The sequence below is a fragment of the Peromyscus leucopus genome, chromosome 17, assembly GCF_004664715.2.
Source record: "Peromyscus leucopus breed LL Stock chromosome 17, UCI_PerLeu_2.1, whole genome shotgun sequence".
Classification (NCBI taxonomy): Eukaryota; Metazoa; Chordata; class Mammalia; order Rodentia; family Cricetidae; genus Peromyscus; species Peromyscus leucopus.
Window position 1 is genome coordinate 30,472,447 of NC_051077.1, and position 71,895 is coordinate 30,544,341.

At 41.4% G+C, this 71,895-nt stretch overlaps 3 protein-coding genes across 8 annotated transcripts in view; 2 read left to right on the forward strand and 1 right to left on the reverse strand.

Annotated features, from left to right (window-relative positions):
* The first annotated feature begins 236 nt into the window (after positions 1-236).
* Pdlim3 (PDZ and LIM domain 3) lies at positions 237-33,034 on the forward strand. Of its 2 annotated transcripts, XM_028881163.2 has the most exons (8): positions 237-406; positions 12,268-12,419; positions 13,586-13,670; positions 22,291-22,358; positions 27,079-27,342; positions 28,883-29,013; positions 31,020-31,131; positions 32,278-33,034. In XM_028881163.2, the coding sequence occupies exons 1-8, from the start codon at positions 314-316 to the stop codon at positions 32,465-32,467; spliced, it is 1,095 nt and encodes a 364-aa protein (XP_028736996.1). In that variant the 5' UTR covers positions 237-313; the 3' UTR covers positions 32,468-33,034. The 2 variants fall into 2 exon arrangements, with proteins under 2 accessions (XP_028736996.1, XP_028736997.1); XM_028881164.2 differs by lacking the exons at positions 22,291-22,358; positions 27,079-27,342 and adding an exon at positions 21,719-21,906.
* Positions 33,035-45,018: 11,984 nt separating this feature from the next.
* Ccdc110 (coiled-coil domain containing 110) lies at positions 45,019-56,239 on the forward strand. 3 transcript variants are annotated; one of them, XM_037211718.1, is made up of 7 exons: positions 45,019-45,168; positions 45,454-45,605; positions 50,891-50,946; positions 51,190-51,255; positions 52,590-52,700; positions 53,524-55,648; positions 56,177-56,239. In XM_037211718.1, the coding sequence occupies exons 1-7, from the start codon at positions 45,083-45,085 to the stop codon at positions 56,224-56,226; spliced, it is 2,646 nt and encodes an 881-aa protein (XP_037067613.1). In that variant the 5' UTR covers positions 45,019-45,082; the 3' UTR covers positions 56,227-56,239. The 3 variants fall into 3 exon arrangements, with proteins under 3 accessions (XP_037067613.1, XP_037067615.1, XP_037067614.1); XM_037211720.1 differs by having other exon boundaries at positions 53,665-55,648; XM_037211719.1 differs by having other exon boundaries at positions 45,079-45,168; positions 45,501-45,605.
* Positions 56,240-62,901: 6,662 nt separating this feature from the next.
* The window catches only part of C17H4orf47 (chromosome 17 C4orf47 homolog), a 20,794-nt gene continuing 11,800 nt past the window's right edge, over positions 62,902-71,895 (reverse strand). For all 3 annotated transcript variants that reach the window (XM_037211724.1, XM_028881167.2, XM_037211723.1), the window contains 3 exons: positions 69,721-69,900; positions 65,535-65,704; positions 62,902-63,113 (listed from right to left, as the gene is read on the reverse strand). In XM_037211724.1, the coding sequence (XP_037067619.1) occupies positions 63,047-63,113; positions 65,535-65,704; positions 69,721-69,900 (417 nt within the window). In that variant the 3' untranslated portion in view covers positions 62,902-63,046. The remainder of the gene's footprint in view (positions 63,114-65,534; positions 65,705-69,720; positions 69,901-71,895) is intronic.

Consider the following 71,895-nt stretch of genomic DNA (forward strand, 5'->3'; position numbering starts at 1 on the left):
AGCGCACTGCTGAGCAAGTAGACGAAAAGCAGGACAGGTGTTACTTAAGGGAATGGTGGAAGCTGAAACCTGAAGCCTCTTTGGGCGGGGAGAGGTCTGGGCGACTGCACCGGCGGCAAGGAGCTCCTCCAGCCAGGCGTTGTCTCTCACTTCCAAAGTTGGAGCTCTCCTTGGTGGGAGGGGGCGGGGAGGAGGGGAGGCCAGTGACGTCACTGGGCAGCAGGGATAAAACTCCCCGACAGCATTCCCAGCTAGATCGCAGCCTAGGGAGCTAAGTGCGTTGTCCGGTTGGACTCACTCGTGGGAAGACATCATGCCCCAGAACGTGGTCCTCCCGGGCCCTGCGCCCTGGGGCTTCAGACTCTCCGGGGGCATAGACTTCAACCAGCCTTTGGTCATCACCAGGGTAGGTGTTTTCCGTTCTGATTTTTGCTACCTGGCGTCACCTGGCGTCCCGAGGCACGGCAAGTGGCCTTGGAGCTAGAGAAGAATAGCCAAGAAACCCGGGGAGGGAGGCAAGGATAATGCACAGGGTTAATGAGGCGCGCTGAGCTTCTGGCTCCCAGTTGGACTTCAGCAACAAGCTGAAAAGATGCAAAGCAGTTTTGAGATTTAATCAAGTCAGCTCACACACCCTGCATCCCCTTTTCTTGGTCCCCCAGCCTCATTTCCAGGAGAGGTCAACTGACAGTGAGAGGTCCTGAACTCAGAGGAGGGTGCTGGAGCTGGGGGTGTCTTGGGCTCTCCCCACCCCACTTCCTTCCATAGTGAAGAGATGCAGGGAGAGAGAGAAAGAGGTGCTGAGAATTCACAGATATCTGGTCGAGCTAAACTTGCATCTGGGCCATTTTCCTGCCTGGATGAGAGCTTGAGCAGGGTGCTGTTTGCAGGGCATAGCGTGGACTGGTCAAGTTGGAACCACTCATATCAGCCCAGACAGGGAAAATATTACTAATGTGTATTCCTCCGTTTCCAGGCTTTTTGAATAAATATTTTCCAAAGCTGGGAACTTGGCTGAGGAAACATTACCTATAATTCAAACTACAAAGAAAACCTGTACAATAGTTTACCTGATAGAGAACAACTACTCAGGCTAGTAGCTTTGAAAATAAGACTTCAGTAGCAAAAGCAAACTGCCTTATTCCATGTTATCTAAAGCAGAAACCAACAAGAAGAGGGGTGTAAAAATGAAACCCAGGGTTCCTTTTCTGTCAACAAATTTCTAGAATAATTGTAACTTTTTATTTGGTATAGTTGAGAGTTTCTCAATTTTTTGAAAGCAATCATTTCAGTTACCACATGCAAGCCATTTTAAACATAAAGGCATAAACTTCCAAATATTATAATTTTATTTTCTAAATGTTATACTTTTCTTACTGCTCATACTATATTTTACAAATGTAGGCTTTATAATCTGATCATTCACAGATTTTGAATAAGGCAACACATGTATGTCAATATCATTTGGGAAGCCCTCTGCTTCTTTTAAAATCTCAAAGCATGTATCATAGGGATGCATACAATGGGGCATTTCAGGATTTGTTTTACATTTTTCAAAAACATATAAACACGTCTGACATGTGTTTTTATATGAGACATGAAAACATACCCCCCAGAAATGCCCTTAAGTAAATTAAGCAGCAAATGCTTCCGTGATCTGGGCCAAGTACTTCCTTTTATAGATTTACCAAAGAAAACAATGTCCACTGTTTCCACTAAGAAATATGCTTCGTTTATACAGTTTCACTTGCTCATATTAAATAACAGCTCTTGAATCATAACAAAGAATAAATCATATTTAAATTAAATCCTAAAGACTGAGTTATGTCATAAAGACCTTGAAGAAACTTACAAAAGAATTACCCTACTAATAATCTGTAACATATCTGTCTAATGAATCATGTGTTTGAAATTTGGGATTGTTGACACTAAAAGCAATATTATCTTAAAGTAATCTTAAGTCTGCATTTGGACTATGAAAGCTATTAGTGAATGCACTTGATGTAATGACAATTTTATTTGAAGAGCCTTTCTGTCTTGGATTTCTAACTCGTATCTAATCTGTGCCACAACTGTAGACACTTGATTCAATAATAGACCAGACATTATTTATTTAAAGCATGCCTTTTCAATTATTTTAACTTCTAGGGACCAGAAAACACTGAATTATCCAACCCCAATTGTCTCTAAACTCATGTACATCAGGAATTCCTGTTGAATAAATGCAAGCCCACTCACTTGGGCTTTTATGCCTTCATTGAAACTTACTAAGAATATGTCCACTGAAATTACAGAGACATGAGAAATCATTTGGATAAAACCCTAGGAGGAATTAGTCAAAAATAGTTGCTGTTACTATGTAGTGGATGTACTATGTACATTCTACTTTGTAAATTTTAATATTATTCTAGAAAGCATCTGCTAACATTGTGTATGCTGTTATATTTTTTGCTTAGCACACATTCTTCTAAGACTGTTACTTTGGTTAACTCACTCCAAGCTCAGAACATCCCTGTAAGAGCAGAAAGAAAAGGATCCCCTTTCACAGATTAGAGGAATGGAGCTTCAAGGCAGTCTTCAGCTCACCAGTGATCACAAGTGGAGGACCAGGTCCACCCGGCTCTAGTGCCTGCACTCTTAAGTCTACACATGAAAAAAAAACGTCCTTCACTGTCCCCATGACATCCAATATGCCAGTAACACCATCTCTTCTATTTCAAGATCCACTTTCTGTTCTTTGGGCTGCTGTCTTTGTTCAAGATACCATAACTTCCTGCCTAGAAGCCTGCCTGCCTTCTCCAATTCACCCTGCATATTCTTACCATCCATCTTTGAAAAGTACAAGGGGCCTTTCATCCTTCCCTCAAATCTTCAGTGACATCATTAGCTTGTAGAGAACAGAAGGCATGTTCTTCAGCCTTTTACTATCTGTTGGGACTTCCTTCCCTCTCCTTTTCCTCCTCTCACTCCATACATGGACAGCGAGAGGAGCGCTGGCTGCTTGTGACCTCCCTAGCATGGCTGAGCTTCTAGTACCCATCACTTTCTCCCAGAATTCTTTTCTCTACCCCCTCCTCATGGTCCTCTCTGCCTATGAAAACCTATTCAAAAGTTCTCCCCACGCTCTCCTCAAGACATGGTTGTTGCATTTATTGCATGATCATAGCTTTCCTCTTATCTTCTCTTAATATCATGTCTATACCACAGATACTTAAGCATACCCCACTCCATCACTTGCTCCTTGAGGGCAGGAACCTTTTACACTGGAAACTTCAATACATAGCACTGTCTGGTATATCCTATATGCTACAAAATACATATAGCCGTAATATGAATGACTTACTTGCTCACCCTTTACATAACTTTATTACCACAAATAGGTAGATTGTGCTCTCAAAATATTCACTTTACAATAAAGGTAACTGTTTGTCTGTTTGGTTACATTCTTAAGGGCACAAAAGACTGAAATGCCAAAAGCCATACTTACTGTCACAAGAAGTTCCTTCCATACACGAGAGGTATTTTCTCAAACCATTTACGTCAGTTTTTGTCCTCCTCCAAGCTAGGTTATATGTACCCTTCCTGCCCTGTGATGTATAATTGCAGACTATGGAGGGTCCCCAAATCATGACACCACCACTTTATAATGGTATGAAAGTGCCACACCTTCAGTTCAGACCATACTTAGAGTTTTGGCCTCTGCCTGGGCTAGCAACTGGCAGTGTGCTACTCTGTCTTGGTGCTGGATAGTGGCAAAAGGCCACAGCTAGAGTCAGCCACATGACCAGGAGAGCAACAGGGAGCCTCTATAATGTATTGCACTCTCTACATTAGGATGTTCAGTAGGACTGATACATCAAATTTTTGCTAATTTAAGGTGTTTTCAACTGCATAAAGAAATCGCAGTTGATTGAAATGTAACCTCAGCCTACATCAAGGAGCTTCCAGATAGAAGTGCTCCCTAGGAGACAATAGACCTCCAACCAGAGCTTGGGGGAGGGCTCCTGGTGGATACAGTCTGGGCCAGGACTGCCAGGTTCTTGGTCTCTGATCCAAAGAATTAAAAATAGGGTCTCACAAGGTCTTGCAAAAGTAGCAAGATAACTTTATTCTGAGTACAGATTAGAGATGGGGACACCCACACCCATCGTTGTGGGATTTAGAAGAAGGAATTGGTTACCAAGAGGCATATAGTTTGGGTGGTTCTCTATGTTGATTGATAGGTTAGGCATATATTCATCTTTCCTACTATGCATGTCCCTTCCCATAATGCAGCTGGTTTTAATTGTATGGTAGCCAATTCTACATAGATATAAGATGGTAAGTAGGGAATTCTCCTAAAAGTTTACTAGGAAACACAGTTTTGCCTTGTTGTGCATATACCCAAAGCCAAACCAAGGTGGATTAGCCCTTCTGTTCATACATATATGTGATGGGAATACACTTGAATAGAAACTGTCCAAAGTTGGTTGCTACTGGGGTGAGAAAACTCATTACATTCTTAGAGATGGGAGTGCCGGTAGCCTGGCATAGGGTGGGAAGGAGGTTCTAGAGTATTCTAGGGTCGATAAGTACACCAGAGTGGGAGAGAGGCATAGTATATGCAAGCAAAGGAATTAGGCTGCCAAGTACATTATTACTAGCGGGGGCGTACATAACCAAAATTGGGGTCCCAGGCTGCTAACTATCTTCCATGCTCTCCTGCTTCAAGGTAACAAGTTACTCCCCCCATCAACTGAAACTGCAGTTCACAAGGTTAAGACCAAGAGTTTCTGTCTCATAATTATTCACAGACCCACTAATCAGTGCAATAACTTTTAGTGTACTTTGAAGAAACACATGCATAGATCAAAAGGTGGGAAACTAAACCACCAGACCCAAGGTTTTCTAGACAACACATGCACTGAATTTTGTGTAAAATAAAATGTAGGTTTGGGACATTCAGTTTAAGAGAGTGTTATGGTTCAAAGCTGAAATGCCTCGCACTGTATTGCATTGTGAATACTCAGTCTTTAGCTCATGGTGGAATGTTACAGGAGCTTTTAGGAAGTGGGGCCTAGCTCATAGAGGCAGTCATGAGGGCCAAGCCTTCGAGGTTACAACTCCCTAACTCCCCACCAATCCACCCCTCACCTAGGCAGCCCTCTGCCCCTCTATAGGTTATTCTGCCGGATAACCTGTCACACAATGACATAGAGAATGATTATTTCACATGTCTATGTCAACTTCTTTGGTTTTTCTTGAAAGAAGATCCTAAAGGTTCTTCTGGAAGTTTCTTGACCAACCAGGAAGTGGATTTACTCTCACAGACAAGTCACAAATTGTTGATATTTTAAAAATTCCAATATGGAATGTAGCACAAACTCAAGTTGCTCACACATATGAAATGGGTGTGTATCTGAGGCCGGTGTGTCATTTCCTCCCTTTTTATCCCCTCTTCCTTCTCTTCAGAGGGCTCCAGGATCAGTGTGGCTGTGAATGCTGCATGGACCTGAGTACCAACACAGAGTGTGTCAACATACCATTAATACTTACAGTTTCTCTCTCTCTCTCTCTCTCTCTCTCTCTCTCTCTCTCTCTCTCTCTCTCTCTCTCTCTGTGTGTGTGTGTGTGTGTGTGTGTGTGTGTGTGTGTGTTGCTTCAATCTAAACTTTATTTGAAATTTGAAAATGGGATGGTTATAGTTGGACATAATCTTTTCCCAGGAAAAAAACAGGGTAATAGAAAGACTGATGTGAATAAAACCTGTGTAATTTTGTGCTAACAAAGACTTGTGTCTACTGAGAAGCACTCACTGGTTCATATGTTCATAATATTGATTGTAAAATATCCTATTACTTGAAAGGCACCAAGGGAGAACAATTATAATTTAGAAGGATCTATAATATTATATAGATGCATGTCTCCCCTGTGAGAGGCTTACGTATCAGCGGAAGAAGAGACACGTACATAAGCTACCATGACAAAGTGGTCCAAAATTCCCCAAGAAAAGTATGGCTTAAGAGGCACAGTAGTGGGGAGGTCATCCACAGGGAGGTTGCACATATTAGTAGAAGAGCCTGTGCTATCAAGAGAAACAGCCGCAGGAAGAATTTCAGATTTTTCACTGAATAAATAACCCCACATGAGTATCTTACAACTTCCGAGCATCAATTTTCTCATATTAAAATAACAGTAACTGTTTTACAATATTGTCTTAAGAATTAAGCAAGATGATATCCTATTAATGATAATAGTATTATTATTAATAATAATACTATTGTGACAGTAAAATAATGGTCTTCTGGCCGGGCGGTGGTGGCACACGCCTTTAATCCCAGCACTCGGGAGGCAGAGCCAGGTGGATCTCTGGAGTTCGAGGCCAGCCTGGACTACCAAGTGAGTCCCAGGAAAAGTGCAAAGCTACACAGAGAAACCCTGTCTCGAAAAAAAAAAACAAAAAAAAAAAAAGAAAGAAAGAAAGAAAGAAAGAAAGAAAGAAAGAAAGAAAGAAAGAAAGAAAGAAAGAAAAATAATGGTCTTCATCCCAGACTGCACATTCAAATCACGCAAATCACTTTCAAAATACCTATGCTCGGGGTCATGAGGAGATTCTGCTGTAAATGATGTGAGATGTCACTCTAGAAACTTCCATAGTACCCAGGTCCTGGTTGGATTTATGTGCCTGGCAAGGATTCCAAAGTTTATTTGGTAGGGAATGGAGGACAACAGAATAGGTTACCATGAAGAGCCAAAATCATCTAAGGTATTTGTAAATAACCCAGCTTGTGGGTCCTTTCCTAGAGATTCTGAGTTTTGACTCCAAACATCTAGTATAGAATAGAGTCTTTTTGACCAACAATGACCCCAGGTGATTCTTTTAATAGGGAAGTTTAAAATCGTGATGCTGAGTGATTAACCACAGGGCTATGGCCAATTATCTTTCTGGTAACTTTAATAGTTAAGACCTTAATAAGCCCAAATACAACAATAAATCATTTTAAATCCCTATGCTTCAGCCAAACAGTCATAGCACACACCTTTACGCCCAGCACTTGGGAGGCAGAGGCAGGTGAATCTCTCAAGTTCAAGGCCAGCCTGGTCTTCAGGGTAAGTTCCAGGACAGCTAAGTAGGGCTACACAGAGAAACCCTTTCTTGGAGGAAGAAAAAAACAGAAAACTAACAGAAAACTAAAATCCTATGCTTCATTTCACCTCTCTGTTCTCCCAGCTGGAGAAAGCATTGTAACAAAAAGCTGTGAGCACGCTATAAAGATACAATATAATAATAGGATGACAGAAATTAAAATAGAGCAATAATATAAATTCATCATGGACCTCGGATTTTGTTTGTTTGTTGGTTGGTTGGTTGGTTTTTTTTGGGGGGGTTGGTTTTTTGAGACAGGGTTTCTCTGTGTAGCTTTGCACCTTTCCTGGAACTCACTCTGTAGCCCAGGCTGGCCTTGAACTCACAGAGATCCACCTGGCTCTGCCTCCTGAGTGCTGGGATTAAAGGAGTGCACCACCACTGCCTGGCTGGATCTTGGATTCTTAATACCTCAGTAAATGGTTTTACTTACAAAGTCAAGCTAACAGTCATTGTAGTCATTAGCCATCCTATTCATCAGCCTTACTGAACCAGAAAACTACAAACAATAAAGGCATTGAATCCCTCTTTCTCCCTCTACAACCATTTTCTGCCCAATCCATCCATCTGTGGAGGACTAAAAACAGTAGTTGCCATGCTGAGAACAAACAAACAAAGTCAGACATGGGTTCTTGCCGTCACTAGATGACCCCCATTCTTCTTTCATTTCTCTTGCTGTAATAAAACAGTCTGACCAAAAGCAACATCACGTAAAAGGGATTTCAGCTTAATGATTCCTGATCACCATCTATCATTGCAGGAAGCGAGAGGGCCTTTCATCCTATTTCACACAGCACTATGAACTCATTTCGCAGCCAACACATACAGCGGGAACGGTGGAGGAAGCTGCTTGCTGGCTGGGCAGCTTGTGCATTGCCAGTTTTCCTGTTCGGTTCAGGACCACCTGCCCAGGGATGGTACTGCTGATAATAACCGGGCCTTCCTCCATCGATCAACAGTCAAGACATTCCCCTACAGACCTGCCCACGGGTCAATTTAGACTAAGCAATGTCTCAATTCGGGCTGTCCTTTCAGATGACTATTCTGTGTCGCGATGACAATTAAAGCTAACCAAGCCAGCTTCTGGAGTGCCTGGTGACATACATGGTCCTGTAGCTGCTCTTAGCTCAGCAGGAAGCCCTGGGTTACTTAGACAGATCTCTTTCTTGTAAAAACCAAACAGTCCTCTCTGCTCAGCCTATCGTAAAGCATTGTTGAAACAAGGAAAACAATTTTAGATTAGCATTTTGTACAAAGATAAGATGAAATTCTTAACTTTAGAATTTACTGTTAATAAATTTTAGTGCCTTCTACTATCTAAAATATTCAACTTTAATATCTGCTGTCTGTTCAATTTACAAAGTCAGTATTTGTTACTTGTTCGACATTTAAGTTCTGATGTCTGCTTAAATGTGTTTATTTAACCCACCCAACAGCACAGCTTACAAACGCAGATACATATAGACACACGCATAGACACATAGCTCTATTTTCTATTTATCATAACCAAAGCTAAAACAGAAAAAAAGAAAAAAGAAAAGTTAACCACTTCCAGTTTGGATTGAGTGACACTTGAGTCTGTTCAACTGTATTATTAAACCTAAGATGAGGTTTACAAACAAGCACATTAAACCTTATTTAATGATTTAACCCATATGAAGCATTCTAGCCTTAAAAGCTTAAAAATAGAAAGTAATGCCCTTGACACCCTATATTGAAAGAATATTAAACGATTAGGATTATTTTTATGTGTACGAGGTCCATTGAAGATAGAAACTTTGTCCTAGTAGTCCTGGGTCTGGGAGAACTTCTAAATGAAACATAACTATGAAACAGCCTCCAAGGGCTAGGATGTACTGAGCCAAGTTGTCTTCACCAAGCTGTATCAACTGTTCCCACTAGAAAATCTTCATGACCCAGTAATTAACCAAGAACAATAAACAATCTGGTGATAGTACTGGAGAACTAGGACACATGAGAACTTACTGTTTTTCCAATTTTATTTATTTAAATGAACTTGAATCTCTCTAGAGGTTCAGAATGGGCTAGAACAAGCAAATAGAAAAGAGCAAATTGACTATGAATCCTAGAGGAACATATTGGGGACAGTAGAGTTTATTCCTAGAGCAATTCGAAGTTTAAAATAAGACTCAGGGGTGGTTCTGATTTACAATGGCCAGTTTCCAATCATAACAATGGTAGGTTCACAATAATAAAATAACCTGGGCTGGGGCGACAGCTCAGTAGGGAGAGCTCCTGCTGCACAAGAGTGAGGATCTGAGTTCGGATCTCCAGCACCCAAGAAAAATTCAGGCATAGCTGGACCTGGAACCCAATCACTGTGGAGTGGTGGAGACGAGAGAGCCACGGGGCCTTCTATCCAGCCAGCCTAGCAGGTTCAGTAAGAGATCCTGTCTCAAAGCAACTAAAGAAGGAAAGGATAACGCATGGCACCCGATGCCCTCCTCTCTACTCAGAGCACACGAGTGTGTGCACAGAGAGCAAGACAGACAGACAGACCACATACATACAAAACACACACACACATATACAAAATTTTCTTTTTCTTCATAAGCCCTGATTTAAATGACCTTTTCACTCATTCTTCAGTTTTTCATGTATTAAATCTAAACACCTGGAAACAGACCATGAAACATTAGAAATACAGATACTCCCTGACCTATGATGCAGCTACATCCTGATAACACCATCAAGAGTTGAAAGTACTGTAAGTTGAAAATGCAGAATGCATCTTGATAGATTTAACACACCCAATGCCACAGCTTAGAAGCATGGTACACATAGAATATTTGTTGTTTACCAACCTAGCCTGAACTTCGTAATTGTTTCCCCCCTCCCTTCCTCCCTCCCTCCCTCCCCCCTCCCCCCCTCCTCTCTCTCTCTCTCTCTCTCTCTCTCTCTCTCTCTCTCTCTCTCTCTCTCTCTCTCTCTCTCTGCTGACTAGACCTGGGACTCTGCTCTTACCTCCCAACATCAGGAGCAAGTGTTATACTGCAAATCACTGGCTAAGGAAAAGATCATACTACAGAACCCAAAGTACGGTTCATCCTGAGTTATACACCTTTTGAATCATGGTGAAGTTGAAAAATCACCAGCTAAATCATCATGTCAGGGGCCCTCCATCAGATGAGCTTGCAGTCTAGTAAAGAAGACAGTAACACACAAGCAACTAAACAAATACAAAACTAAAGGAAATCTTCATGAAGGAAATAAACAAGATATAAAAATGAAAAATGAGGTTGGGAAACTAGAGAAAACATACTTCAGAACTTTGGGGAATTTTGTAAAAAGCATCATTTGCACTTAAACCTAAAGGATAAAAAGCAGCCAACAGGTGAGGAGTATTTTGGACAACAATAACTATGTATGTAAAACCTTGAGGAGGCACAGGACTGCTCTGCTTGCGAACTGAAAGGAAATCAAAATGGCCATTGAATCTTGGATAAAGGAGAGCAGGAATGGTATCAGATGACTGGACAGTTAGCTAGGGAGATATCCATGTGAGTACAAGATGGAAAAAAAATGAGAGAAAATTTTACCCAAATGAGAGTATGAATAATAATCAAAACAACCTTCAATTTTTAACTGGATATTCAGCATACTAATATTCCGGAAACATTTTCTATTTCTAACCATTAAAAACATATATGTTCCTATATCTTGAAGCACTGCTTTCATTTTCTACTTCTAAATAAATCATACACATTTCTTTTTTTTTAATTATACACATTTCTGGTAAAAAGAAAAAAATGAATATTGCTTTTCCCCTATTTTGAAAATCTCTGATTTTTAAGTAGTATGTTTAGACCATTTATATTTAATGTAGTTATTGACCTGGTTTAATTAAAGCTTATCTTATTAGGTATTTTCTATTTACTCCACCTGTTCTTCATTCATGGAGCAGCTACCATGACTAAATACAAACTTCCTTTCTGTCAGTGGTTCTTTACAGTCATGCTAACTCACACCAAACTGTTAGCAATGTTTTACCTCACCACCTTATTATGGCCACCTCTTCCTCCATGCTCCATCACAGGCATGGGCTTTTTCTTCCTTGGAGGTATCCATCTTTCCTTGAATTTCTGGTTTTCTTCACAGTGACTTCAGTCCTCTATAATGTTATAAATGTTTATATTTTCAGGCTTCTTTTTGTCAGCTCAAGAGTGACTCTGTCCTCAGATGTCTACATGTAGATGTTCTGTCTTAGTTTAAGCTATTATATCTGGGTGGAGTTTCAACAACTGAAATCATGTCTTACCATTCTAAGAGCTAGAAATCTGAAGTTAAGGTACTAACATGGTTGGATCCTTGCAAGGGCCCTCTTCCAGATTTCAAATAACCAACTTCTTGTGTCCCTACAGAAAAGGCAGAAAAACAACAAAGCTATTTCATAGGTCTGTTTGTAAGGTACTAGTTTCAGTCATGATGTTCTAGACTGCTGACCCTCCCAAGGGCTTCTCCTCCAAAAGTCACGAATTTATAAGAAATTCATCATATGAATTTGGGGAATATAAATAGCCAATCCGTGCTCTTCCCCTCACAATAATGTTAAAAATGAAAACATATCAAGTTACTAAAGTAGTTTCAATTCAAGTATACCAAAGTCATCAATACATAGAAAACTCTATCTCCAAATAGAAAGTTCTGGCAAACAACAACAACAAAAAAAAAGTACTGGTTTTTGACAAAGAAAATATTCACAAATGTAGTTATAGAAAATATTTAAAAGATAACAAGAGAGAGAATGGTTCTTAAAACATGGCTAGTATGAAACAAAATTATTATTTTGTTATTATTTAACATAATAAAATAGCATTAACACAATTGATCGACTGAAAGTTCTTTTAAAATTAGGTTTAAGTTTTCAAGATAGCATTGAAATATTAAGTATAAAACTCAAGATACTGACCTAGGTGGCAGTGGTGCACGCCTTTAATCCCAGCACTCGGGAGGCAGAGCGAGACAGATCTCTGTGACTTTGAGGCCAGCCTGGGCTACCAAGTAAGTTCCAGGACAGGCACCAAAACTACACAGAGAAACCCTGTCTCAGAAAGAAAAGAAAAAAACTCAAGATATTGCTGGATATTGGATTTTAAATGGTGTCTTGATTTATCTTCCAGATCACCCCGGGAAGCAAGGCGGCAGCTGCCAACCTGTGTCCTGGAGATGTCATCCTGGCTATTGATGGCTTCGGTACGGAGTCCATGACCCATGCTGATGCACAGGACAGGATTAAAGCAGCATCATATCAACTGTGTCTCAAGATTGACAGGTGTGCCTTGGCTAATGGGGTCAAAACTTGATCTGTGTTTTCAGGAAAACCCAAACTAGGGCTCTAAATGATCTCAGCTACATCATGAGAAATGTCACAGACCTAGAATTTTGGTGGAGTTTTTGTTTGGTTGGTTTTTTTGTTTTTTAATGTAACAGCCACTTTATTCTTGTATTCATTGAAATTGGTCAATCTAGCATGTGTGAATGAACCAATTTTCAAGAACAAAATTCTCTGAAATATCAAAATTAAAATGGTGCAGAGGAATGACTCCTTCATATAGTAGCCCAGTGACTTCACTGTGAAAATAATTACAGCCATGAAAACACAAAGCAGAATGAACAGCTGGACCACAGTACGGTGGGATGGAATAGGGTTGAAAGATGCTCTTTAAAGACCCTCTGGATTTGCCCCAATGTGGCCATGTTAATTTTGATTGTTAATTTCCTTTATACTGTAGGCTGTTTTGTACATATTCATCCCAAGAGACCACCACGAGGTGTGGGAAATATATGTGTGTCTAGTAAATATGCAGGTATTGCTAGCCTATTTCCCAAAGTTGAAATTTAAACCCAACTTCTTGTCATGAGAGCCTTGATATAAAGCTGAAAATGGTTATAGTGTCCTTTTCATGTAATGATCACGTTGCTGTTGTACCCACAATCATCCACTGGTACAGAAGACTCAATCCATTATCCATCTACAACCTTCATGGAGTAAAATAGATTCTCTTCTATCTGTGCCTATGCTTCTGAGCCACTGACACCTAAGAGCTGGACCAACTACAGCTCTTGGATGCCAGTCTCTCCCTGGCTCCTGTGGCAGCCTTAGGAGGATAGAAGAGAAGAGAGAGCCACCGAGCTTGCCTCTTGGTGTCTGTGGCGTGTCTCTAAGTGTCCCTCTTCTGTTGTTCTTACACACACTTGGAGACATACTTTCTCCAGAATCCACACCATGCACTTAATCTGTTCTTGCATCCTCAAAAAGACACTAAAAATATATAAGACTAACAAAATGGGAATATACAGAATAAGCAAAAACTAAATTCTTCTGGCTTAAATCACTGAAGGTTGCTAGTATTTTTCACAAACAGAATGGGAAATAACGTATATTTTAAAAGGAGTGCCATTTGGATTTAGATTTTACAAACTTGGTTTTATTTGCAGGGCGGAAACCCGCTTATGGTCTCCACAGGTGTCTGAAGACGGAAAAGCACATCCTTTCAAAATAAATTTAGAAGCTGAACCACAGGTAGGAAGTTCAGAGGGCGTCGCTATCACATCACATCTTCTGTTCAAGGGTGAGGGAAGTAAGAAACCTAAGAATCAGAAAAAGTCACCTGGGAAGCCACGACTGGGCTCCACTCTCTTAGGTTAACTTACATAATTCATGTTTCCCTACATCCAGGAAAAAACAGAGAGTACCTAGGCAGGTATCTCTTTAAATGTCAAGTATATTCTCTGCTGGGCATGTTAGCATATGTCTGTAATCCCAGAACTTGGGAGACAGGTGGGATTGAGGCAAGGTTGATGCCAGTCTAGAATAGACAGGAAGTTCCAAGCCAGCCAGGGTTTACAGATTGAAACCACAACACACACAAAGTGGGAGAAAACCCACTTTCTCTTTCAGAACAATTTGACCAAGTCTGTATGGAGTTCACTTTTCTTTTTCTTTTCTTTTTTCCTTTCTTTTCATTTCTTGTGATAAGACTTCTGCTGAATAAATGGCCGTGGTATAATCTGAGAACTTTGCATTGTTTAAATAAAGCAAAATAAAACCCAGGCTGGGCCATTCGAAATGGGTGGCTCTAATCTAATAATTAATAGTTATTGTAATCTTCAACCCTGTAAGGTCTTTGCATGGGTCTTATTTGGATACCCTTCTTTAATTCTCAGTTCTGACGATCTATAATTAAATTTACCTTACGGAAAACGAATTGAATTTTGTTATCACAGAGATACTCTATGTGTGTGGCTAACTTATAAAAAGATAAAAGATTTTTCCCTTGAGGCAAGCCTGTCTCATGAGCCACATGAATCTAATCATCTGAGGTTTATCTGGCTGTGTTCACTTTCAGAAACCCCCCCCCAAAAAAAAACAAACACTAAAATTGAATCAAACCTCAATTATAATACACTGGAAAACTCTAATTAAGAACAGGGTTTTACAACCTCTCCTTAGAAGCTGCCAGGGCTTAGAGATACAAAGATATGTGTTTAATATCACCTTTGAAACAAGCATTTCCGTTAAGATGGTAGATACTTCCAGCGTGCGGTTTTCTACAGACCTAACGAAGACTGTCTGAGAATACATTTGTAATTCACGCTTCAGCACTCTTCTCCTTGGCAGGTTCACCGGCTCCATGTTTTCTCCCTGCCCCAGGAAGCCTCCATTTTCTCTTTATAAAATAGACCTAGCACAACATAAGCACGAGTGTCTCATAGACTCCCCAAAGATTTCAATAAGACAATATAGGCAAAGGCCGGAAGCTAGTCTAACAGGTACGAGTTCTTATGCTCAAGTGTTTTCTCCCGTCAACCCCCAAGCTGTGATCAGAAGCCTCCCCGGGTTTCTTGACAGTATGCACCTGTTTACAGAAGGGCTTCCTGTCCTCGCTGTCACTGTATGACAAGGAAGAGTCCCTTCCTCATGACTATTGCAAAGGTCCTTATAAATCGTGCTCCTTCAAAGCTTTATGTTAGTTAAAATACGGCCCCCTCCCAGCCCACACACAGAAAAGGAAACACAGTATGTATTCTTTAAAGGGAAGGGTTTATAAGATCCTTGACCTAGCTTTTGACTAAAAGGGAAGTCAAGAGTCTGTGCCTAAAAATTATGAGCCAAAGGAGAGAGAAGGGTCCTCGAGGAAAGTAAGCAAGATCCAGAGCATTCTCAAGACAGGAGCCATGTGTCTGTTTTCATGAGGAAGCCACGAGACTTCCCCAGGCGTAGCCAGCAGCAATCACCCAGTACATCGCAGACTAATGAGGTAAAGGGATGGAGGACAAACTGTATTTCCTAGCAATGACCAGGATGGGTCCTGGGGACCAGTTCTCAGAATGGCTACTGCCTCCAGCTGTTAAGTTCTGTGTGATCTTGGAAGGTGAGTGGCATATTTAGGTCAGAAAAAAAAAAAAAAAAAAAACAAAAAACCTTTCATTCTTCAAAGTAAGTGAGCAAATGCTGAAAAAGAAGGGAGAGGTAATAGAGGTAATATAGATGGACGATCCCACCTTGAAACTGCTTAGGGCCAGAAGCTTCAGGTAAATTTACAGTGTTTGCATATACACAGTGAGATACTTTAGCGAAGAGACTCAAACCTAAACACAAAATTTATTTTTGCCTTTTTTTTTCACACCTTGACACACAGGCTCAGGGGAATGAGGCCTCCTGTTTAGTTAGGACCCATTGCTTGAGACCAGGCATGGAATTTTCCACTTACAACATACCATTGCTCAAAATCTTTCTCTTTTCGGAACAGTTTGGATTTCTGGGTTTTAGTTTAGAGACGCCCAACCTGTTAACATAGCAAAAACTTCTAAAAGCCATTGGTGGCTCACCCTGGCATGGGAGGGTCCTTTACATTGGTGACTGGCAGTATCTCCAATGAGCACTTCATTTGATACAAGGAGAGGTGAGATGAAACACAGCATTCTAGACACATCTCTGTCATGTATACATAGTCCTTTGTAGTAATGCACACACTGACTTACTTCCCACACATACCAGTTCGTCATTTAGAGGCAACAGAAGTGAAAACGGAGACCTGTGTGGCCCTTGTGCACACATCTGTTGACTGTCCAGACTTGGAGTCTCTAGAGTGCATTGGGTGAAATTCCCATTTCTTTGTCGTCCACTCACAGCACACATCAGTCACTGTATTGCATGCACCCTTTTGCAAATGACTTCCCTGTTCCAGATGTATCCTTGTTTTTAAAGCTCTAACTCACCAATATGAGATGTAAGGGCTGGGGGAACTAAACAGGTTTAATCAGTGGGTCAAACCCTGGGTGATACTTCATCACAATGGCCATTCCTACCCTAGTAAGGATTTACTAAAGCAAGATGTACTTAAGTCATGATGGGAGTCTGCGCTTTGCTACCATCTCTTAAGAATTTAGAGTTGGAGGGGCTGGAGAGATGGCTCAGAGGTTAAGAGCACTGCTTGTTCTTCCAAAGGTCCTGAGTTCAATTCCCAGCAACTACATGGTGGCTCACAATCATCTGTAGTGAGATCTGGTGCCCTCAAAAAAAAAAAAAAAAAAAAAAAAAGAATTTAGAGTCGATGGTAATTCCTGAGCTGGAGTGAGAAAAGAGATCTCTCTTGCAAGTCTGTATGCATAAAAATATAACTATCATTTTCCCAAGAATTAGCTTCTAAGGCATCATTCTAATTTTAAATATTCCTGCCTGTTAACCATTTTATTAGCTCGGATATCCTGAACTTAAGGGTTAGATTATACTTTTTTATTTATTTGTTTATTTTAAAATCTTCAAATAAGGAAAAGGAAATGAAAGGAAATGAGTTTCTTTCTTTCTTTTTTTAAGTGAAAAAGGTGAGGATTAGGTTAACAACTGTAGCAGGCACTCAGATGGCGCCTCTTAAAATTCCATTCATTTGAGTCATGCCTACTCCTTACTGGCTCCCTCTCCAAGAAGCCAGCCTTTGAGGGGCTCAGAGATAAGAACAAGTTCAGCTCTCCTAATCATCAAAGGGTTTCCCCTTGTGCCGCTTTTCAGCCAGATCGCAACATGACTAGTTCACATGGCACAGGCATTTGGTGCGCAAAGCAGCTGAATTTCAGTGCAGCTCAGCCATCTGACAGTCCTGGTTACAGCACAGAGAGAGCTTTTCTTCGGACAGATTTGCGATCTTTGCATTTGGAGAAAAATACTAATGTTTAAGTAATACACTGCCTTACGGAAAGATTTACTTTTCCCCCTTACTGAGAACTGGGTAAGTAGAGCACTTTTCTGGAAGCAGAGATGTGTCAGTTGGGGAGACAAAGGGCATCAGCCTACTACAATGCTACCGCAGGTGAATGGCAAAATGCCAACCAACAATAGAAATTGAGTTCTTGTTTCTCAACCCAAGTCAAATTGTTATAGTAAGTATTGTGACCTTTGGTATGGGACAAAATATTCTTTCTGATTTTAAACATACTATCTACTCACTGAAAGTGAAACACTGTGTACCAGTATCTAAGACCACAGCCAAATAATAGCATGTTGATAAATATATATATAGTTTTTTTTTCCCTCTAAGTTTAGACTTGGGGGACTTTTTCTTACACAATTATAACAGTTGATATAAAATTTTAATGGCTAGATTTTTTTTTCATCTTTCCATGCTATCACTAAATAGAGAAGTTTTGTTTTATAGATTCAGGTTTGAGTCTTATGCTTCTAAAGGACCTTAGAACTTGTTCAGGTCTGTTTCCAGCAACTGAATGAATCCTTGAGTCTGGCGGTCTGTGAGCGGACTCTTGACATTTTTCTAAACAACACATCGCTCTAGATGGGCGTGTTGTTAGTCCTTCTTCAAAGCTTCCTTTCTCAAAGCAAACTGTTACTTTCATTCCTGCTTAACATCAGCCCGACAACTCAAAGATATGATGTACCTATCTTAGCAAAAATAGATACTTTTTAGAAACAAACAAACAAAGGCTCTTATCTAAGCAGGAAGAACATTATGCCCATGTCTTTGTAAAGTACTGTGTCTTCCTATTAAAGAGGTACTTACATGTGCAGCCAGCTTGTTTTCCTAAAACTAACTTCAATCTCCAATGTTTTGGTAACTGGAAGGAGCTAAACAAAGGGAGCTCTCGTACACGTTTCCCCTGGAGTTCCTCTAATGGGGAGTAAACACGTGAAGCCCATCACTAGAGGAAAATGGCCGTTTCAAGTGTGGCTTTGTTTTCCATTTGAAGGGTGGGCATGAGTGGATAGCTTCATCAAACCCAGGCGCGAAGATACAGACAAATCCATTGCCTCACTTTGACTTGATCAAATATTTGCTCGTTTTGCATCATGGGTTTCTTGCTTCCCTGCAGTTTTCATATGAAAGATTTAGAAAAATGGTAGGTAAATGAGAGAAAGGAAGTGTATGAGTCAGACCCCCTGCTTCCGATGAAGACGGTAATGGCCTTGACCCTTTATCTATGAGCAACGTCATCAAGTAAGATGTTGGGTGAACTGACTTTGAGTGTTGTCCTTGTCTGAGTCATTTCTAGGACTTGGGGGGCTACTGCCAAGAACCCCATTTTTCTGGTATCGGTGGCATTCCATCAGATGCACATCTTTCACCCCAACTGTTTTAACATTTCACTCCTTCAACATAAGCCCCTAACATCTAAAAACCTTATTTTAAAATTGAGAATTAATTTGAATGACTACTTTTTGTTAAGGTAAGAATTATTTGATGGCTTTCTCTGGGTGGAATAAACACAAACGCAGGAATAGAGAAACTGCTATATAAAAATTTTGTGTTGCATGTGCTTTTCCAAGAAAAGGAAAAAAAGAAAGTAATTAAAGTGGACTAGCAGGCACCTAATTGGCTTTGTCTTTTGATTCTGTTTGACCATCAACAATGATGTAAGACTTGGACAGAATGCTGCCTCTCTGTGCCATTGTTAAATCTCTTGTTTAACTTTGGTGTCTACACTTCATTGTGCTTTGGGGAACCACTCTAGAAGCCCATAAACTAACGCTTTGCAAAGCCTAAACAAGAATGTTTTAAGCCTGGGTTAGAAAGACCTCCTTTTATGATGTGAGGGGAATGTAAGAGGATTTGTCTGTTAACCAATCATACATTTCTAATGTGAGAAAGAGAGACAGAGAAAGACAGAGAGACAAAGAGAAACCAAAACTGAAAGTCACAAAGGAAAATCTTGGAGCTGGCTAGCGATGTACTGCCATTGGAAGCCCTACTGGGGATTCTGAATGTACAAATGCCTTCAGATGAGCTGGTCGCTTTGTAGGACAATCACCATCCATGCTTATTCATTATCTGAAGGCTTACAAAATGACAACTGAAGGCAGATACTTTCTTCCCCAATCAAGCCATCATAGTAAATTAATTATTGTAAATGCCGCACTATTCACCAAGATTTTTAAGACATTTCATACTTCCGTTCTGAGAAAAAAAAAAAAAAATCAACAAAGCTTGAATGGCTTGTTATCCTGACTGACTTACTCTATAATTAGCATGGAAGATTTATAATCCATCAAAACTAAATTGGGCGATTAGCCTCTGTCTTCTTCTTATCAAAAAGAGTTACAAAGGCTCAAGCCATGAGTATTGTCATTACTTACAATTATTTCCAGCACACTTTTTCAAACCATGATAATGGTTAATCAAAATGGTAATGACAAAACACAGCCAATCCAAATTAAAAATCAGCTCATCACCCTGGGACTGCACAACTATGTAAATGTTTGCACACAGTTTTATGTGTTATGTGACTCAATGCTGGGACATTTCTAACACTATGTTTGGTGGTTCCAATACTTTTTCTACCAAGTGGCAGCAAGAATAATGTCATCCAGCCAGTACCTCAGCATCGAGCTATTCTCGTAGGTGAAAAAAGGTATATGAACAAGGTATTAGTCAGTCTAATAACACTGTACAATCATAGGCTAAGCTGTATTCAACTTAAACCTTTTGAGCTTCAGGAAACTGTTGATACATGTGTCCAAGCTTGAGGGGTCAAAGAACCTGTCCTTCATATCATCAGAGATTCTCAGGTCTCATGACATTGGGGACAGATGGAAAAATGACTCAGTAGCTAGTAATTGAAGCTGTGCCCATTTGCACAGTCATAACTAATTTTTAACATGGTCAGTTTTAACATGGTCAACAGGCCTATTTGGGGAAACATTTCAAATAATTATGCATTATTTCAAATCTATGTGCAACACTGACTGCATATTCATAGAAGAAATGAAGACTATAAAGATGGGTGTAGCTACTTCTGCTGAGTAGACTCATTTGTACAGAGCACAGTCTCATGAGTATTTTAGCATCCCTACCAGTTTCGTTTGGTGCTTCTAAGACAAAAGTGAACAGCTTCAAAAACTATCCATGGGCTGGAGAGATGGCTCAGAGGTTAAGAGCACTAGCTGTTCTTCCAGTGGTCTTGAGTTCAATTCCCAGCAACCACATGGTGGCTCACAACCATCTTTGATGAGATTTGGTGCCCTCTTATGGTGTGCAGGCATACATATAGGCAGAACACTGTTTACATAATAAACAAATAAATTTAAAAAAAAACTATCCATGTATTCAAAACTAGAAAATATTATTCCTACACATAGGTTGTTCATTCGGGCATGTTTCAAACTCAAGGCTTGAGACACTGCTGTGTGGTCCTATTCTTTGAGCAACAGAGTGAAAAATCTGATTTTAATTATATATATATATATATATATATATATATATATATAGAGAGAGAGAGAGAGAGAGAGAGAGAGAGGTTGATATCACATCTCTAGATTCCTTTCATTTGTCCCTCAAAAAAGGGACAACCATTCTTTAAACATACATGTGTCATTATCACAATAAAAGAAAGGAATTCTATTTGTATGTTCCTACTTTCATAAGTTCTTCTCATTCTTCTTGCTTTTTTAAAAGTACAGCCGCACTCAAATTAATGATTGGGCCTTGTTGATTGTAAATGATGATTAATTGGGTCTTGTCATTGTGAATATTTTTAAAAGCAAAATAAGAATCTGTGCCTAAATAAGTTTAAATGATTCACTGTAGTTATTCACAACTGCTCATTTGCCTGCTGATTTTTTATTCTCTCACTTGGGGGGAAATTCATTAAGCCTGGTGGTAGCAGGCTTTCCTGAGGCGTGCTGGACCCTGGGTTCTGTCACCAGTACCACAAAAGCAAGAGTGTATTTATAGAGAAGAAAACACATGTAACCTCAGCTGGAGAGAATATTAAATCTGGCAAATTTTTTTTCTAAACTAAAAATCTTCTCATAATACACTGTTTTTGAGTTTCATAAAAGAAGTAGAGGAAGCCAGAAGAAGAGAAGGCCAGACAGTGCTTGAATTTTGAGATATCAGATGAGGTCTGGTCCATTGCATCTAGAATTTGGTCGATGAATGTAGCATGTGTAAATTACAGAGACATGAGAGAAAGATGGACCCTAATTCCTCTCCTAACCATTTCGCTAATCCTATAGCAGGTAATGATGCCTTAATTAACAACAGCGTTGCTGACGGGTTTGTTCATTAACTGCTTTGTTGTGCGTTCTGTGGCTCTGTGTGTTTTGTCTGCCATGTACAGGAATTCAAACCCATTGGTACCGCACACAACAGAAGGGCCCAGCCTTTCGTTGCAGCTGCAAATATTGATGACAAAAGACAGGTAGTGAGCGCTTCCTATAACTCACCAATTGGGCTCTATTCAACTAGCAATATCCAAGACGCACTGCATGGACAGCTGCGGGGTCTCATCCCCAGTTCACCTCAAAAGTAAGTACTGAAGCTCAGTTCTGGCCAGTGTTCTTCATGATGTGCTTCCTTTCCTGACGCCCAGCTCTTGCCGTTTCCTCCTTTCCTTTCTAGAAGGTACTACTGCACTTTTGTTTTTAAAGAGAAGCATCTAGAACTTGGCTCTAATTGTTCTGGAGCCGGTCAGCCAGTTCCTGAATGTTTAGTAGCTATGAAGCTTTAAAAAAAAGAAAAGAAAAGAAAAGGGAAAGAAAGGGAGTCTCTGGTTCCATCATCACCCTTCTTAGTCATGTCAATATTCAGTGGTAAATCATCCTCTCCACAGAATTCTCATGGATTTACTTTTAGCCTCAAAAGAGCAAGCCACCACTGAGGGATTTTTCTTTAACCCTTTGTTTTTTACAGGATGTGAACTACTTTGAACACAAGCACAATATTCGGCCCAAACCTTTCATAATTCCAGGCCGAACCAGGTCATCAATTCTGAGATTGTGAAGTTTGAAGAGCATGTTGCTTTACTCAATCCTTACTAATCACCCAGAAAAGTAACTTCTAGGTGCCTGAAGTGACTTTTCCTTACAAAGCTTATTTCAGAAGAGAAAAGAAGCAACTCACTTAGCAGCGAACACTAGCCAGATAGCATCCGTTACTGAGGGTAAATATTGACCAGCTGGCAGAGCTGTGAGATTTTATGTGATCACCATGTGTATTTATAACTAGTGCCCCAGAAGCTCTGCAGATCCCATCCAGAACACAGTGACCTTTGAGACAGGCAGATGTACCCTGTCCCACGTCAGGAAAGCCTAGCCTGCAGAAACAAACAAACAAACACACAAACAAACCCAGCCCCAGGTAGTAGCAAGTAGAAGCCAGGATTGCTTCAAGTGATTGGCAGACTCCAGCCATCCACCTCAGTGCCTGCTTCTCCTTGCTTCTTCAAACCCACCATTTTGGCCCTTATATATATTCATGCATATGGATCCTTGCAAAGGAAGAAAGGCTCCTTGAGACAGAAAGTTTCTATCTGGTGAAAATCATTATAATTTGAGAGAAGGAAAGCAGTTACTGTAAGTATTGCTGACTCTTACGGAATACGTTGTATAAACCATATTAACAATGACGAACAAAACCTCAAGTCCTTACCTGTCAGTCAGAGAAGTGACTGTAGCTACACAGTCTTTTCCAGAATCTCCTCTGAAAGTTGAACCTGAACTTCAGCTGAAAGGAATACCAAAATCGCAACTTCAGGAAACCTCAAACCCATCACTCTGACCTTCAGTTAGTTAACCCAAGGACACTGTTGATCAGACCAGGTGGATCCTAATGGGTTAGAAATGCTGCATAATGGTTTACATCAGGTGCCCCAAACTGGTAGCCCATAGGTGAACTCATACCATAGGCGTAATCTATTTTGCCCTCCCACTGTTCACTATATGTGGGAGTTAATTAAATACCTTTACATGCCAGCTTATTGAAATGCTCATCACTGTTAAGTACCTGTTAACTGGTCCATTTTATAATTATGTGGCTGACCCTGTAGGGACTTAACTCCTGTGACTAGTAAATCCTTACATAATATATGACTTTGAAGTGTAGACCCTTCAATAAGCTACAAGAAGGGCCAGAAGATAGTCTCCAAATAAACCACACAGTTTTCATAATGTCAGACACAGAAAGAAATGTGGGAGGAAGAGGCTAAGAAAGCTGCGGTGCCACATGAAGTGTCTTTGTGGGACTGGCTCCACGTTTTCTCCACAGAACCTAGAAATGAGCCTGGAACATAACAAACAGTGTATGCTCACCACATGCTCATTGGATAAAGGATTAAAATCCTAAGAGTGCTCAGTGCTAGCTGCTTTCCCCTCTCCACCTTTCAGCTCTACACCATCCTCTTTGTTACCTTGTACCCATTCCTTTTCCTCCTTTTTCCCCCTTTTTCCCAATGCTACCCCTACGACACTCCACCTTCAGTCACATAACACACCATATTAAAAGTTAAAAATGTTCAGGGCAGTGGTGGCACACGCTTTTAATCCCAGAACTCGGGAGGCAGAGGCAGGTGGATTTCTGTGAGTTCAAGGCCAACCTGGTCTACAGAGCGAGTTCTAGGACAGCCAGGACTACACAAAGAAACCCTGTCTTGGGGGGGGGGAGTTAAAAATGCTATTTTACTATTAGATAGATAGATGGATAGATAGATAGATAGATAGATAGATAGATAGATAGATAGATAGATAGATAGATAGATAGATAGATAGATCCAATATATAGCTAAATATATTGAGTAAAGACCTAGGACACATTTGATTGTACAAAATTCAAAGTAAGTCAGAGGGGCATTCTTCTATGTTTTCATCTTAACTTTAACGTGGCAACAAGGACAAACCATTTACAAGCTTGCCACTTGCAGATCCCTCTTAATACCACAGAATTTAGAAGAAAGGAATCCTCTAAAAATAGATACATAAATAAATAACAGGTACCTGTGTACAGATTCTAAAGACTAGTAGAAATGACTCTCCATTCTTCCTTTCTTCCTCTGTCCCCTCACTATTTACTCTACCCTTGGAACTTTTTCCTCTCTCCCAGTGATCCAGTGATTTGTCCACAAGGTACAATTTTGCGAGGCTACATACCAAGCTACTACTGCACTGTGAATGAAAAACCTGTTTAATCTGAAGTAAAACAGGTGCAGTGGATTTAGGTGTCAATGTGCATAGTGTTTCCGTCCTAGCTCTGGCTGAGTTTGATGACTTCATCCCAGTCGAAGCCGTTTAAAGCACCGGCATCTTTATATCAAAATATGTGACATTTTTAAGTCAAAGTGATAACTTACAATATGCACAAGATACTTTTATGGATCTGGATGTAAAAATGAAATGTTTCTGGGTAGCTTTAAGCAAGTTACAACTAGAAATCTGCCCTCCCTGCTGAAAGTCTGAACACAGTCTGAGGGAAGTTGGTTGTCTGTTAAAAAAAAAAAAAAAAAAAAAAAAAAAAAAAAAAAAAAAAAACCACCTGGGTTGTAAAGTATTTGAGGTCACCGTCCTCTTTACAGGTGATGCTGCCACATTACTAAGACAATCTCAAGAGATCAAACTAGTATCTGCATTCCAGGTCATTAAGGATAAGTCCCTGGGCTCATGAGGATATTCCACAGTGCCTAGAGTCCCTGAGAACAATTTTATTGAAATCAACACAGGAACTCTTTTAACATTGTCTTGGATATTTATAAAAGGTCACTCTTGTTGATGTTACATCATTTCCTCCATTTAGTAGGCACAGGCCCCTAATTTATTAGTCACGGGACCCCAATTCAATGATAAAGGAAGGAGAAATAGAAGACACATCTTTGACAAATTAAAACCATATGCACATATATATCAATATACGATCCCTAATAGCAGAAAAAATGCTGATTACACCTCAAAATAAAGGATATCTGTGAGTTCACATTGACGATAGCTTACCCAGCATCCAGCCTGATGCACAGGAAGCCAGAGAAGTTCTAAATCTTTCCTGAATGGGTCTGTTATGTTGGTCCCTCAAGATTTAACTCACTGTCTCAAACTCCCATTTTTCAAGTTCCTGAACCTCATTACACTTACATCAACTCATTTAATCCTGACCAAACTGCTCTACAAGAGAAAATTTCCTTTTTTTTTTTTTTTTTTTAGCAATTAAAGTCAATTTTAGGAATTGGTGCTGAGCCAAAAAAAAAAAAAAAAGTGGTGAATAAGGCCACATAGCATTTTGGTATATGACTTAACTAATGACCTGGCTAAAATTTAAACAAATTCTCAACAGGCAGGAGTGAAAGGGATGGTGTAGGAAGTTGGATTGTGCAACACAAGACCCTAAAAAATAATTAACTTATTTACTGACAGTATTGTCCAAACTAACCAGGCTACAACATTGATTTAAAAAAAGAAAATCAGTGCCCAGCATCCTTTTTGGGTTTAGTGTCTACATGGGGCTGTAGTTAACAACAGTAGCCTTTTAAAGTAACTGTAAAGGTGGGGCCCCATATATCACAGCTGAGATCACTGACTTTAAGACAATCACATCACATACATGTATGTGTCTCGGGTTCACGGCAACACTAACAGGCAATCATAACAGAGGCTTATGTTAATAGCTCCATATAGCTCGGTGATTGATTACTTAGCATGCCTGAGACCCTAGGTTCAATTCCCAGTACCAAGTTAATTATTACTAATTAATTAACAGATGCATGTCCGTTGTGGCTGGTTGCCAGTTCAGTTTCATAAAGCATACCAAATTGCCCTTGTCCTTGACTAGGATGACCAACCTCTATAATATTTTGAAAGTCCCTAATTCTTATCCTTAAAAGGAAATAAAAAATATGCATGGAAATATGTGTGTGTGTGTGTGTGTGTGTGTGTCCACAATCTTGCATGAAACACCTCTGTGTGAAGGAAACAAACCTTAGCCTGGGGTAGCATCCAGATAATCAGAGATGACCTACTTGTTCCATAATCATCAACTGCAAGGTGATGGGCATTTATTGACTGTTTCTAGTTCCTGTACGAAGTTACAGAACAGCTTTAAAAAAAAAAAAAAAGAATATTCTTAACAGAATCAGTGAACAATAAGATGATGTATTGAAATGGCAAAGTACTGATAATATAGCTCAAAAATACAATCTTTAGTTAGCCTTACCCACAAGTTGCCAATTACTATTCAGTCAAGGCTTGCCTCTCTGATTGAAGTATGCTTGTTTTGAAATGTTCAGCCTAAATCTTCATGCTATATAGTGGTATTATGTGTGAAATACCACTCTTTATACTCTAATTATAAAACTGAGAGACATGAAAGGATTATCTAGCTAATGTCCCTCCACCATTTACCTGTGATACTGTCAGAAACCAAATTATTTGACCTATTTTTTTTAAAGGAGGAAAGACATTTGTTGTCTACCTGCTTTATGGACCCTTTCTACATGTTAACCTTCAACCTGACAGAATCAAGCCAACAAATGCAATATCACCAGCAACTTTTGACTTTGTCCAAGTTTTTCGAGTGTGAATGTTTTTCATCGTCCCTTTTAGACACACTTTAGACTGATGCGATCACCTCTTCTGCCCCCAATTCCTTCTCCCCTGTCTGTGTTTGTCCTCTGTGTTCTTCCGGTTCCTGTGTCCTCTCTGTGTAACCCCGACATTAACACAGCGGCTGCAGCACGCCTTCTGGTATTGACGGTGGCAGTGGACGCAGCACGCCTTCTTCTGTCAGTACCGTTAGTACCATCTGCCCGGGGGACTTAAAGGTTGCGGCTAAGATGGCCCCTAACATTCCTTTGGAAATGGAACTTCCCGGTGTGAAGATTGTGCACGCTCAGTTTAACACACCTATGCAGTTGTACTCAGATGACAATATCATGGAAACACTTCAGGGTCAGGTTTCCACAGCTCTAGGGGAGACACCCTCGATGAGGTAATATGAGTCTTTCTGAACCTATGGGCATGTTGACTAAACGCATGGGTGATGTCTACTTTGATGGGGTCTTCTAGCGTTGTCTTGGTGGGAAGAAAGCTATGGGAAAGCTTCAAAGGAAAAAGAAAAAAAATGTATTGCAAACATTTAAGCCTGGTGTTGAAACTTCACTATGTAGATAATAGGGCAGATCGAAATAAAATGAAATCACATAAAGGCCAAATGGATGTCTTTTGAAAGCTGCGATGTGCTTTATAAATGCCTGATTTAGTATTCTCAGCAGTGGCTTGTGAACGTACATCTGTCTTTTGTAAGTAAAAAGATGGGAGGCGGGGATTGAGAGAGTCCAAACACTGTTATGAGATGATCCTTTCTCTTTCTCTAATTGAGGTGGAAAGGATTGTTTTGCCGTTTAAAATGTTTGCATTTCATTAAGTTCTTATAAGCAAATGCTTCAAGCTGTTAGTGAAGATATTCAATTCCAGTCAGTCTTTATTTTGACTAGTTTCTTCTTTGTTATTAATGTCTGTTCCAAGTACCTTTGCCACCAAGCTTTTCCAATTAAAAAGATTTATTATGGAATAAAATCACACTGCTTCTTTTGGTATTGTAAAATCACTTTCTATAAATTACTGTGATACTTGAGAATGTTATGTAGCAATATCTCAGAGTTGTCTCAGGGTTTATTCAGTGAGTTCATCCCAAAGTCATTTTGTAAAGAAATATATATACGTATGATTATTTTAAAATATAACAGGTGACTAAAAGATACGCAGATAAATTTCTAGATGATACAATTCAATAACAAAGTATTTAGTGCCTAACAAGTAATATTATGATAATATTTTTATTTTTTTTTTTTTTTATTTTTTTTTTCCGAGACAGGGTTTCTCTGTGTAGCTTTGCGCCTTTCCTGGAGCTCACTTGGTAGCCCAGGCTGGCCTCGAACTCACAGAGATCCGCCTGGCTCTGCCTCCCGAGTGCTGGGATTAAAGGCGTGCGCCACCAACGCCCGGCTGATAATATTTTTAATTGTTCATTATTAATGTATTTACTGAAAGCATAGTAAATAAAATTGCTCTCATTATTAATGTGACTATTAAAAATAGAACAGTCAGTTTAGCAAACATTGATGGAAGTTTCTGCATTGTGTTGTTTGAAACTCTGTTGGGTGAATTTCATCAACTGATAAGTCATAAGAAATTTAGTTTTCTATCAAAAAGGGGAATATTTAAACTTCTATGAGTGAGAAAAACCAAAATGAGCTCACTCCTGTATTGTGCCTGCTGTCTTTTTTTTTTTCTGAAAAGGGGGGGGGGTGCTATTTTGTTCACATCTATAATTATATGGCCATCAGACACAGGTCTTGTTTTTTAAACGACCGTGTCCTGACAGAGATAACCGATGTGAATTCCCGTGGTATTTCTTGCATAGAGATTCACTTGAGAGTCACCCCTGCTCAGCACAGAGGATGATACTTGTCCTGTTGCCTCCTCACGGGGCTCCGGATGATGCATCACCGACTGCATTTGTGTTTCAGTGAACCCACGGCCTCGGTACCCCCTCATTCAGATGTGTACCGCATGCTCCATGACAATCGGGACGAGCCAACTCCTCCCCGCCAGTCAGGCTCCTTCAGGGTGCTCCAGGAACTAGTGAACGACGGGTCTGGTGAGTCTCTGCCAGTGTCTACTGACGTATATGTAGAGGCCCTTGGATGGGTGGAGGAGGAGAAGAATTGAGCAACAGGGAATGGATGTCTGGATACTGGTTTTAGTCAGTATCCAAGTGAGTCTTTGCTCAGAAGGAGTTAGAGAAAGAACTTTCTGGACATGTCCAGGTATTCATAAAATGAAACTACTCATTCAAACAAAAAACACCAAAACCAAATTCTACCCATAGTAGTCAAGGGCCAGCAAAGCTTATTAATCAGAAGATTTAGTTCTCAATGGATATTATAAGATTTCTCAGCCTCTTCCCCCACAACTCCTTAGAATATTATCAACCTTGAGGCAAAAAAAAAAAAAAAAAAAAAAATGGCCGGGCTGTGGGTGGTGCATACCTTTAATCAAGAAGCAGAGGCAGGTGAATCTCTGAGTTCGAGGCCCGTCTGGTCTACAGAGTGAGTTCCAGGACAGGAGGGCTACAAAGAGAAACCCTGTTTCCAAACAAACAAACAAACAAGAATTAATGTTAGGAAAATTTTCCAGAACAGCAGGGCTACACGAAGAAACCCTGTCTTGAAAAAAACTGGGAGGAAACAAAAAAAGCATGAAATGAAATCTGCTGTGGTCCTCAGTCTGGGCAAAGCACCTTGTATATAGTACTACTAAGTTTCCACAATAACTCGGGAAGGTAGAAACTGTCATTTGCCCCAGTTGAGAAGTAAGAAACAGGCATAAGAAAAGTGGACTAGGATACGGTCACACAACCAGTACGCAGGAGAGCTGACCTCTCACCAACTTCTGTTGACCTGTGGCTTGTACTTTAGCCCATGCTTTTTGTCCCCCAAAAGATATATACTGCCCTCTAAGAGTCACACAAAGGCAAAAATGCCTCCTTGGGATGGGTAGGAAAATGGGAATTAAGTGTTGGTGGGGTTCTAGAAATAATGGCGAACGGGTGCATTGATAATGTGGATGTGAATGATGCAACCACGGTGGTATGCAGGACAGTTGCTCCTTAGAAAGTTCATTAAGAAAGGACCCAGAGCCAGGCGGCGGTGGCGCACGCCTTTAATCCCAGCACTCGGGAGTCAGAGCCAGGCGGATCTCCGTGAGTTCGAGGCCAGCCTGGGCTACAGAGCAAGATCCAGGACAGGTACCAAAATTACACAGAGAAACCCTGTCTTGAAAAAAAGAAAAATAAAATAAAAAATAAATAATAAATAAATAAAAAACAAGAAATGACCCAGGAATTCTGTGCCTAGACAGACATCTCAAAGCAGAAATGAAAACACACACTTGTACGATGGTATTCCAGTTATTTGCAAGGACCAAATGGATGAAAACATTCAAATACCCGTTGAGACTCAAGTGGGTAAACAAAATGTGATAACATACCTGGGACACGATGTTACCCCACCTTTAAAAGGCATGAAATTCTGACCGATGGGAGACTATGGATGAACCTTGAAAGCATTATGATAGGTGAAAGAAACCGGACATAAAAGGAAAGATCTTGCTGGTTCTGTTTCTATGAGACATCTAGAACAGACCAATTTATAGGCAGAAAGGGGAGAAGAGGTTTCTAGGGTTGAAAGGGAGGGGAAGAACACTTCCTATTTAGGGTTTACACAGTCTCCAGTTTCTGTCTGCAGATGACGAAAACGTGACAAATATACAGTGATATGCAGCAGGTGAACTACGTTCTTAACAGTCACTGGGATGGTACATTTTATGGCATAGGTTTTTTTTTTTTTTCCCCAAAGTGCCCTTTGCTCCTTCGAGCATCTTGCAACAGTTCCCAACAGCAGATTTTGTAAGTCATTTCATTTTAAAGGGGCCTGTTTCAGAACCCAGTCTCTCCTGCACCCACGGGCCCTGCTCCCTTTTGAAACCACGGTGCAGAGGCCGCTGCAGAATTCCTTGGGCTAAAGTGCACATTTTAAAATAGACTCCAAGCGCAAACCGGAGCCAGCTGTTCCCCACCATAAATGGAAACACTTTGTTTTTCAGATGATCGTCCTGCTGGAACTAGGAGCGTGAAGGCTCCGGTTACGAAAGTCCACGGCGGAGCTGGCGGTGCCCCGAGGATGCCACTCTGTGACAAGTGTGGGAGCGGCATTGTGTATGTCTCACTTTCAACTCGGGAATTCACTTTGAGTCTTGCCGGCAGTTTTCCACGTCTTATACTTTTTAAGCCTTTATGTAGAAAAGGGCAACTTTGAAAAAGTTAAATTTCTATTCAGTAACTTAAAATAGAACATCTACAATGCTGTAGCATATTTGGTCAGGGTGCCTTAGTCATAACCTTAAAGTGGAGTCGAATGTGAGTCAGCAGTCTGTACCTTCAGAAATACTTTTTGGGGGAAAAAAAAAAAGATTCTGCCCAAACGTGTACATGAAAACAATTTCCGAGAATTGTGACTTCCGCTTTGTAAGTTAACTTCATTAATATGTAATCTTTGAATACTTACTTTTCTGTATAGGAGAAAAACAAATGCAGGGACCATTGGGTTGTGAGTTAAGATGCATTACGTGACCAATTATTTCAATTGTACAAATATCAAGATATAAATTTCTAAAATACAGTCAGCTTCCATCGTCAAGAAAGCCCATGTGTGAAAAAGTCACCTTTGCTGATTCAGATTCTTCAAGTGAGTCACACCATCTTAAATGTGTTTCATGTGACCACTTCTTCTATCCCTTTATCCGGTTCCCCCAGCACAAGTAGAGACAAAAATGTGTCTAGTTATCTAAGAGAGCAGTGAGACGAGGGGGTCTTGGTTAGAACCGAGGGAAAGGAAGTAGGGGCGGGGTCAGAAAGAAAAGAGGGTGGTATGGCATCACCAAAAGTAATTATTGCTCCTAAACGAAAAGAAACCAAGTCCTGGGTTAAGGTAAACCCACCTAGTGGGTGTGCCATCTCTACTCAGTAGAGTAGATGCTGGACCCAGGATAGAAAGTCAGCTGGGGGACTTCCAACAGTGCAGCCCATGGCCTGCCTCCAAGTACCCACATATATTATGGCTCCCACTTGTAAAGAAACTGGGGGTGGAGCATGAGGCTGGAACCTACGCAGACTGGAACCTCCTCTAAGTTACGCGTCTGAGACTCTGGAGACTATTCACACCTCAGTATCAGAGAGAAAGGTGATGCTGAGGCCGAGCTGTGCCATTGCCCAAGTGCCTGATGGGAAACGGCCGAGCTCACGGCAGCATCCTCTCCCTTTCTGGACTGGTCTCACCTGTATACCTGTGTCTTCTCCCCACAGAGGTGCCGTTGTCAAGGCCCGGGATAAGTACCGGCACCCCGAGTGCTTTGTGTGCGCTGACTGTGACCTCAACCTCAAGCAGAAGGGCTACTTCTTCGTGGAGGGGGAGCTGTACTGTGAGACCCACGCGAGAGCCCGTACGAGACCCCCAGAAGGCTACGACACCGTCACTCTGTACCCCAAAGCTTAAGCCCTTTGCAAATGAGAACCCGCATGCACGCATGCACGCACCCACGCACATTTACACTGGCCGATGATATGGATGGCTTTCACAGAAGGAACACTGTCCCCTCCCAATCTAAATGAAGCCAAGGCTTTTAGGCATGTATCTTATTGTCTAGGGAGGGAGGAAAAAATGGGGAGCCAAAGGCCCACCTAGTGACAAAAACAAGTATTACCTATGGTTTGTAACTCTTTATCTTTGGGGACAGCAATGGTGACATTTAAAGCAATAATGTTTCAATGTTACACTCCACAAGTTCCATCTGCTAGACAACCGTCCGATATGTAAACACATGGATATTTAGGGGAGTCAAGTGGTTTTTTTCCTCCAAAACTGCTTTTGATAATTGTAGTAAGTGGTGCCAAATAGCAATCTTGTACTCTAACAAAACCCGCAGGTGTCTGTGTCTGTTTTTCCTAACGTGCCTGTCAGGAAGACATTTCCAGGATTTCTCTGTTTTACATGCAAACAGCTGTATCACTGGATGACACAACTCAATAAATGCGTGAAGCATGTTTTTTAATTCACGGTGAAGTGGTAATCAGTGGGTTCATCATTTCAACGAGAGGACCTACTCCTCTCTTAGCATGGAAACTAACAAATATTTTAAGAAATCTGTGCCCTCGTCAGTTTTTATAGTTCAGTCTTTTGTGTGTATGGTAGGGGTTGGAATACGTTCATGGGGTAGGGGGCCTGGACAAGTGCAACCATGTTTGTGGAGGCCAGAGGTCACCCTTCACGTCATTCTTCAGGAGCCATCAACATTGGGTTTTGAGACAAGATCTCTCCTGGGGACTCCGGGCTTGTTGATTCAGGTAGGATGAGTAGTCAGCTACCCAGACATCTGCATCCATCACGGGCAGCTGTCAGCCCCTCTGCCTTTTTATAAGAGTGCTGACGAGGGTCAAATGTTGGCCATCCCGCTTGATAGGCAAGCTCTTCACTGACTGGAGTACTTCCTGCCCCCCACCATCACCCCCCACCCCTACTCCCTACCCCCCGCTGTTTCTTATGGGGGGGGGCCCTAAGTTTCTGCTGATGGAAGGAACCTTGAAATTTTCTAATTTAAGGCAATTCAGTACGTTTCCCATTATACTTTTTTTTTTTTTTTTGCTTTGGCTCGGGCTCTTTTTATCTGTATTTGTTTTATTGTATGCACATGAGTATTTTGCCTGCAAGTATGTATGTGTACCACGTGCAGGCCTGATGCCTACGGAGGTCAGAAGAAAGTGATGGGTCCCCTGGAATCGGAGTCATGGAAGCTTGTGAGCCACTATGGAGGCGCTAGGTAGGAACTAAACCCTGGTCCTCTGCAAGAATGGCACGTGCTCTTAACGAATGAGCCACGTCTCCAGCCCTCAGCTTGGGCTCTTTTGGTGAGATGTCTCTTTCACATGAACATTCAGTGAAATGGAAAGCTAAGGTCCGTCAGGACTGTTTCTCTCTCTGACTTGGCAGCACCCTCTTCTGTATCCCAGGATGACATCTCTATGGGGAGACCTCCTGGAGAAGGTGGGTACTGCCTCCCTGCTAGGGCTTGCTGGTCCCCACTGCCGATCTCCAAGCCTTTGCTGTGAACTTGCTCTTGACATAGTTCAGCCCAGGCCTTAACCTTGGCTCCTTTGTCATCTCTAAAACTCTTAGCTCAGTCTTCCAAGGAGTCTTGAGTTGGGACATGAGCTCTGTCTGGCCCCTGGCCTGGGCAGTCTGCCATGGAAGTCCTGCTAAGACTCACCTTCCCAGTCACCTAAGCTAGCCCCACAGCAGAGCCCTTGACTTGTGCCTCTCACCTACTTCCTTCCCTGGGGACACTAGAGCAGTTCTGAATTTGTCCTTTTAAAGGTCGCACGGTGGGGAAGCAGTGAGATGGGGTGATGACTGTCTCAGGGAGTCTGCCTTTCTGGTGTCACTCAGCCATGCCTACCAGCTGGAGCTGCTGCTTGCTAACCTGGAGCATGTGTCTTCCTCCTAGAGTGTCCAGAATGAGACATTTAACTGTCTCTGACCCTGACTTCTCCAGAGAAGTCCTGCCTGGCTCCCATGGGCATTTGTGATTGTAACCTCTGCAATAAAACATGTTTGTTTCTAGAGCTATTAAAACTAATAAGTTCTGATTGAGGTCTAGGGATGTGAATTGTGTAAAATGCATTTCATTTTTGCTCAAAGGTTATTTTTAAGAATGTGTCCTGGAAAACAAAGTTTTGGAAGGTGTGGAAGTTAGATGAATGGTAACTGGCTGAGAAAATTAAAACCAAAACCAGCAACAGAGCAAACAGAAATACAGGTGAATTTACTTTCTAGACTCTTGAAAAGCATCAGAATTGACAAGACCAGGGCCAGAGGCCAGAGGTTAAAGATGGGGCCGCCAAAGGAGAAATAAATGGAATTTATCTAAGACACACTTACAGGCTAGGGACGCCGCAGCTCACCTGGTGGAGTTCTTGCTGATAAGTCTTTACAACCTGAAGGCCTCTCCGCCAGCGCAGCTGTCCAAATTAAACCAAATCAGACCGAAGTGGAAAAGCCCAGGTTTAATGGGTAAAGCATTCCAGGCGATTCCCTGGCCCCTCAGAGAGGAGACCAGGAAGAGAGAGAAGAAGAACCACCTGTCTGTTCTCTGGGATGCAGCTTATATACCCTGTGGGAGTGGTCTTGAGCCTCTCTGGGGGAGGAGCTGTGTTTGGTGGGCTTTGAAGGGGTAGGTTTGGGGAAAGAGGGGGGGGGAGTTGCGGTGGACCTTCCAGAACATTCCAGACTCTTTGGGTATAGGGATGCCAGGGTGCCAGGAGTTGAAGTGGAGCTCCCACCCAAACACTTGCCTCCCATACACAAAGCCCCAGAGTTGATCCTCAACTTTAAATAACCCAAGTGTGGGATGGACATCTGTAATCCTAGCACTCAGGAGGCAAAATCAGGAGGCTCAGAAGTTCAAGGTCATCTTCAGCTACATAACACCTTCAGGGCCAGATACACCGGTCACTATTTCAAACCACAAACAACAACAAAGAAGTATTTAGTGCCTACATGCCACTTACTGAGCCCTACATACTCACACTCCTCAGTGAGTCAGTGAGCCTTACACTGTGGAACCAGAAAAGGAAGCACAGGGAACGATTGTATTCTTGACTTAACACAGAATAAACTAAGATCGGATGGCTCATGAAGAAACATTAGACATTAGTGTACACTGTGTTTTGGATGTTAGATGATGTTTTCCAAGAGAGGCATGGAGACATGTGTCTGTAACCCCAGCATGTGGGACTGAGACAGAAAGATTATCTTGAGATTGGGGGCTAGCCTGGGCTACCCATTGAGACCTTGTCTTAATTAATCAATTGGTCAATAAACACAGAAATGATGGTGGATTTCTTTAAATTATAGTTCACATATTTTAAGTGCAGTGGAGCACATAGTGAATTGCTCACGCTCAAGTTTAATAAGGAACTTATTATTATAGTAATGTATGATAGTGTCTGTAAAAATCTGAAATTTCAGAGAGATATTGACTGAAATTAGATAATTTAGATTATACGATTAAGGCTTCTGAGATAAGCCCCAAAACTTCACATTCATTATTTAGAATAAATACTATTCTTCAAACAATTCAACCTGAATTTAGAATTAATAAAGAGAAATGAATGTCATATGAAAACTATTTTAAAGTGTATAAGGTAAGACATAAAAAATCAATGATAAAAATTAAAGGGAATTATTTAAAGTATTTTCTTGAACATTTTATTTATTATTTTTACGTGTATGGGTAATTTGCCTGCATGTATGTCTGTGCACCACATGTGTATACAGTGCCCACAGAGGCCAGAAAAGGCGTTGGATTCCCCGGAACTAGGGTTACAGATGGTTGACAATCACCATGTGAGTCCTGGGAATCAAACCTGGCTCCTCTAGGAGAGCAGCCAATACTCTTAAAACACTGAGCCATTTCTCCAGCCCCAAGAATGTTTTAAAGCAAATGAGTGAGAAAGAAATATTCTCCTTATATGGTATTTTGTCCTTCAGTAATGAATTCACTCCAGAAATTCTATGCAGAAACTCATGTCATGAACAACCAAAAAAAAGACAATTTTGGTTTAGCTCAAAGAGGAATATATTCTCTTAGGGACAAAAGAAAGAAAGACTTGGACATGGTTTAGATTTACAAGCTGTAGAAAGCCAAAATACTCAACGACACTATCCATGTGTATTTTTACACCTATTAAGGACAGGGGCATAAAACCCAATAGTGCCTCCCATTAGCAGCTTGCTCATCTCTACACACGACAAAGCTTCTCAGCTGCCCAACCCGAGAAGACCTGAGGTAAGCAGATGCTTTGGGTCTCTTTATTAACTCTAGTTACAAATGTTTGCCAGAGGGCTGGAAATATGACTATATGTCTTATTCTCACAGAGGACCCAAGTTCAATCCCCAGCAGCTCACAAATGCTTGTCACTCCAGCTCCAGGGAATGCCTCTAACCACAGGCACAGGAACATATACAGACATACACACATAAATATGTAAATAAATAATAGTAAAAATATTTAAAAAAAAAAAAAAAAAAAAAAAAACACCAAACGGATGTTTGGCATGTTGTCCTTTGAACCAACCTGATTTTAGCCCTAAGAGAACTTGCTTCTTGTAAGCATTACTCTATTATTCTGTCATTATGGGGGGAAATTCTTTTATTCATGCTGTACCTTAATTCAAATAAGAAAAGAACACTGAGAAAGAATAAAGGGATGAAAAAGTTTCAAGTAAATGAGTCTCACCTGTAGAGGAACTTCTAAATGGTCTTATTAAATAAAAAACACAGAGCCAAATATAGGGGTGAAAGCCTTAGAAAGATCAGGGAAATAGGGAAAGCCACCAGCCAACCTTACCTCACCAACTCTGCAGCTTCCAAATGTGAATGCGAGCTACTTCCTGTCTACCCACACCTTTATTGCTTGCTGTTCTGCACTCTCATTGGCTCTTAGCCCAGCTACCTCACTTCCTTGTCACTGCCTATCTGTATAGACCTCCAGGTCTCTATGGTTGATACTGGGATTAAAGGCATGTGTGACCATGCTTGGCTCTGTTCCCTAGTGTGGCCTTCAACACAGAGACCCCGCCTTATAAGTGATCGGATTAAGGGCATGTACTACCACTGCCTGACTTCTATGTTTACTTAAAATGGCTGGCCTTTTCCCCCTTGATCTCCAGGCAAGCTTTATCTATCAAAGCACAAATAAAATATCAACACACTTACCTGCCCTACATGGCTGTTTCACAGTAATGCTCTTAGGTCTCTGATCACTAAGGGGACACTTCAATAAACAGTCACTGGGCACTCACTGACAAGCAGGAAGTGGTGGCAGCTAGACAGGGCCAGTCATCTTACTGGTCCCATCGGCCTGCAGAGCTCTTCAAAGCTCATGAGAGTGTTTCTTGTGAGTGATTTGTAAAACCAAGTATCTTTAAGAGGGGCTACTTTATATAATTATTTTTAGATTGGGGAAATATTATCAACCATTTTTATTTGACTACTTGATGAACAATCAAACATAAAATCAGGGGCCACTGAGGTGACTCATCGGGTCAAGGTACTTGCTGCCAAGCCTGATGACCTGAGTTCAAACTCCTGAAGCTCACACAGTGGAAGAGAACTACTGATCCCACTGCCAGGGAACCTCTTAAGCAGATCAAGCTACACAACTGTCTCTCTTATGCAGAGGTCCTAGTCCAGTCCCATGGAGCTCCACAGCTGTTGGTCTAAAGGTCATGAGTTCCCACTAGTTTGGTTCGGTTGTCTCTGTACATTTCCCCATCATGATCTTGATGCCCCCTACTCATAGAACCCCTCTTCTCTCTCTTCGACTGGACTCCTGGAGCTCCAGTCTGGTGCATGGTTGTGGATCTCTGCATCTGCTTCATCAGTTACTGAATGAAGGTTCTATGATGACAGTTAGGGTATTCACCAATCTGATTACCCAGGTAGGCCAGCTCAGGCACCCTTTCCATTATTGCTATTAGTCTAAGCTGGTGTCATCCTTGTAGATTCCTGGGAACTTCCTTAGCACCAGGTTTCTCCCTCTATCATGGTATCTCTTTCATTGCTCTCCCACTCCATCCCTCCCCCAGCTCAACCATCCCATTCCTGAATGTTCTCTTCCCACCTCCCCTACCCAATATTGGCCCCTGCCTCATCCCCAGTTTACTCATCAGGATCTTCTGTTTCCCATTCCCAGGGCGATCCATGCATCCCTCTTAGGGTCCTTCTTATTTCCTACCTTCTCTGAGCTGTGGGTTATAGTCTGATTATCCTTTGCTTTACTTCTAATATCCACTTATGAGTGAGTACATACCATGTCTGTCTTTCTGAGTCTGGATTACCTCACTCAGGATATTTTGTAGATCCATCCATTTGCCTGCAAATTTCATGCTGTCATTGTTTTTTTACTGCTAAGTAGTACTCCATTGTGTATATGTACCACATTTTCTTTATCCGCTCTTCAGTTTAGGGGTATCTAGGTTGTTTCCAGGTTCTGGCTATTATAAATAATTCTGCTATGAACATAGTTAAGCAAGTGTCCTTGTGTTATGATTGAGTATTCCTTGGGTATATGCCCAAGAGTGGTATAGCTGGGTCTCGAGGTAGATTGATTCCCAATTAATAATTGATTCCCAATATAATAATAATAAATTAATTAATAATATTAAATGTTTTTAAATATTATATAAAATACAAGTTATTTATTTTAAAGTGAAAATTACTCCATTTTTTCAAAAGAAAGTCAAGCAAGCAACGCTTACTGAGAAACAAAGAAGTGCCATCCTGTAGCTGAGAGAAACTTTGATATGGAATTGCCCTCCATTCTTTTATTTTTTTGATTATACACCTAGCAAAGAAATACACAGGGGGTCTATGTCTGTAGCAAGAACAAAATTATGGTGTAAGTTTAAGGACTAACTTTCACCAGGCCAAGCTCCCATTCCATACCATTTTATGAGGAATGCAAGTTGACGAGTGAAAGTATGTATAGGTTTCCACCACAGGTATATTCACCAGATGTGTCCATCCCAGCCATTTATTAAACCCTGCACACCTGCAGATAACCACCACAAGCAGCTGCCTGCACTGTGCACAGCTGTGCCCATGAAGGTTCCTGCGGCCTTGCTGGGCCCACCTCTCCTTGCAGGTAATGCTCCACTTGCTGCTACTTGAGTTGCGAAAGCAGCTGAACCTTCTAGAACACAGCATCATGCCGAAAAGCCCTCCTTCTCCTCATGAAACCTTACATAAATAAAATCATGTCGTAGAGACACATCGCTCTCTACTTCCTGACCTGCGCAGTCAGTCTCTCATTCTGTTGCCCTGGATTGCCATGTCTCCGCCTTCCCCCAGAGTGCCCTGTGCTCTCTGGGGCAGAAGGATATTCCCATACCTTTTTGCTTCGTTGTCATTTGTGAAATGTTACTTCAATCAGTGAAGAATTCTAGGCTGACAATCTTCTTTAATTTTTTGCTGTTTTCTATTGTGGTAAAGTATGCATGACATAGAAATTATCATTTTTCATTTAATGGCCTCAACTGCACTTACAGTGTAGAGCAATCATCATAGATAGTCACTTTCAGAATGTTATTATCATCCTCAGGCAAAAACTGTGTCCATGTTAAACACAGTAACTCTCAGTCACCCATATGAGTGCCTGGCGACTTCCATTATACTCTGAGACCCTGTGAATGTAACATTCCAGACACCCCTTTAAAAAAAAAAAAGATTTATTTATTTATTATCTATACACAATGTTCTGCTTGCTTGCATGTACCTGAACACCAGAAGAGGGCACCAGATCTCATTACAGATGGTTGTGAGCCACCATATGGTTGCTGGGAACTGAACTCATGACCTCTGGAAGAGCAGCCAGTGCTCTTAACCTCTGAGCCACCTTGCCAGCCCCCAGACACCCCTTTGTAAGTGGAATCATGCAATATTTGCCTTTTTGGTCCTGGCTCCTTTCACGTTACATCATAGTTTCCAAAATCATCTATGTTGTAGCATGGAAGAAAATTTCACTCCTTTTAAAAGGTAAATAATACCCCATTGTATAAATCATACCTTATTGGGTTTACCCCATAATCTGTCTCTTGGGAGTCCTATAGGTTGCTCTTGCTTTTTGTTTTTTTGTTTGTTTGTTTGTTTGTTTTTTGTGACTTTTAATAGCTAATGTTGCTATAAACATTTACATGTAGATGACAGTTATATTATTTTAGCACCTTAATTTCACGGATTATATCACTGATGATGACTAAATTATAATTAAAGACCGTGAAGCAATACAAACATGAAAACAGAAAGGAAAGTAGCATCACCAATAACCACGTATATGTGCTTTATAACCTTGTTGGCACAAAGGGAAGCAAGGGCCTTCTGCTGCCTGTATACTTTAATCGTGTACATTATCTTAGTCACTGCCCTACTGCTGTGAAACCTTTAAGCCTGTGGTTTCTATTCTCAGCCTCACTAAGTGTCTTCCTTTCTGCTGGGTTGCCTTATATTCAGGCCCCTATTAAGCTGAAGCCATGCTTGTTCTCTTCATAATAAAGTTCATTTCATCTGTGGGTGAAGTGCTAGGGAAAATAGTATAAAAAATAAAAATATGAAGCAATGGTTTTCAGTAATGAGATGACTGAGGTTGTCATGGAAAGAACTCTGGGTTGGGACTTGGATTCTAACTGTGGTTCTCCCACTGGCCTTGAACGTTCTTATCTGCAGAAAGGAAGATGAAGGCTGAGTGATGCTGGAGGGCCCCCTTGCTAGTTCACTCCATCATTCAGTGACCTGAATTTGATATTGTGTTTATCATTCCAGGCTGGGCTGGCCTTGACAATGTGGTCAGGTTCTTGGTTCAGTTTAGACGTTTCTTTCTGGTCCATATTCACAAATGCCTCCTCTGGTTCATGCCATGGCTCCTGGTAGAAGTCAAACAAGGAGCATGACTTTGCTGTTTTAAAATGCATTAGCTCCATTGAATGTACACATGAATGGCCAATGTATATAGCAAGAGGAATGTGCTATATTTTTATCTTTTTTTTTATTTTACAACACCATTCAGTTCAACATAATAGCCACAGATTCCCCTGTTCTCCCCCTCTCGCCCCCTCCCCCTCCCCCCAGCCCACCCCCCTTCCCCACCTCCTCCAGATCAAGGTCTCCCCCGAGGACCGGGATCAACCTGTTAGACTCAGTCCAGGCAGGTCCATTCCCCCCCTCCCAGACCGAGCCAAGTGTCCCTGCATAAGTCCCAGGATTCAAACAGCCAACTCATGCAACGAGCCCAGGACCCGGCACCAACACACAGCTGCCTCCCAAACAGTTCAAGCCAAATGACTGTCTCACCCATTCAGGGGGCCTGATCCAGTTGGGGGCCCCTCAGCCTTTGGTTCATAGATCCTGTGCTTCCAGAATGTGCTATTTTAATGAGGATGTTTCGGAGTGAACTGAGGCAGGAGATTTTCATGAGTGTCTAAAAAGTGAAAAGGAGCTTATCACTAAGGAGACAGGAGTGGAGATCTGGGAGGCAGTGAAAGACTCCCCAGAGCAGGGATGACTTGCCTCTGTGTGCACTCACACAGACCAGTACCGCTTCACTCACAGGCAACTTCAGACAGAATCTGCCTGACCTGAGTACCTCCTTACAGAGAAAGTGTCTTCACTATGCTTTGGCCCCCGTCATCTTTACCAAATGGACAAAGTAGTATATGTTCAACACTCTCCCGTTCCTCATTCTCCACCCCTGACACAAACCATACCTGTTATTGTTACTAGTATCTTTCCAGCTCAGTGTATCAACTCGGCTTCTCTTTCCCCAACACCTGTTCATCTCTAAGATCTTGGTATTTCTCTATCTATCCCCTTAGCATACCAAACTTCCTATAGTCAGCCCCACTTAACTCACCCAGCTTCCTTTCCTCCAAACAAGGCCTCTGAAAAGCAGTGATCAACTGCCTAAAAGCCAGAGCCGGTTCCTATCCTTCATGAATCATGGTATTCCAACTCTCAATAGACAAGAGTCGGGTTGAAATTAATACTGCCGGTAACTTAATGAGAACAGGGTGTAGAGATGTTTTCGTCTGGGCCAAGCCTTGGGGTGTAGAAGTTACTTCTGTAATCCACCAAAGACTTCCTGAGTCAATGTCATGAGGCTCCCTTCTCCATCCAAACGCAAGCCTGAGGAACAACTATCATATTGTATATCCTCAGGGCGAGTTGGTAACTGTCACACTACTGTAGAGTCCATGTGTGCCTAGTAATAGCCCTGTAATCCCAGGTTTAAAAACAGATCGTATGAAGCTGAAAACCCCAGATGTCTTGTAGTCTGGTCAGATATTGCTAAGAATAGATCTGATGAGCCTGTTTTTGTGCAGTGTTCTTAAGTTGGTTCCAAATTCTTGAACCTGCAGCTGTTGGTCAACAGGAAAAAGTAAACTTTTTTTTCTAAAAGGCAAATTTGAAGATTTTGAAGTATTGTGACTCTCAGCTTTTAAAAAAAAATGGTAATGTAGATTTTAGTTCTATCTCATAGGAATGAACTTCAAGATAAAAAGTCAGGCTTTTTATAGGACCGTTGGAGGGATGATCCAAGTACTGGGCCAGAGAAATCATATCCTGACAAAATATACTTTGCTCTCTGTGTGATTTGAGGCTGAGTTAAATCGAGAAACTGTTACCATCCAAAACAGGAAACATGAGGGATAATACAAGTAATATTAGCAGCATAATAAGATCCATTATTAACTACTAAATAATGTAAGAAACACTCATACAGACAATTGTCAGTAAATTAGCAAACCAACAGTTTATGAAGAACGGAGTATTACATAAGTCAAAGTATTTTAACAAACTGTTTCTTAGTCAAAAAAGAACAAAGGTTAAATATCTCTTCAGTGGAGACTAGTAAGTCATCAAATGAGCGCCACACTGATGGTGCCACCTGACAGAACGCCAAGAGGACAAACAGCCATCAGGACACCCTGACAAGGGTGCACGACCTGAATCTACCCACTAGAAAACATCCACAAAAGACGCAGAAAGATTTTACAGAATAACTGATCTAGAATGTCCTAAAATCCTAAGGTCATAGAAGTTCAAGGTAAACCAAACTCATCAGGCTGAACTATAGTAAGCGAACAGATCACTGCAATTAAATGTAATGCAGGCTCTTGGGCTGGGACCTGTAGTTACCCAAGGCTTTATTGCTAGAACCTCAGTGAGGTCGGAGGACTATGGCTGATTAGGCATCAGTGTTAATCTCTGGATATTAATGGCTGTACTGTGCTTCTTTTCAGTGCTCTCATAAGATACACACCCAAGTGTTCAGGAGAAGTGGGATGTGGAGTCCTCAATTCACTCTTAATAGCTCAAGAGAAGGGGCAGAGGAGATAACTCAGCTGGTGAAGAACTCACCACACAAGCGTGAGGACCTGAGTTTGATGCCCAGGTACCATGTTTAAAAAAAAAAAAAAAAAAAAAAAAAAAAACAGGTGCAAGAGCACATGCCTGTAACCCAGTGCATCGAGGACCCCTGGGGCTCACTGGCAGCCAGTATAGACTGTGAGTACCAGGTTCCGTGCAAGACTCTGTCTCAAAAACATAAGGTGGAGACCAATAAAGGAATACAGACAACATAGACCTCCTACTTCCACACTCATGTACACACATGTGCGTGCATGCCTGCATGCACACACAAACACATGCATGTGTGTACACTATACACAAGTGTACAAAATAAATGTCTAAAATTAAAATAAGCCTTCCTTACTCAGGAGTTTTCTGATAGATTAATTGATTGAGACATTATCTTAAAATAAAAGTAGGTTTCTGTTGAGACTAGTGCACAGATTAAATTGTAAGCATCTATCATTAGTGCCACTGTTTTGACTTAGTCATCCTATGAAAATCTCCAGTTAATTTCACTTATCATCATCATCCACAAATACTGCGCATAAATTAGAGTTGTCACGTAATATTTTATTGTTACCATATTATGGATATTAACACATAGCAGTAGATGAACTATATTATTCATTTTCTTTACAATAGTAGTTTAAGAGACATACTAGATTGAAAAATTAAAATTTATTAGAATTGTCCACAATGCCGCAAAAAAAAAGATTGCCAAGTCTGATAGAGACCATTGCTTTAGAAAACAAGAAATTATAGCTAGTTAACATTAAACTATCATGCTTTGTTCCCCAAAAGTAAATAATGTATAATTTATTTTAGGTAATAAATTATTATATCATAGTGGCTGTCAATTCCTACCCAGTTCTCAATGACTATATTCTATCTGAAATAATTGATTTTGCAAAATAAGTCATATGTACTTATTAAAAACTTTTACTGAAAGATCGGGCTTTCCAACCAGTCTGTTAAGCAACCTCTGCTTCCCAGGGCAACATTCGCCTGTTACAAGTGGTTTATCAAGCGCACAGGAAAATCAATGGACTTTGATAAATGAAGACCAATCACGTCCTCTGTATCAGCTCACGGAGAAGGGTGGGGATGGGCGCGGCTTCCTGGCCCCTCCGTTACTAGGCAACGGGATGCTGAGGCTTGAAGCGGCAGAGCTGAATGCTTGGGGCAAGGCAGTTGATAGAGAGAAGACCTTAAGCAGCAGAAATGAGCCCCGGTAAGAGCGGTCCAGGAGGCTGTCCTCGAGAGGGAAGCTGTGGGAAGTGGAGGATACTGGAGCCACACCCGGGTCCCTTCATCCCCAAGCCGCTGGGGTTTCCCAGGTGGGTCTGGAGCACGGATCTTTCCGACCTTACATCCTCTGCTCAGACGGTGGAAAAAGCACCCGCCTGCCCTCCAGGCCTACTTGCCGAGTAGGTGTCTCTACCTGACCCCAGCGCGCCCTCCGGTGGCCGCCGAGGGTGTGGGCCACCCGAATCTCCGTGCTTCCTCACCTTCCCAGGCTGCCTTCCAGCTCCTCGCCAAAAGCTGTGCTGGGTTCTGTTCCAGAAAAGCATCTTGAGGAAGAGGATGAAGTTGACTCCATTCTCCTTTCAGCATCCAAGATCCTGAATTCCTCTGAGGGGGTAAAGGACAGTGGGGTCAGTGAACCAGGTAAAATCTCTGGGTGGAGGGAAAAAAGTTGAGGTTTTGTTGTTTTATTTTAGTTTGGTTTGATTTCAGCTTCGGACAGACATTTAGAAGATTCGTGAGTTTCCTATCAAAATCTAAGAATCCAAATAGCCACAGTTTCCAATAAACTAAGAATTGAATGTGTAGACTAGCCAGAGAAACCTAAGAACAGACGTTGAGATCTTCCTTCAAAGAAGCCCAAGGTGACAACGCCCCTCTCACAAAGGGACATCAAGGGAAGGAGCAAGAGTTCATGAGTAAGGTGGATTTTAGGCTAGTGGGTAGGACCCCAATTGCGGGCTCCCCATGGGGTAGGACCCCAGTTGCAGGCTCCCCATGGGGTAGGACCCCAGTTGCGGGTTCCCCATGGGGTAGGACCCCAGTTGCAGGCTCCCCATGGGGTAGGACCCCAGTTGCGGGTTCCCCATGGGGTAGGACCCCAGTTGTGGGTTCCATGTGTGAAGCATATGGTAATGAGGTGAGAGAAAAGATGGATCAGAAGCCTGATCATGGGACAGTTTCTTTCTGCACCCTGGTCAATCCAGGACCTTCACAATGCCTGGACAGGGACCCCGAGAGAAGAAGCCAGTGAGGCCACACCTCAAATGATAGAAATCAACTTGATTCAAGAAGATGAGGGACGTGGAGGAGGACAGGATCAGCACCCACTGCATTCCTCTGTCACCAGCCATGAAGATCTATAGTCTTCCCTGCCTGAGCAACCAGGAAAGGAATACAGCAAAAGACTGTCACAGACAGTTTAGACATTAAATTGACCCGGTGTTTAGCTCTGAGGTCACCAAGGGTCAGAAGGGATGGGGAGCTGCCTCCATACGGCAAGGGCATGAGAGGCTGAGGAGACGGTCAAATGAGCGAAGCTCTTATTGAGCAAGCATAAGGAATGCGTTCAAATCCCCAGAACCCATGTAAAAGCCAGGCTCAGTGGAGACAGGAGAATCCCCGGACGTCCATAGGCCATCCAGCCTCCTGAATCTGAGTCTACCTCAAATGCAGCAGATGAGGACTGACACCTCGAGACCCATGCTACTCAATAGCATAACTTGTGCAAATAAGAACAGTTAGTTAGCATAACTAACCTGTGACCCGTCGGGATGGGGATCGGAGGGGTACTTTTGAACTTCAGCCATGACCAGGATGTTGGTTCTGGCACTCGTGTACCGATTCTGAACCTCCATCCATTTGCTCATCTGCCGAGGGTTTTCACGTAGCTGCTGTGCCTACCCCTGTTCTAGGGGTTGCACATCCGTGATTGTCAAGGCTAGTCACCAACTTGACAGATGCTAGAATCATCTGGGAAATGAACCCTTGGGCCTGCCTGTGGGGGACCATATGGATTTAGATGATTGAGGTAGGAAGAGCTGCCCCTTGTGGGTGGCACCATTCCTAGACCGTGTTGTAGACAGCATAAATGGAGGAAGGAAGCTGAGCATCCATCCCATGTTCTCTGCTCACTTACTGTGGATACAACTCAACTAACTGTAGCACGAATCTTAAAAGTTCTTATTAATAAAGACAAACCTGGAGCCAGGTATTGGGGTGAATGCTGGAAGATCAGAGAAGCAGAACAAGCCACAGCTTCCTCACCTCGCCAATTTCTCAGCTGATCCTGTTTCCTCAGACTGGAAGCCTCTGTGTCCTCATCCCGAATGAATCTCAGCTGAACTGTGCTGCTCCAAAGCCTGAAAGCTTAACCAGCCAAATGCTTCTAGTTTCTGGTCCTCACGCCTTATATATCTTCCTGCTTTCTGCCATCATTCCCTGGGATTAAAGGCTCACTTTCTGGGATTAAAGGCATGAGTCACCATGCCTGGCTGTTTCCAATGTGGCCTTGAACTCACAGAGATCCAGAGGGATTTCTGCCTCTGGAATGCTAGGATTAAAGGCGTGTGCTACCACTGCCTATCCTTTATGTTCAATATTGTTGCTGTTCTCTTCTCCGACCCAGATAAGTTTATTAGCGTGCACAATATTTTGGGGAACACAATACCACCACAGCTAGCTGTCCCAAGCTCCTCCCACTGTGACTCCCCTGGAAATAATAGCCTGCACCCTTGAGCCCTTGGCTGAAATAAACCCTTCTCCACCTCAGTTTCTTTTGTCAGAGTATTTTATAGTAGGACAGAAAAGAAACTAAGACAGGACCCCAGACAACATATGCAAGGTCGCTGTCCTAATTCGGCTTATCTGTGAGTGGGAGAGCAGAGAGCAGTCTGTCCTATGGGGGAAGGGAAGGGGGAGGTATCTGCAGTGTCATAGGTGGGTGAAGAGTCTTCTGTTTTAAAAGGAGAAGGTGACAGAAGAGCGCCCCATTCAGCAGGTCCCATCTGAGCAAGGACCAGAGGAGGTAAAGACCAAATCGTGCAAAGTTCTAGAAAAGAACACTCCAGGCATCAAAACTGACAACAGCCAGGAGCCTATGGGGGAAGCATGGCTGGCATGTCTGAGGAGTACCTGCTGTGGGTAGAGCGGAATGAATAATGGGGAAGGTGGCAGGAAAGGGTGGCCGTGGGATGGAAGAGAAGAAACTTTGTAACTTCAGGCAAGGATTTGGGGTTCTATTCTGAACAAAACGGAAGCGCTGGAAGGTTCTGAGCAGCCTCCCTCCATCCTGACTAGAATTGTTATCATGGATGCATATCCTTTGAGTGTTTACTGTATGCCATGCTAAAGGTGCCTCCTACAAATTGGTTACATGATTAGAGTTATATATCACAATATGTTATAAAGCCAGGATTCAATGTTCAGGAAGCCTGAATCCATAGCTGATACCCTAACTTGCAGGGCAAAGTATAGTTTTTTTGTTTGTTTGTTTACTCTTTGCTCTTTGGGAGCCCATCACCCAGCTCCCAAATAAATACACAGAGACTTATTCTTACTTATAAATATCCAGCCTTAGCTTGGCTTATTTCTAGTCAGCCTTTCTTAATTTAAAATATTCCATCTGTCCTTTGCCTCTGGGCTTTATCTTTCTCTATTTTTGTATTCCTTTCTTTACTTCTTACTCTGGTGGCTTGCTATGTAGCTAAGTGGCTAGCCTCTGAGGTCTTCTCTCCTTCTTTTCCTACCTCTTCTTCTCTCTTCTCTTCCTATTTATTCTCTCTGCCTACCAGCCCCACCTATTCTTCTCCCGCCTAGCTATTGGACATTCAGCTCTTTAATAAACCAATCAGGTGCTTTAGACAGGTCAAGTAACACAGCTTCACAGAGTTAAACAAATGCAGCATAAAAGAATGCAACACATCTTTGCATCACTAAACAAACATTCCACAGCATAAACGACTGTAAGACATCTTCAACTAACATTCTACAACCGCAGAGTGCGCTCTGACTCACATGGCTTCTACAGACCTCACTGGTCCTGTCACAGCAGAGTTAATGTTTGCACCTGAAAACCATTCTACGTAGCACTGTAAAAATCGACTTGTTCTCCTCTGCCTTTAGTCACAGGCATACACTTAACATTTCTTGCAAATATTGAATGTGACATCATTTTCTGCAGGCTTGGAAATAAACTCCCCCTTGTCTTTATTATAAAAGGGTCATCCCATTGATGATTAAGTCATTTTTTTTTTAAAATTTCAACACTGAAATATGAAAAAGAAAATGTAAGCTAGATATAAATAATATTTCTCACATTCTCAACAGATAATATGCTTCTTCTAGGGTGGGGCCAACTACCTTTCAGTGCCTCCCAATATCATGCATGTAGCAAAGACTTAGTGAATGCTGAAATGTGGTTCTGGGCTGACTCCTGTGGGTCTCTGATCATTCTCTTTCCAACTCAAGAATCATAAATTTCCACGTGGCTCTTTAAGCATTATTGAATTTTAAAAACCTCTTTTTTTTGGAACAACACCCAACAACTCATAAGAAAAACAAAAAGTTCTGTTATTACCCTTAAAAATAGTTGAGTTTAATTTCCTGCCTACTCACTGCCTGCACTGAATCATCAGAACACTGCTGAAGAAAATACTCTTTTTTTTGAGTCAGACCATGAACTAAACCGAGCATCTTAATGCTATTTGGAGCACTTGCTTTATTGCCAAAGTAAATTCTTTTTCAAACGCTCCCTCCCTGAGGCACAATGATAACTATGTCATTTCTCTCCCTACGCCATCTCAACTCACAGCATCATCTCACAGTATATGAAAAGGTGGAAACAACCAGAGCCAAATCCCCTCATCCTTACCCTTCACACGTACTAAGCTCCCTTCTCCACGTTTCAATGGACGTACTGCTGCTACTCAATCAATGACCAGTTCATCTAGATCCCACATCCAGAACCCCTCTGCCATTGCCTGCCTCGTTCTCCGGAACCACCTTGTCTTCCTCTTTCTGCAATCTGTTTTCAGCAAACAAGCATGTTAGACTCCCCGACAGCTAAAATGCTAAGTTAAAAAAATAAATCAGCCAGGCAGTGGTGGCACACGCCTTTAATCCCAGCACTCGGGAGGCAGAGCCAGGCGGATCTCTGTGAGTTCGAGGCCAGCCTGGGCTACCAAGTGAGCTCCAGGAGAGGCGCAAAGCTACACAGAGAAACCCTGTCTCAAAAAAACCAATAAATAAATAAATAAATAAATAAATAAATAAATAAATAAATAAATAAATAAATAAATCGTCTTGGGCTAGTGAGATGGCCCGGCAGGCAGTGGGTTCGCGGCCATGTTCAGTCCCTGGGTGGGAGGAGAGGACCAGCTTCCCAGATTTGTTCTCTGACCTTCACATCCACATTTTGGCTTGAGAGCTTACAACTGGCCCAAGGAAATTATTTTGCCTTCTGTTCATGTGTTAATTACTTCCTATCTTGGCTCAGGCAGACAGACAGACACAGACAGACAGACACACACACACACACACACACACACACACACACACACACACGTTATTTTTAAGTAATAAACTGTAGAGGGCGGTGCCCACCCATGCCACGGTGCAATTGTGGAGGTCGGAGGACAAGGTCAGTGTTCTCCTCCCATCATTATGTGAGCTCCAGACTCAAACTCAGACTGTCAGGTTTGAGGAGCAAGCATTTTTACGGCTCACTCATCTCCCTGTCCCCTCAGGCGGTGCTTCTTAAAGTGAGAGCTCTCCTTAGGTTCAATGTGTGGCTAAGATAATGTAAGCATCAGACCTTCTCGTCACCTCGCCATCTCACTACCTGGGTTAAGAGAGTGTTTTCTGTAGCAGCTGCTGCAGAATTAAAGTTTCGGAATGAAATGATGCATGTTCTTTATTTTGCTCCTTAGAATATGGCTGTGTGTCAGAACCAGAAAATCAAATCCAACCACAGTCAGCACTGAAAGTGAGTCTGTTTCATTTAATTATGTGAAAACCCTTCCTAAACCAATACTGGGTCTTCCACACTAGTCTCACAGAAACTTCCATGAGCATGCTTAGAGGGTCAGCAGCACAGCTAAGGACAAGTTAGCCGACTCATGTGGTACTTGGTTGGGTTTTTTTCTTTTTTTTTTTCAGTCATAGCAATTGAAGACTGTTCAGCCACCTGAAAGTGTCCTATCTGACACTTTGTTAAATCTCACTGCAGGTCCTTCAGCACCAGCTGCAGTCATTTCAGGCTCTGCGGATGCAGACTCTGCAGAACGTCAGCATGGTATGGTTGTTGTAGTCCATGTGTAGGAAATCTCCTAGTTTAAGGTACCAGCCCATCTTCTAAGCTCACCTGTAGCCAGTTGTTAAGTAGAGGCTGAGTTTAATGTATCAGAGGTGATGATGTATTTCAGGCTCAAAATTTATTTGGAGTGAGCTATGGTCTACTATCTTTTTGGATATGAGACCAAAAGAAAAGGCACTTATATTTAAGTGCTACCTGGGGCAGATGTAGCTCAGTGGTTGAGTGTTTGCCTAACAGAGCCTTGGGTTTGATCCTGGCACTGCAAATACACACACACACACACACACACACACACACACACACACACACACACACAGTCTGCAAATAGAGACTCTAAAATTTAAATTAGAACTCAAAGTGGCTCTGGGGGAAAATGTACTCTCTATCACCTCGTGGTGCTGAAGAGTCTAGGAACAGCTCACTTCCGGTGACATGAGTCATATGATCATGATTCTGGTCATCAGGCACAAATCTCAGCCACACCTGGTCTGCTTTCCAGGACAGTGGGCTGTCAGATTCTACATCTTGGTAAAATGGTTGGAAGGAGCTCCAAATCTTTGTCCTTCTAAACTCAAATCAGGATGGGGGAAGAGGGAGGGGACAATGAAGGGAAAGGGAAGAGAGAGAACACTTTGTTCTCACAATAGGTTATACTAAGGTCCTTTGCTCTGATTCTGAGTAGGTTATACTAAGGTCTTTTGCTCTGATTCTGAGTGCCACAGATTGGCTCAGAAGCAATCCAAGATCATCGCTCTCTAGAGAGAGACTCAATGCTGAGTCACAGACCCAGCCTTGCAGCTAAAGGTAGAACTGGTGTCGTCATCAAAGACACAGACTTCACCTGGAGAAATTAGGGTGAGCAGAACAGAGTATGCAAGTCAGTGTACCAAACACAACACACACTCACTAAAGTCCTGGCATCAGCTTGGACTCAGTGTCCTTGTTTTGAAAGCAACTGCATGGGAGTAGACAACCAAATTCTGCCACAGGTGAAAGACCGAATTCTGCCTTGATGATGGATGACAGAGATGTCTTCTTTACTCTACAATGTAAAAACTAAAGCCTCTGAAATTATTTAAACATAGTTCATAAAATTTTACTTCTTTCCTAAATGCTTCTAATTTCCACACTCTTTTCTTAAAAGTCCTCTAATGACAGATATTACAATAAATAAGTGTAACTTATTCTCTTAATGGCAAAGAACCTTTTATGGGCGGGAAATGAAAAGGTGTCTCTCAACCATGTGCTTCCATACATACACAAGCTCACAAATATGAATTCAAATTCTAACATCCTCAATTTCTCCTTCAAAGGTACAGTCTGAAATCAGTGAAATATTGAACAAAAGTATTGTTGGAGTAGAAAACCCACAGTTTAACTCAGAAGAAAATGCAGTATTCAGCATGCACCCTGAAAAGGATTTGGTATGTTTTCTAAAGAAAAGAAAATCATTCCTGTCTCCTGGTGTTTAAAAACTATCCCTACAACTGGTCTGTTCTTACCTTTGCGTTCTCTTTTTCTTCACCAGGAACAATGGCTATTCAGAGATGAAAATAAGAAAATATCTGTCGTGAAACACTTAAAAGAAGTGTGTTTATCTCTGTATTGGAGAATTTGGCTATTTTTTTAGGAGGGTGTGAGAGGAATTTCACTTCATCTAGATGATGAAAATTCCAAAGCAAATTCAAGGCAGTCTGGGTAGCCTACCTGTCCAGAGGAGGCTGAGAAACCAGGGCTGAATTCTGTAGAACAACTCCAAACCAGAGTGGCCAATATTATCTGCGCTAGCTAGAAAATGATATTTCCCAAACACCTGTGGTCCTAAAATTACCCTTTCAAATCCATGAATGAAAACAGAAGCTAACAAACAGCCCAGTAGCAGACGCACTTGTTTTTCCTTGAGTTCCCATGTGGCCTGTCTACCTAGGATAATACATTGTAGCATAATATATTCACTACATTTCTACATCTGAAATTAAGAGGTTGGCCACATGCCTTGCCCTCAACGGGAGGAAGGGAAAGTCTAGAGCACTCTGTGAAGGCCCGAGTTGCGGATCTCAAGATAGCTGGCGCTGTTTTGTTCATGTCCAGCTAAAAAGATGGGGACACACACACACTGGCTTCTTTAATTAGTAGATAAAATACTCGATATGGTTGTACACATAAATCTTCCCCAAACTTTATCTTAGTTTCTTAGTCACATGGCAAATGACAAAATATTTATAGTATACTTTCTATTGCTGCTAGCCTAATGAGAAGCAAGAAGAAACACTTTCTATCAAGAAAAGTAGTCCTTTTGAGAACTCTAAGATTCTTCATTCAGTGGAAGAAAACCTTAGTAGTAATAATGGTGACTGTCTCTCTCAAAGTATAAATATTCCACCCCAGATACAGGTGGAGGACATGTTAGCTCTGGCGAGCCTGAGAACTACAGCAGATCACTCACCTCCCAACGAAGCTACGGGCACTTTGGGCCAGCCTAACACCATGCAGAGTCTCAGTCTTCATCGGTTTCTACCTCCTGCTCCTCCGACTAGGACACCTCAAACTGCTCCCGTGAGTCTGGGTAAATCCACAATCACCGTGCCTTTTCTGAAGCATGAATTTTGTGAAAACTTAGATGATATCTGCCACTCTATTAAACACATGAAAGAAGAGCTTCAAAAGTCGAACGACAGGGAACTGGCGCTCACAAACGAACTCCACACTTTCCAGGCTGACACAAATATGCAAAGCCACGGTAAATACGAGCTGTTTCCCATTCATAGCGCAAACCTGAACTTTATTCAGGAAGAGAACGTGGAAGGTACCTTAAGTGAAGATATCAAATCAAAGAGGATTTCCGAATTGGAGGCCTTAGTAAGCAAACTACTCCCCCTCAGGCAAACAGTGTCAAAACTCCATGTAAATTTTTGTAGGAAATGTAGAAAGTTATCTAAGAGTGAAATATGCCGGGGTAAAAAGAATGAGAAAAATAAAGACATCCCTCTCACCAGCAAGAGTACTCCAGATTTAAAATTCCACTCCCGAGCTCCAAGGCACACACTGTCGCTCCTTGACCCAGCAAAACACGAAACCAAAGACGAAGAAGAGCAACCATTTATAGTCAACCAAGGATCCCTGGCGTCTGAAAACGAGAAGACACCCAAAGCCAACTGTGTCACTGAGCAGTGCGTTGCCAAAATCCATTACCTCCAGACTTACCTAAAAGAGTCCATGCAGAACCAGAAAAAAGTGACGGAACTGGAGAACGAAAACCTGGCCCTTCGGACCAAAATGAAGCCCCTCATCTTCACCACGCAATCCCTGATACAGAAGATTGAAACCTACGAAAAGCAACTCAAGGCTCTGGGGGAAGAAAAGAGCGCTCTGCAGTCCAAGCTAGTGCAAGCGGAAAAAGAAAACAGTGACTGTCTCAGGGAACTGAAGAAGATCGTCAGCACCTACAACGTCCTCCAAGACCAACATAAAATGCTAGAGGAAAAAAACAGTCAGCTTTCTTTGGAAAAGCAACAGATGATAAACACCGTAGATCACCTAAAAGGTAAGGACCACAAGTCCCAAAGTGACATGGCCGTTCTCAAAAATGAAAACAGCAGAATGAACATACAGATAGACGCAATGAACACAAACATGCTGTTGCTGCAGGACGAAAGAGAAACGCTCGAGAAAAACATGTACCAACTCCTGACGGACAAAGGCTCCCTCGAGAGCGGCCTGAAGGAGAGCCAGCTGGAGGTGCTTCAGCTGAAGGAGAAAGAGAGGCTGGCCGAAGCCGAACACGAGTCGCTTCTGCACCTACTCGAAGCCGCTAAGACCGAGAAACTCAACCTCGAGGCGGCATTGCAAGAATCGGCTTCGGCCAGGCAGACGCTGGCCAGGGAGCTGGAGGCCGTCCAAACCTACCAGTCCGCGGCGGAGGAGAATTTCCGCAAAGAGATCATAGGCGCAAAATCGGAGACGAACGTTTACAAAAACAACTTGGCGGAGATCAGCCAGGAATGTGAGATGCTCTCCAAAATGGTCCTGGAGATCAAGGCGGATAACCAGATCCTGAAAGAAGAGCTCAAGAAACACAGCCAGGAAAACGCCAAGTTTGAGAGCAGCATCAGTCGGCTCACGGAAGACAAGGTGCTTCTGGAAAACTACGCGCGGAGCATAGAAAACGAGAGGGACACCTTGGAATTTGAGATGCGGAATCTTCAGCGGGAGTATCTGAGCTTAAGTGACAAGGTCTCCGGTCACAACAACACTCCGTCAAAGTCGCCTTACATTTCAAGAAGAGAGAAATTCTACTTCGACAACTACGACGCCTATGAAGACGCTTCCAGTCCCAGTCAGAGGAGCAGGCATTTGACTCCTGATTTGAAAGGTGTGTATGTTCTGACAGATAAGCAAAGGCACCCTTAGGGCTCTTTTAAGCTTAATGGCACTAACCAAGTAGAGAAATAAGAAGAGAGGCCTAGAGAGGTGCCTCAGAGGTTAAGAATGTGCACTGCTCTTGCGGAGGACCCAAGTTTGGTTCCCAGCACCCAGCCTCCTCTAAGTTCAGCTCCAGGGGATCCAGCACCCTCTTCCAGAGACACCTGCATTCACAAGTGCAAACCTGCACACAGCAGCACATACATACACATAATAAAAATAAAATAAATCTCCTTTAAAGGAAATAAGAGAACATGAAGATGAATACAATTTAGTTTTATAAGATTTTTTATCTGATTTGTTATATAATGGAATCATTTAGGAATTTTGTTCTGTAGCTACAATCCATACTCTACTTATATTACTTATATACACTGAGTCTGTCCACAGTATCTTTGGCAGAGAGAAGTGTTCTTAAATCCTTATTAGAAATATACTTAGCATTTACCACCTTAAGACATTTCCTTTTCTTTTCCAGGAATTCCACATAAACTGTATCAACGGCTTCCATCCAAGATATGTAAATAAATTTCAAAAGAAATCAGTGTTTTAAAAAATTTTTTCCAAGTAATTTCCCCCCAAAAAAATAATACTGAAGTAACTTTTACCAGTGATTCTAAGGACTTGATACCTGACTCAGCTAGTTTTAAAACAGACATTAGAATTAGATCAGACTGTCAAGAACTGTGAAAATTCTGGCATCAGACTCTAACCACTCTCCCATGGTTTCACAGAAGCTGGTGGGAGAATGAAGCTATGGGTCAGAGAGCCTGGAGAGCTTGCTACTCACGGCAATGGCCAGAGCATCCCCATGCATTGGTCCTCCAAACACATTCCCACAGACAGCTTAGACAGCCACACAGCAGGTCACGTTGCAGGGAAGAAACCTGCCTGCCTCAAAGGAGACCCAGTCTTTCACAAGCACGGTTTGCCTTTGCTGTACAGGGCCATACTATCCCACCTATCTTGGTTTTGCAATTCCCTGTTGAATTTTATCAAATGCCTTTTATGCATTTATTGAAACAATATTTTTCCTCCTTAATCTGCTGTTACATTAATTTTGAAACACCTCCCATTCCTGGAATAAACCCTACTAGGCTGTATTATTATTCTTCAATATATACTACTGGGCTCAACTTTATATCAATCATTAAGGATTTCTACTACAGTTGGACATTGGTTTGTGTATTTTCTTGCAATGGCTTCGTCTGGTTTTAGTATTAGGAAAATCTTGGCCTCTGAAATGCCAGGCACATCTATCCACGTTTACTGCTGTGTCTCAGTGCCACAGCTGTGCCTGGATGCAGTAAATGAATGGTGAACAAATAAACTGCCCTTATACAGGACAGTCTCATGCTGGACACTCCCTTGGTAAGACAGAGACACAGAACTTTGAACATCAAAAACTTTAGACAATTCAGAGTTTTATGTCTCTCCCTAATGAGTAAGGATTGCAAATTTCCTGTGAAGATTTTTAAATGAAACAATTATTGTTTTCTACCCATCTCCCATAGGTTTCTAATCAATGTCCTTGATAAGACATGCCACAAGAAAAACTGGAAGCAAGCCTTCCTAGTTTGTGTGTATGTGTGTTTGTGTATGTGTGTGTATGTATGTGTGTGTTGTCACTAGTTAATACCCTATATTTGATTGTCTGCAAGTAAATAAATTGTACTACCCTGATCTCTAATTTTGATATGGGCTGTACAGGGGATACTGTACCTTGAAAATATTTAGTAATCCTCTTAATTATGGAACACTGAAGAATTTGCCTGGGAATACAATATATTGACAAACTGATAGCTCTAAGCAGACCAAATGCCTGGCTTCCCACTGCCGGTTGTCTGACCTTGAACATGAGATTCAATCTTCCTCTGCCTCCATTCCCTCATTTGCTAAACAAACACCAAATAATTAATAATTAATAGCCACAAACATATTTAAACAGAACGGTACATGGAATGGCTCCCAACGCATAGTAAGCATTGTATCAGCATTAACTATTACTCCATTTTTTATATTAAAAAAAATAATTGAAAAATTTGTGACAAATAATAAAATTCAGATTAATAAATTAACTTAAATAATTTGATGTGTAATAATGATATAGGCTATTGAAGCATACATTATAGCTTGGAAAATGCTTTTATTTCAGTCTTCATGATAATTCTTTCTAGTAAATAGTGCAGACAAAGATACATGGCTAGCACAAGCCATTTAGACACACACATACATACGTAGCTGGTATGAGCTATAACATTTACACAGCAATCTTGGTAATATTTCCAAAAAATACACTATTCTACGGCTGAACTTTCCACCAGCTTTTAAAATGTCTTGTGCCTCACACTTCTCTTTTTTAAAATTTATTCTTATTCATACTCTTTCCCGTACCCCAAGTCCTCCCAGACCCCTTCCCTACCCACCTAATTTCGTGTTCTCTCTCTTAAAATAAAATGAAATGAAAACACAAAAGAAAAAGCCACTAAAAACACGGAGTCCAATTTGTTGGCCAACTGCCCCTGAACATGAGAACTTCCCAGGAATGTGGTTGGTATAGCAAGTGTCATACCTTTGAAGAAAACTGACTGCTGCTCTCCATTACAGGAAAATGGCTTCTTGGTGAGGGTGAGAGTGTGCTGGGATTTTGAGTGGCTTGAGCTTGTACAGGTCTTGTGAGTTCGTGTGTGCACCTGCCCTGTTGTGTCTGGGAAAACTGGAAGCAGGCCTTCCGTGTGTGTGTGTGTGTGTGTGTGTGTGTGTGTGTGTGTGTGTGTGTGTACATGTGTGTTTGTGTGTATATGTGTGTGTCATCCACCACCTCCAGATCTTACAGTCTTTCTGCTTCCTCTTCTGCATTGATCCCTGAACCTGTAGGGGAGGGATGTGGTAGAGACATCTCATTCAGGGCTGAGCATGCCCAGGTCTCTAGTCTCTGCACATGGTCCAGTGGAAGGTCTCTGTTAATTACTACCTACTGTAAGAAGCAGCTTCTCTAATAAGGGTTAGGAGGTGCACTGTCCTCGGCCAGATGTTTAATTAGTACAGATGTTTCTCTTCTCGGTCTTCTTCCTGCCTTCCTGTGGTGGATTTTGTGTCAGAGACCTGTAGATTTGCCCTGCTGGGAGCAAAATGACTTCAGAAAATGCCAAAAATGGGTATCCTTCCCAAAAATTCCAATCTACAGTTGTTATGCCAGATGGTTGATTCAAAGATAAGAGACTATAATACAAAAGAAAATATGTGATTTCTTCTTTAACCCTCTGGACTTTTGTGTGCCTCATGGAGATCATTGCTTTCAGGGATAGGGTAGGTTAATTTAAGAAACACACCATCGGGGCTGGAGAGATGGCTCAGCGGTTAGGAGCACTGACTGCTCTTCCAGAGGTCCTGAGTTCAGTTCCCAGCAACCACATGGTGGCTCACAACCATCTGTAACGAGATCTGGTGCCCTCTTCTGATCATACATGCTGTATACAAAATAAAAAAAAAAAAAAGAAAAAGAAAAAAAAAAAGAAACACACCATCAAGTGATTTCTGCTTCTGTGGCTCCTCACTTCTGTCATCTGGCATGGATCAATGTACCCATAAAAGAAGCAAATGAGGGATTGGGACCTGTAGCCGGAAGGTTTCTCTGGTCCCATCCAATCTCGCAGTCGCCGGGACCCAAGTAAACACACAGAGGCTTATATTATTTGCAAACTGTATGACCATGGCAGGCCTCTTGCTAGCTAGCTCTTATATCTTAAATTAACTAATTTCTATTCATCTATGTGTTGCCACATGTTCTGTGGCTTTACCTGCATCCCATTACATGTTGCTCCTCAGGCAGCTGGCTCATGTCTCTCCAGACTCCACCTTTCTCTTTCCTGTCTCCTTGAATTTCCCACCTGCCTCTAAGCTGTCTTGCCATAGGCCAAAGCAGCTTATTTATTAACCAATGGGAACAACATATATTCACAGTATACAGAAAGACATCCCCCAGCAGGGACCCATGGACATTCCCTTGGCATTATTCCCAAGCGCATCATTGCTCAGTTTTATGAATCTTAAAAAACTAATGAAAGTGTCTCCTTCAGGGGCCTCTTTATCATTGACAATAAAGGTGTCCTTTGCCAGATAACTTCAAATGATCCTTCTCTTGGCTGCTCTGTGCATGAGATTCTGAGACTATTCAGGCCTTCTAGTTGACTGACTTCACTGACAAAAGGTGACGGAGGGTGTCCAGGTGGCTGGGAACACCTGGCAGTGATACCATCAAGCCTGATGTCCAAAGGAGCAAAGACTGTTTCTCCAAGCAGAAGTTGAACTCTGAGCTGTTTTAATGGCAGGCAGGAAAAGTATCCAGGAAAAGAAAATCTCTTTGGTACTTTATTCTTGCTTAAGCACAAAATGTGGTGTGACTCAAGACATGCTTTCTAACAAAGGCTGGGGCAGGTCAGTCTTTCTTCCACTGGTGGGAATGGCCTGAGCTATGTTGTGGGCGACCATTTGATGGACCAGTAGCAGGCATCAGTCCATTGTCCTTTTGTAATGTTTTCTAAACCTGAACTGAGGGAAACAAAGTGGGGTCTTCCCCCACTCTGTGGGAGGTCTTTTTGTTCAGATGATGATGTCCTTTGCTGTATAGAAGTTTTTCTTTCATAAGGGTCCATTACACATTCTTGGTCTTAATGCCTGCACTTTCAGGGTCCTGTTCAGAAAGTCCTTTCCTGTGTCAGTGAGTTCAAGCCTATTCCCAACCCCCTTTTTTCCGTCAGATTAGTTAATTCTAGATTAGTCTGGTTAACATCCACAAACCTTGTTTCAAGTATTGAACGACATTGTTTAAATGCTTTGTAGCTGAGCTCAATGGCTAGCTGAAAAGTTTATCTCATCCCTTATTCACTGATGTTGGGTAAGAAAACCACCCAAGTCATACCTACATCATAATGGAAAAGAAGATAGTATGAAGTTGTCCAGAAATAGGACATCAGTTATTAGTTCTAACTGCCTCTAACTTCATCATATCTGAGTGATTTGCATCCAAAAATGAACAATAAAGCTGTTTTGCAGGAAACTACACAGTGCTATATATTTGCATTTTCAAAACAAAAATGAGACAGAAGCATTATAAGAAAACAATGCACCCCTCAAAATGAATGTGGGTTCTACCCCAAAACTGTGAAAATCTGAATTTCTTTATATTCTTCAATATGCCTGTCACCGGCTTTGGCACTTGCTTTACTATAAGTTGATAAAATAATACAAATTCTAGACAAGAATCTGTCAGTTGTCATATTACTTCTTAAACCTTTCAGCACCCTAGCTCTGCTCTACCCTTGAGTTCTGAGATTATAGCATCTCTTTCATGCTCCTCATCTCTTTAAAGTGCTAGAGCTTAAACATATTCCCATAACTCACAGTAAGGCCTCACAGCAATGGCTTTTGTTCAACATGGGTTACAGTTGATGTTTACATTTGGAAAGGGAAATTTTAAATATTAAAACATTGGAGGAAGTTCTTTCCCAGCAAAGGTGATTTCTGAGTACTTGTCCATCTGCCTGTCTAACCTGTCTGTGAGCTGGAAATCACCCCACACAGATGTGTCAGGACTCTGCTTTGGGGGCTGTATTTCTCAGTGGGGAAGCTACATTAAGCCAGATATGTACCTGGCTTTCACGGGGTGAGGATAATAGCAAAACATTTTAATCATTGCTAAATTTGTTTTTAAATAGTTCATGATGTGTTGTGGAAAATTTATTTTAAGATGTGTTACATTTGTTTATGCTGTGGAACATTTGCTTTAATGATGCAAAGATGTGTTGCATTCTTTTATGTTGCATTTGTTTAACTCTGAAGCTGTGTTACTATGCCTGTCTAAAACATCTGATGGTTCAATAAAGAGCTAAACAGCCAATAGCAAGGAAGGAGAAAGGATAGGTGGGGATGGAAGGCAGAGAGAATAAATAGGAGGGGAAATCTGGGAGGAAAGGAGAAGCCAGAGAACAAGGACACTAGGGGACAGCCACAGAGTAAGAGTGAAAATTAAGATATACAGAAGTTAAGAAAAGGGCTGGGCTGCAGTGGTGCACGCCTTTAATCCCAGCACTCGGGAGGCAGAGCCAAGCGGATCTCTGTGAGTTCGAGGCCAGCCTGGACTACCAAGTGAGACCCAGGAAAGGCGCAAAGCTACACAGAGAAACCCTGTCTCGAAAAACCAAAAAAAAAAAAAAAAAGAAAGAAAGAAAGAAAGAAAAGAAAAGCTGGCAAGAATCAAGTCAAGCTAAGGCCGGGCATTTCTAATTAAGAACAAGCATCTGTGTGTGACTTATTTGGGAGCTGGGTGGCAGGGGGCCCCCAAAAAAGTAAAGAAAACCAACAACAATGATGGATATCTTAAAGACATCCCTATGCATGTAATGTATTGTGGTTCATTGGTGGCACTGGTCTTCAAAACAGGAATGGGATCACTAGTTCCATATAGCCAACTGCATGAAACAAATTGTAGTTGCATATTAATAGACAATACCAAAGAGGCCCTACACAGATATGCATTCTTTTGATAGAATAGGTTTGTATTTGTAGATTTTATTAAAATCTATACAATTGCTCATTTAACAGTGTGATTTGTGAGCTACAGCTAATTACAATTGCATCTTTTAAAGCAGAATTCCAAAGTCTGACTGACATAGGATGCTGCAGGAGAGATGATTTGGGGCAGCTAGTGAGGAACAGGACAGACCACCAAAGTCAGAGTTCACCTATCCTGTTCTAGTTAAGAGATCACCTTCAGCTTATGCATTAACATGAATGAAATAATGCCAGGCTTTGCCACAGCTCTTCTATTTGCCTAAATAGAAGGTGGGATACCATTCACACTAAATAAAGCACATGTCTCACTACAATGCAGTACGTGCACATGAGTTGTGTCATAGAAGTGGATCTGGAATTTATCTTCGATGTTAAGAGAGTTTAGATAGGCCGCAAGACCCGGGTAACTCTCGATGTAATTCTCTACAGTCTCTAAAAGGACCCAGCAAGTGAAGAATTGGTTGTGTACTTTCACCAGGCCCTCCCTTTCCCCCTCCTACCCTACAGTTCTTTACCATACGGAGTAAAACTTTTCAAATGAAAGATTACGTTTCAAGATTTGGCATTTTTTTTAAAGATTACATTCTACCTAGAAATGGAGATCCAAAAACACACGTCAGCAACCCCAGAGTAAGTCGCTAGCCAACACTATTTATTAAACAGCATTAAAATCAGGAAGGATGTTACAGTTGAGTCTCGTGTTGAAATGTCCTTTAAATGCTGTGGGATCACGGATTCCATAACATTGCATATTCCAGAAAGTTCTTGAGAGAAGCTAGAAAACCAGCTGCTTCCCCAGTGTGTCTGCTGAGACACTCTTGTAATTCTTCACATTCAGTGCCCTCAAATTAGAAAATAAATGCACACTTAATCATATTAGTCTGGGTAACATACCTTTACAGTCTTTGAATACTTGCATTAAAAAGCTAACCTAATATATTTTATAACCCGACATCCCATAGCAATAGTCTGTGGTGCTGGGGTTAAAATAGGGCCTCACATGCCAGACATGGAATCCCTTACTAAGCTCAGTGGAACCCCAGCTCACAAGTGAAATCATCGCACCAACTTAAGAAACTCTGTAATAAAGTCAGGTATACTTAGAAAATCTAAGAAGAAAAAATATGAAATGCATTTTCATGTCTAGCATCTGTGACTTGATTAGTTTTTAAATTAGTATAGGAGAACTTAAAACTGGATTACAGGTAATTAATGATCACGTAAAAAAAGAATGTATAAACTAAGTGGCTAACACACAATAAACTTCTGGTTTTTCCAAGGAACAGTCTATTGCTGCTCCTCCACTTTAAACTTACTACTAGTGTATCAGAGAACCTTCTGGGTTTGATAGAAGAGACCACGGAAAACTTGACACTGCCCCACAAAATGTCCCATCTGGTTGAAGGTGGGTGTGATGGAGAAAAGTCCGCTTTCATTTTCTGTTCTATTAGATGAACTTGGCAGAGAACTGGATGGTGGCTTAGCAGAGAACGAGGCCAAAGGATACCGAAAACAAGTACCACGTCTCCCTTGTCCACACCCAACACTCAGCCAACACAGGTCACCATTCCTAAACCACAGCAGCCTAAATAAGTTTACTCTCATGTGCAGAGTAACTGAATCACCTGGCTGTGTAAGGAGAAGCTGCTTAGACAAATGCCTTAGTTTTAGTTGTTCTTCCAGAATATCTTAATTTTGTTAAGGCAAAACCTATTTCACTCCACAGAATTGTAAAGTACTTTGAAAAATAGATGAAATACATATACATCAGTTACATCCCCATCATCATCATCATCATCAATCATCAGCAAAGTAGAGCTCCAAAGCCTGTTCATCTGAACCTACATGAAGAATCAGTAGCACACAGCAATTTTAGAAATTAGCTCTGTATTGAACCTAATGAGGCCCTTTCATCCGCATTGCTTTGTGAGCCAGAGACTGCCAGAACTGCACAGCTTGACTTCTATTTACCATTGGATGATTTCACAGCTACTTAAGTCAACGTATTTTGTACTGGCATTTGTAAAAATGGCTGTTTAACATAAAATCTGAGTGTACTACATTCTAGATAATTGCAATATCATTACATTAAAAGAGATGAGTTCATGGGAAAGACATTAATTGCAGTATTCCTAATGAGGTTTAACACAAATGTGCACCTAGTAATCACAGAGTTAAGGCAACAGAAATACACAGCCTTCTGTAGTTAACACTGTTGATATTTACAAACAATCAAGAAATTACTATTAAACACTATTAACTTACCATTTGGTCTGACAATATAAGAATCATACAGCTACATATGCAAAAATACCTATAACATAAGGCTTAACATACAACAATAATCCATAACAGACCAGTTGTATAGAGAGCTTCAGTAGAAGCTTTACCTGAGGATATTAGCCAAGACTGTATGGGGGGAAAGCCAGTAGAAAGCATGTGGGAAGCAGATGAACCAACTCATTAGCAATGTATCAGGCAGGCTAAATAATAGTTGGTATAAAATGAATTTTGTGTGACTGAAGCAAAGAAGGTATTTAAATAAGAGGAAAGAGAACTTAGCAGGTTATGGCCACACTTCAAAGTTGGGACAGAACTCTCAAGGGTCATTAGGATTCCACACAGTTGGTGAGAAACAGTTAATTTATACAGATGTTCAAGTAGTCTCAAGTGACTCACAATAAAGTACCTTCTATAAGGGAAGGCAGTTATATGAAATATACTGGGATTTCCTTATTTTTAAGATTCATTTTTTATTTTGTGTGTGTATTTTCCTGCATATATGTCTATAAGCCACAAGGTGCCCTTAGAAGCCAAAAAAAGTTTCAGATCCCCTTAGCATGGGAGTTACAGATGGTTTTGAGCCACTGTGTGGGTTCTGGGAATCAAATCCAGGTTCTCTAGGAGGTCAGCCACTGAGCCATCTCTCCAGGCCCCTGTGCTCACATCTGCCACTTAAAAAACCATGTATTGTGGAACTGGAAACGGCTCCACGGTTTAGAAAACTTGCTGGTTTTGCAGAGGACCCAGCTTCAGTTCCCAGCACCTACAAGGCAGCTCACAACCATCTGTAACTCCAGTTCCATGGCATCAGATTCCCTCTTTGGGCTTATTCAGGCACTAGGTACACACGTGGTACACATACATACATGCAGGAAAAATACTTATATTATACACATAAAAGTAATAATGTATTTGCTAAGGCATCTAAAAGGTAGAAATAATTTTTCTTGGTTTATGGACTAAATATAAGATAAGCCTACCTTTTGACATTCAGCGCCATTATACTTTCTATGGGTCTGCTTTTTGGTCCATTTGGTGGATGGAAAATCTTTTCCCCTTTCCCAGGAACCACCTTTCCCATTTTAACTACATAAGGGTCAGCTGAGTGTGCTGGGTAAGGTTCAAACGTTCCTGCCTTCATTCCACCAGGCTATAAGTAAAAACAAGATAATTCAATGTGTTTGTAAAAGGTGCCTACAAAATTACACCATGACAAAGTTCATATATTCTCTTCTAGTTGATAGACTTGGCTTTGCACTCAAAGCTATCTATTCTGTTCAAATACCAGCCAAGGGTCTCTCTACTTCCAGTTCTGTAAGGTCCAAACATTATAATTCTAATAGTTTTCTATAAAAACAGAAATGTTTGTAGAAGATAATATTCTACACTGTTACCAAGCATTGATATTTTATTGCAATTTTAATCCAACTATCAACTAGTGATTTAGTAAACCAATTAAGGAAGGGATGAGGCAAATGTAAGATGTATTTCTCTATGGAAGCTTGGCATTCACACGAGAACACCAACTTTCAGACAATGATGCCTAGAAGATACACACACACACACACACACACACACACACACACACACACACACACGGAAAAAAAGGAATAGCACAGTCATACACGATGAGAGGAAAATGTGATCTACTCTAGAATACCCTCAGGGCTGAGTACAAGAAGGCAATCCAGATATGTTTCTACCTACATGTGAGATAGACCAGAAACGACTTGAACTTTTTAAACTGATTTGATAGGATGTTTATCTTTACATTAAACAGTCATTAAGATAATTCTATGTGGTGACATATGGCTGTAATCTCAACCAAGGACAAAAGACCTGCCTGGGCTTCTTATAACTACACCTTGTGAGTGAGGAGGAGGGGAGGAGGAAGGGAAGGAGGAAGGGAAGGAGGAATATAGGGATACAGCTCAATGGCAGAGCATGCCTACCAAGTCTGAAGCCCTGGGTTTGATCCACAGCAATGTAATGAACCAAATGAAAGAAGAAAACAAATCAATTTCATTCTGTGAAATTATAATCCATTTAAGAATCCTTTTGCTTGTAGTATCTAAGCCAAAATATATGCAGGTTGACACTAGATAGTATTTATCTAGTTTGAAGCATATACATTTGCCTTTTCTCAGAGTATTATATGTACATTTTTAATCAGCCAGAATATTTTTCTGTCTTCCAAGTCTTTTTTTCATAGTTATCCCAGATGTCCAAGCCCCATTAGGAAACATCCTGTGAGGAAAAACTAGTGCTAGGGGGCACTGTTAACTGAAGCAGTGAGTGGGTCATGATAGAATGCATTCTACAACGCAGATGCCGTGCTGGCTAGGGTGCACTGTTAACTGAAGCAGTGGGTCATGCTAGAATGCATTCTACAACACAGATGCCGTACTGGCTAGCTTTTATGTCAATTTGACATAAGGTAGGGCCATCTGGGAAGAAGGAAGTTTAATTAAGAAAATGCCTCCATAAGACTGGCCTGTAGGCAAGCCTGTTGGACATTCTCTTGATCAATTATTGATATGGGAGGGCCCAGCCCTTTGTAAGAGGTACCATCCCTGGGCAGTATAGTCTGGGGGTATATAAGAAGGTAGGCTGAGCAAAACGGTAAGCAACTCTCCTCCATGGTTTCTTATTCCTGCCTCCAGGCTACTCAACAATGGATTTGTAGGCTGAAATAAAACTTTTTCTTGCCAAGATTCTTTGGGTCATGGTGTTTCCTCACAGCAATAATAACCCTAACCAGGACAGAAATTGGTACCAGGATTGTGGGGCATTTGGACAGACCTGACCATTTCCTCTTGGCAGGACTGTGGAAGGAAGGGCTGTTGAGTGCTCAGAGATCAGCAGGCTATTCTGTGGGGGCCTGAAAGGAAAGAATGCTGGCAGCAATGTAGAGGAGGGAGACCTGGATTGGGAAGTTCCAGAAGGAAGTTTGAGAATCACTGAAAGACTTTGGCAGGGCCCCTGTACACTTTGAACTAAGAACCACTCAAGCCAAACCTTTGCTTTGCCTAAAACAATTGATGCTGGTTAGCTGGAGCTGAGAAATTAGCATTGATTAAAAAGAGACCAACAGCCAGGTGCAGTGGCACGTGCCTTTAATCCCAGCACTCAGGAGGCAGAGGCAGGCGGATCTCTGTTATTTCGAGGACAAGCTGGTCTACAAAGTGAGTTCAAGGCCAGCCAGGACCATTACACAGAGACTCTGTCCTAAAAATCCAGAGGAAGAGAGAAGCATTTTGTTAATCACAGCTGGTTCTCCAGCCCCAGCTAACCAGAAACACAGATTCTTAATTCAAAATCCTGCCTCCAGGATCCTGCCTTTAGTTCCAGCCCTGACTTCCTTCTGTGATGACTAATTATGACCTAAAATAAACTTCCACAAGTGCATGTGCTCACGGTGTTTTATCACAGCAATGGAAACCCTAAGAAAGATATTCTTGTGATTTTTCCAAGTCTTCCATACTTTGAACACATAGATTATTTTGTAAGGAATCTTCAGGCAAGTAGAAATAAACAAATTTAAAAATATAAACATGAAATGAATAAAAGATAAAGTGTATATGGTAATAAAAATCACCCAATAAAGCTTTGAAGAATGAAATAATAAAAATCAGTGGAAATCTGTAGCTATATATGATTTCAAAAATATAAAATAATTTCAATTTTTTGTTCTTAAGTTTTGAACTATTCAAGTTGATCAAAAAGTGACAGAATTGTAAAAGGCAGGAGGAACACTGTAAGACGTGAGAAAGCTAACGAAGAGCTCCCTTGCAGCAGGTGAAGCCCAAACTCCCCCTGTGAATTTCTACAAGACTTTGTGGGGAACAGAAATTTCCAGTGCTATTTAAACTTTTATAAAAGAATGAACCCTCCAGAATCACTTGACTATCCTAGAATCTACATTCTATATCAAATAGAACAAGGGACTTAAAACCAACTCTAAGTTATTGTTGCAAAGGGTGGGGAGGCAGTTCCTCCATGGTGCTTGTCTAATGTGTGCAAGATCCGTCACAGGTTTGATCCCCAGCACCACGAAAATGGGGCCTGGGGAGAAGAGGAGGAGGAGGAGAAAGAGGAGAAGGAGGAGGAGAGAGAAAGAAAGAAAGAAAGAAAGAAAGAAAGAAAGAAAGAAAGAAAGAGAGAGAGAGAGAGAGAGAGAGAGAGAGAGAGAAAAGAAAAGAAAAGAAAAGAAAAGAAAAGAAAAGAAAAGAAAAGAAAAGAAAAGAAAAGAAAAGAAAAGAAAAGAAAAGAAAAGAAAAGAAAAGAAAAGAAGAGAAATAAACTTGGGGGGGGCTATAAAGATGGGTTGGCTATGGAGAGTGCACACTGCTCATGCAGAACACCCAAGTTTGGGCTTCAATACCCATGTCCACTGACTCACAACTGCCTGTAATTTCAGCTCCAGGGAATCCAACTCCCTCTGTTGGCCTCCTTAGGCATACACACACACACACACACACACACACACACACACACACACACACACACACACACACACACACACACACGTCCATGAGGTATACATGCATGCATATATGTGTACTGGTATGCTAGCCAGTGCATGGGCACACGGAGGCCAGATACTGACGTTAGATGTCTTCTGATTTCACATGCCACCTTTCTTTTTGAGACAAGGCTCTCACTAAATCTGGAGCTCACTTTTGGCTACCCTGACTGGCCAGCAAGCCCCCTGTGGTCAGACTGTCTCTCCCTCTCCCCTATACCCATCAGCAAAGTTGTATGAGCATGTTGCTAGGCTCAGGATGCTGAGGACCTGGATGCTGAGGACCCAACTTCAGATCCTCCTTTTGAACAGCAAGCACTTGACCCAGAGAACCATCTCTCCAGGCTGCTGTGTGGCTTTCTATGATCTCTTAAAACTTCATACAAAAAAAGGCTGATTACTTACATGAGCACTACAATAATTTAACAGCAAAATACAGGTTCTTTCCTCCCCTCCCTTCCACGTCCCTTCCTTATTCCCACTGGTCTTTCCATACAGCCCAGGGTGGCCTTGAACTCAAAATCTTCATGCTTCAGCTATCCAAGTGTCAGAATAGGGATTAAGGGCATGGGCCCCCCGTACCCTGCTTGAGATTGTATTTCTTTGTACTGCTCAATTATCTCTCATTCCACACCTTTTACCTTTTTACCAGGAGAGGAGGGCTTAAAAGCCTTTATGACAGATTCCTTCCTTTCTTCTCTTCTAAGTGGAGGTAATGGATTCTCTAGGAAATAAGGGTTACTATCAAAATATTCCTTAGGGTGAAGATTTAACTTAAAAGGTGACCCTTTGAGTAATCGATGGTGTTCTTCATTTTCTGCCTGTACAGTGAAGAGTTTGAAAGTACACAATGTAAGTTACACATGGTAGACAGAATTCAAGGCTAACATCACCTTTAAATTAATTATACATGCAAAAGGAGACATGCCTACTTATGAATGAGCACAACTCTCATTTTGAACAGAATTTACTTGAGATACAGCAGTCTATAACCTGAGCAAATAGTTACTACACACCTGCTCATCAGGAAAGAAAAGGATTGGTTTCTAAGTCAAATCCCAACTCCTCCTTCTTTTAGCATTTCTCAAGAATTAAAGGAAGCTGCTGACCTTTGGTGTCATATCTTCAAGTGCAAATAGGAATTTCTCCTTGATATTATTAAAGATTAAATGAGATTATACAGAGAAAGTATTTGGCACATGGCTGGCCCTTAGTAAATATCATTTTTTAGTCTTAAGCACAAAAAAAATACTTCCATTTACATTATAACATTTTTATATTACAGTATTTTTAGCTACCTAATACTCAAGCAAAACAAAGGTTATTTTTTCAGTCTAATATTACAATCCTTTCTATGTGGAAGAACTAAGTTTAAAAATTGCTAGCTTTGGATAAAATATCAAAAAAAGAGTTGTGAAATACATAGAAGGATGAAGTATTGATTTTTTTCATTTTTACACACATGAAATTTGATTTTTCATCCTTTAACAAGCTGAATGGGAACAATTTAAATGAGACTTAAGTGCTCAAGAGAAGACATGTATTCCCTACTAGGCTGTGTTGGCTAGTTTTGTGCCAACTGGACACAAGCTACAGCCATTTGGAAAGAGGGACTCTCAGTTGAGAAAATGCCTCGATATTATTGTCCAGTAGCATAAAAACAGACACATTGATCAATGGAATTTAATTGAAGATCCAAACATAAGTCTACACATCTATGAATGCCTGATTTTTGACAAAGAAGCCAAAAGTACACAGTGGAGAAAAGATAGCCATCTTCAACAAATGTTGTTGGTTAAATGGGATGGCTGTATGTAGAATACGAATATATCCATATTTATCACCCTGTACACAATTCAACTCCCAGTGGATTAAGGACTTCAAAATAAAATCAGATACACTGAATCGCATAAAAGAGAACATAGGGAATAGACTAGAATTCCTAGGCACAGAGAGAGACTTTCTGAACAGAACATCAACAGCACAGCCACTAAGAACAACAATTAATAAATAAGACCTCATGAAGCTGAAATGTTTCTGCATGGCAATGGGCATGATCATTCAGGCAAAGCAGTCGTCTGCAGAATGGGAAAAGACCTTTTACCAATTATACAGCTATTGAAGGATTAGTATCTAAAATATATAAAGAACTACAAAAAAAAACTGGACATCAAAAAATCCAATAAGCCAGTTGAAAAATGGGAACAGAGCTAGGCAGAGAGTTCTCAAAAGTAGAAACACAAATGGCTGAAGAAATGTTCAACATCCTCAGCCATCAGGCAAATACAAATTAAAACAGCTTTGAGATTTCATCTTACACTAGTCAGAATGGCCAAGATCAACAAAACAAGTGACAGCTCATGCTGGGGAGGATGTGGAGTAAGGGGAACACTCATCCATTGCTGGAGGACTGCAAACTTGTATGGCCACTGTGGAAATTGACAGACAGTTCCTCAGGAAGCTGGGAACTGATCTACCTCAAGACCCAGCAATACCACTCCTGGGCGTAGACCCAGAGGACTCTTCATCCTACCACAAGGACACTTGCTCAACCATGAACATTGCTACTCTATTCTTATTAGTCAGAAGTTAGAAAGACTCGATGTCCATCAACTGATGAATGAAATTCTCAGGTAAATGAATGGAACTAGAAGAAAAAAAGAAATCATCCCAAGTAACCCAAACCCAAAAAAAGACAACTATTCCAGGCTTTCTCTTCCATGTAGATGTTAGGTTTTAAGCCTTTCATGTGAGTGCTACAATCCGAATGACCTCAGAGGTCAGGTACTTCATAAGGAGCCAGCAGGGAGGAGAGA

Coding starts and splice junctions, on each gene's coding strand:
- Pdlim3 (XM_028881163.2), top strand. CDS start 314: ATGCCCCAGAACGTGGTCCTCCCGGGCCCTGCGCCCTGGGGCTTCAGA. Junction 27,343..28,882: donor GGGGAGACACCCTCGATGAG/GTAATATGAGTC, acceptor TTTGTGTTTCAG/TGAACCCACGGCCTCGGTAC. Junction 29,014..31,019: donor ACTAGTGAACGACGGGTCTG/GTGAGTCTCTGC, acceptor TTTGTTTTTCAG/ATGATCGTCCTGCTGGAACT.
- Ccdc110 (XM_037211718.1), top strand. CDS start 45,083: ATGCTGAGGCTTGAAGCGGCAGAGCTGAATGCTTGGGGCAAGGCAGTT. Junction 50,947..51,189: donor AACCACAGTCAGCACTGAAA/GTGAGTCTGTTT, acceptor ATCTCACTGCAG/GTCCTTCAGCACCAGCTGCA. Junction 55,649..56,176: donor TTTGACTCCTGATTTGAAAG/GTGTGTATGTTC, acceptor TTTCTTTTCCAG/GAATTCCACATAAACTGTAT.